At 40.9% G+C, this 72,089-nt stretch overlaps 1 protein-coding gene across 1 annotated transcript; it reads left to right on the top strand.

The window, feature by feature from the left end:
• The first annotated feature begins 37,903 nt into the window (after positions 1-37,903).
• Positions 37,904-38,836, top strand: LOC138903191 (uncharacterized). Its single transcript, XM_070191121.1, has one exon. It carries the CDS (start codon positions 37,904-37,906, stop codon positions 38,834-38,836), a length of 933 nt encoding a protein of 310 aa, XP_070047222.1.
• The last annotated feature ends 33,253 nt before the right edge of the window (positions 38,837-72,089 follow it).

The following is a 72,089-nucleotide window of genomic DNA, read 5'->3' as shown; positions in this document are numbered from 1 at the left end:
CGAACCTGAAAGAAGCATTCAGGGCGGTTCTCGATCCATAGCCCAAGACACCCAAAGCCCAGGAGAAATCGGGGCAAGCTTACGCATGATCTTTGAAATATTGCAAGCCCAACAAGTAGCGATAGCTCAGCTAAAGAGCCAAACTCGTGCACATAGCAGGCCGGTTTCCAATCCACTTCGAGAAATCACCCCCAGAACAGAGCCTGCATCTAACGAGCAGGAATCGGGGACTACTCCCGGAATTACTAAATTGCTCGAAGAACTCACAAAATGAGTCGAAGCAAACGACAAGAGGGTGGAAACATACAATGCCAGGGTCGACCAAATCCCAGGGGCTCCACCAATGATAAAAGGGCTTGATTCGAAAAAATTCATACAAAAGCCTTTTCCGTCGAGTGCGGCACCGAAGCCAATCCCCAAAAAATTCCGTATGCCCTAAATTCCCAAATATAACGGTACGACCGATCCTAACGAACATATCACCTCTTACACATGTGCCATATAAAGGCAACGATTTGGAAGACGATGAGATCGAATCCGTGCTGTTAAAAAGGTTCGGGGAGACCCTCTCAAAAGGATCTATGATTTGGTACCACAATTTACCACCGAATTCCATTGATTCTTTTGCCATGTTAGCAGATTCGTTCGTAAAAGCGCATGCTGGTACCATAAAGGTTGCAACGAGAAAATCAGACCTCTTCAAAGTAAAGCAAAGGCAGGGAGAAATGCTGAGGGAATTCGTATCCCGGTTTCAAATGGAACGCATGAAATTACCCCTGGTCACAGACGACTGGGCTGTACAAGCTTTCACCCAAGGGTTGAACGAGCTTAGGCTTTATTCATGCTCACATTATTTGCACTCAGTCATAGAAATTGTTGTACATGTTTACCTCAATCTCTATTATTTTGCTTATATGTTGTGATACTTGATGTGGGTTGTGTCCCCTTATTTGTGGTGCATTGTGAGGCTGGAGAGGTACATGACTGAGTGAGGCCGAGGGCCTGGTTGTGAAGTAAAATATCCCGAATGGTTAGCCAACGTAGTTGTAATCCCTAAAAAAAGGGACAAACTTAGAATGTACGTGGACTATAAGGATTTGAACAAAGCATGCCCCAAAGATTCTTTTCCGTTGCCCAACATCGATCGCATGATCGATGCCACGGCCGGCCACGAGATCCTCACTTTTCTCGATGCCTATTCCAGGTATAATCAAATACAGATGAACCCGGAGGACCAGGAAAAAATCTCATTTGTCACCAAATATGGAACGTATTGTTATAATGTTCGAAGAAAAAATAGGAAAATCAATGGAAGTTTATATTGATGACATGTTGGTCAAGTCCCTGCGCACAGAGGACCATTTAATTCATTTGCATAAAACGTTCGAGATTCTGAGGAAATACAAAATGAAGCTCAACCCCCAAAAATGTGCCTTCGGGGTCGGTTCGGGCAAGTTCCTCGGCTTCATGGTGTCACATCGGGGAATAGAGATTAACTCCGATAAAATCAAGGCCGTTGAAGATATCACCGTCGTAGACAGTGTGAAGGCCGTACAAAGACTAACGAGTCGGATCGCCGCCTTAAGCCGGTTCATCTAGAGATCGTCTGATCGAAGTCATAAATTCTTTTCTCTACTCAAAAAGAAGAACGATTTTTCTTGGACCCCGGAGTGCCAACAAGCATTAGAAGGACTAAAGCAATATCTATCAAGCGCACCACTGCTTCACACTCTAAAAATGGACAAGAAACTTTGTTTGTACTTGGCAGTATCGGAAGTCGCCGTAAGCGGTGTCCTAGTTCGAGAGGAGCAAGGTACACAATTCCCCATTTATTATACGAGTCGAACCTTAGGAGAGGCAGAAACTAGATATCCGCTCCTAGAAAGGTTGGCACTTGCACTGATAAGCGCCTCGAGGAAGTTAAGGCCATACTTCCAGTGTCATCCCATATGCGTATTGTCCACTTACCCGCTTCGTAATATGTTGCACAAACCCGAATTATCAGGCTGACTGGCCAAATGGGCCGTCGAACTCAGTGGGTACGATATCGAATATCAACCCCGCACGGCCATCAAGTCTCAAGTCTTAGCAGACTTCGTGGCCGATTTCACACCGGCCCTCGTACCCGAAATCGAAAAAGAACTGTTGAAATCAAGTACATCATCGGGGTATGGATCCTTTTTATGGACGGGGCTTCGAACGTAAAGGGGTCCGGGCTGGGCATATTTTTGAAACCACCCACGGGTGGCATTATTAGGCAATCTATTAAAACTATCAGATTGACTAACAACGAGGCCGAGTATGAAGCCATGATTGCAGGTCTCGAGCTAGCTAGAAATTTGGGAGCAGAAATCATTGAAGCCAACTGCGATTCCTTGCTGGTGGTGAGTCAAGTAAACAAAACTTTCGAAGTTCGAGAAGGTAGAATGCAGAGGTATTTAAATAAACTGCTTATCACTTTGCGCCATTTCAAACAATGGACTTTACGACATGTGCCACGGGAACAAAATAATGAGGCCGACGCACTGGGGAATTTGGGGTCGTCAATCGAGGTAGATGATACTGGCTCGGGGAATGTTGTTCAACTTTCAAAATCGGTAATCGAAGAAGGACACGCTGAAATAAATTCTACAAGCTTAACCTGGGATTGGAGAAACAAGTATATCGAATATTTGAAAAATGAAAAACTCCCATTGGACCCTAAAGATTCCAGAACCCTACGGACCAAAGCTGCTCGATTCACTCTGGCTTCAGACGGAACACTGTATCGAAGAACATTCGATGGACCGTTGGCGGTATGCTTGGGTCCGGGGGATGTCAATTACATCCTACGGGAAGTGCATGAGGGTACTTGCGGGAATCACTTTGGAGCCGACACATTAGTCCAAAAAATAATCAGAGCAGGGTATTATTGGATCGATATGGGCAAAGATACGAAGGAATTTGTTCGTAAATACGGTAAATGTCAAGGGTTCGCACCAATGATCCACCAGCCCGGAGAACAACTCCATTCGGTCATATCCCTTTGGCCTTTCATGAAATGGGGAATGGATATCGTCGACCCTCTGCCATCGACCCCAGGTAAAGCCAAATTCATTTTATTTATGACTGACTATTTTTCTAAATGGGTTGAAGCGCATGCGTTTGAGATAATAAGGGAGAAAGAAGTTATAGACTTTATTTGGGATCATATCATATGCCGGTTCGGGATTCCCAGCGAAATAGTATATGACAATGGAAAGCAATTCATTGGCGGCAAAGTAACAAGATTCCTCGAAATCCACAAGATAAGAAGGATACTGTCGACACCATACCACCCTAGTGGGAATGGGTAGGCCGAATCAACAAATAAAACTGGCATTCAAAACTTAAAGAAGAGGTTGAACGACGCTAAAGGGATATGGAGAGAAATCGTCCCCGAAGTCCTTTGGGCATATCGGACAACATCAAAATCCAGTACGGGGGCGACCCCGTTCTCCTTAGTATATGGATCCGAAGCATTGATACCAGTCGAGGTTGGTGAACCCAGTGCCAGATTTTGATTCTCAATGGAAGAATCAAATAACGAGGCTATGAACACAAGCCTCGAACTATCGGATGAAAGGCGAGAAGCTGCCCTCGTCCGAATGGCCGTCCAGACGCAGCGAATCGAACTATCTGAGGGGACTATCTGTATACGGTCGAAATAGATTTTAGCCTTAGCGTGTCTGGTACGGTTCGAAAGGTGGTATATCGAAGTAAGGTCCCGAAGGGAGCACGAACTAACCTAGAACCCGGGAAGGCCGGTCCGTATTGAGATCGGTATCATAATCAAACTCGAACAAGGATCGAACCATGACGCGGGTAGATCTATCGTGCTGATAATCCAAAAACCAACCTACATCGACCTGGAATCAATTCGAGGGCTCGAACCAAGATCACAAGTTCGAGCCGAAATCAAGCTCGAACCAAAATCGAGGATTCTAAGCAAGATCGATCTTGCAGACAAAAGCCGTTGTAATCCCACTAGAGGGAATCTTGGCAGAAATTATGGAAAAGCTGATTTATCATGGGTCTCCCACTGAATGTTTATTTTTATTATGCTTGGAGCCAAACTCCTTCACTATAAAAGGGCTTGGTTATCATTTCTGTAGAGGGCATCTTTTTCTGAGATTTATATTATAATGAAAGTATTATGTCCTCTACAAGAAAGAGTGGTTATTCCAGTTTCTTAGATTGATTCTATTTGTTAAATCCTAAGGTTCACTATTCTTGATTGCTTTGTCTAGATTACATTCTCCCTAGTCTATTCACATTTTATTTATCCTTGCATTTTGTATTAAGTTGCATCACATATCTTTAGAACTGCATATAAATTCAACTATATCCATTTTTCAGGTAAACATATATATTACTAGGACTATTCCATCAGTATTACTAGTAGTACTATTAAATATATATATATATATATATATATATATATATATATGCAAGTAATGCTCGCTATTTTTTTGTGTTGTTTATACTCGTTTTTCATCAGTTACATTATTCGTAATAAGGGAGCGCTGGTTGATTCCAAATTCGGCTATTCAAATATAGCAGTAAAATATATAAAAAATTATTTTTGCACAGGAAAAAGTAGCAGGTGGATAAAGCAGGCGCACAAGTAAATTGGTACACAGATAAAAATGGATATTTTGCCGAGAGTAACGATAAAAATATATATCTCACGTGGCCTCACACACCAACATATGTGCGCATTCGTAGGACGTAGCTATCACAAATAATTCAGACAGCTAGTCCCTCAACTAAGTTTATATAAGATCTTTAATCAAAATCAAAAAGTCAATATCGGCTCATACTTTGAAACCCGACAAAATTCACAAATTCCGAACACTCATTCAATTACGAATCCAACCATATCAAAATTATCTAATTCAGCACAAATGGCACCTCAATCCTCAAATTTCACTCTCCAATAACATATTCCAAAAATCCCTCTATTAAATCAAACTAGACATTATTGAATCGGATTGCTCACGATTCACAGATTTGATTGGTTAGACCATTACTGATCAAATCAGTCTAATATTATATTATCATGGGACCATAATTAAGAATTTTGATTAATGTAGCATATCAAGTGAAAAAGATCATTACCATAAGGACTTTATATGAAAAGGTCAAGTATTGACTAGAATACTAATTAAAGTACCTTAAATAACAAAACTAGCTAGCAACATCCACGTGATTGTGCATCAGCGCCAACTTTCAGTCTTTCCTATTGTTCATTAATTAATTAGATTTCAGCAAAATATTAAGCAGAGGAGAAAAGAAATAAGTAATTGTTATAAAATAAAAGCAACTTAGTAAAACATGAACAAGAAATATTATGAAATAAAAGTAATTTAGTAAAACATGAACAAGAAATGGAGATAGAGAGAAGGAAGAGATTTTCTTCTTCAATTGTGAGTATTTTCCTATCTATTACAAGGCCTTTATATAGGCATGAAAAGTGAAGAAAAATATGTCATTGAATATATCATTAAGCATAGAAACATGTCATTGAATATGTCATTAAGCATTTGAGAAGATCATGGAGGAAAAGTAGACATCCACCATAATTTGATTTTTCTTATAACACTCCCCCTTGGATGTCCATATATAATGTACCTCGTTAAAACCTTATTAGAAAAAAAAAATCCTAGTGAAGGAAAAAGAGTACACATATTTAGAAATACGCCTTTTGGTTGCCTCGTTAAAAACCTTGCAAGGAAAACCCAGTGGGACAAAACCTTGTAAGGAAAAAAGAGTACAACGCGTATTAACTCCCCCTGATGAGAGCATCAATTCACATCCTTGAGCCTTCGCATCCCAATCTTGTACACTAATTTCTTGAAGGTTGACGTCGGTAGAGATTTGGTGAACAAATCAGCCATATTATCACTTGAACGGATCTGTTGCACATTGATATCACCATTCTTTTGAAGATCATGTGTAAAAAATAACTTTGGTGAAATGTGCTTTGTCCTATCCCATTTTATGAATCTCCCTTCAGCTGGGATATATATGCTGCATTGTCTTCATACAAAATTGTGGGTGGTTTGTCACACTTCAAACCATATTTATTTCGAATAAGGTGTATTATAGACCTCAACCATACACATTCTCGACTTGCTTCATGAATAGCAATTATCTCATCATGATTAGATGAAGTAGTCACAATTGATTGCTTAGTCGATCTCCAAGATATGGCAGTGCCTCCATATGTAAACACATAGCCTGTTTGAGATCGAACCTTTTGTGGGTCATATAAATACCCAGTATCGGCATAACCAACAAGATCGGGACTACAATCATTTCCATAAAATAATCCCATACCGATAGTCCCTTTTAGATACCACAATATATGTTTGATTCCATTCCAATGTCTCCTTGTAGGAGCAGAGCTATATCTTGTTAAGATATTAACTGAAAAAGTTATGTCAGACCTTGTTATGTTAGAAAGATACATTAGTGCACCAATTGCACTAAGATATGGTACGTCGGGATTAAGAAGCTCTTCATTATTTTCATGAGGTCGGAATGGATGTGCTTTATCCATATAAAATCGCTTTAAAATCATTTTAGTGTATGTTGATTGATGGACAAAAATTCCATCTTTCATATACTCAATTTGTAGACCAAGACAAAATTTTTTCTTTCCAAGATTTCATTACAAATTCTTTCTTTAGATAGTCTACTACTTTAGGAAGCTCTACTACTTTAGGAAGCTCCCTAGGAGTTCCAATGATATTTAAATCATCAACATACACGGTGATTATAACAAATTTAAATCCAGATCTTTTTATAAAGACACAAGGACAAATTGAATCATTCTTGTACCCTTCTTTCAACAAGTACTCACTCAGGCGATTATACCACATGTGCCCTAATTGTTTTAATCCGTATAAGGATTTTTGAAGCTTTATTTAATAAATTACTTGGAAACCTTAATATGCTTCAGAACAATTTAAATCCTTCAATGATTTCCATTATACGCATATCACGTTTTTCTTGTATTGCCAGATTAAAACCTGAAATGACGACATCCACCACATGAGAACATGTCTCTATATAATCAATGTCAGAATATTTGCAAATCTTCTTGTGACACAAGTCGTCTTTATGTCTATCGACTTGACCTTCTTTTCTTTTTTTCGCACAAGAACACATTTATACCTCAACTGGCTTTATACTTTCAGATGTTGGGACTATCCGTCCAACTTCATATTTTTTTATGTGAAATTAATTTTCATTGCGTATTTTTCATTTGGCCAATTATTTATCTGTCCAAATTTCATGACAGATTTGAGCTCAAGATCCTCGTCAATATTAATAATATTGAGCGCTACATTATATTAACAATATCGTCGACGATCATTTTATATCGGTTCTACTATTATTCAATAAAGACATAATTTATTGAGATCTCTTTATCTTATTATTTTCAGGTACCTGAGCCTCTCCCATGAGGTCTTATGAAGTGTTATGTCGTGGTGCTCTTCTAGAGCACTTGCCTCCTTATTATGACCATTTTGAACATTTGCTCCTCTCCTTCTTCAAGGAGTTTTATCTTTGGAGCCGATTAGTCTATTATGCTTTATGCATGCCATGGACTCTATTTATTATGGACTTTATTTTATTTGGAGCATTAGCAGCTGAATATGACATTTAGCTTTGGGTCAGCAAATACGCCCGGCAATATTTTGCAAATGAATTATCACTTGACTTCAAGTTCACATTTTCTTGTACGAGGATCTCGATGTACTCATAATAATTCATTACATGCATTGCTTTTTCAGCTGCCCATTTTCTCCCCCTATTGTTGGGATCACCAACACATAACCCTAGCCTTATTTGGGGATCCATCTTTGTGCACTGTGGTGGAATAATTAAATCATATAGCACATTCATTTTTCTAGATGAAAATTATTTGGTTCCTGACCCTGAACCGATTGTGATAGGGAGAACTTATCATTACTTGGCTAGATGATTACAAGTGTTGTTGTATATTAAATAATACATCAAATACCAAATTTTATTTTGGTAATTTTGTTCTCATAACCAATGGTTTAGATATAATTGGAGGCATACAATTTCTACTAAACCAACTTGGATTTAAACCAGTATTATCAAGATAAATCATCATAATTTATATTCTGGAACTGTGCTCTAATAATTTGAGCAATCAATCTTGCAAAAGCCAAACTACAAGTTGATAATAAATGCACATGTGACCATAAAATAGATGCATCTATGAAAATCATATAATAGTAAACGGTCCACATGGAATGTGACTTGGCCCACATATTTATCACCTTTTATTCGTTCCAGAAATCAAGGGATTCAATCCCTAACCTTAACTGGTATATCATGAGAATAAGCAGCACAAGAGAATTCTTGAAGAATCTTATATTTCTTCAATATATGTCAATGTAATTCTCAATTAATTTTTTCGCATCATAATTGAACCGAGATGGTCAACCGGTCATGCCAACTAATATTTATTTTAGTAAACCTCTAGTTTACTTGTGGCTTGTGATTGCATCATCATGCTTATACTTGTGTAGTACAAATAAAAAAAAGTGAGGTAACCTTTCATATTTACCCGGAATGATTATAGTAATATAAAGATATTCAATCTTCTTTTCATTTATAGTCTCAATATGCCAACTTTGGCTAATATATTTGTAAATCAAAATATTTCTTTTGAGACTTACTACAATATTAATGTTATGAACAATTTTATTCATCCGGGTAGTAATAAATTAGTTCTTTCAGAGCTCTTAACTGTTTTTGTACTACAAGATCTTTTGTCACACCATCCATATAATGAATGTCTCCTTCACAAAGAGAATCATATCATAATAATTGTAATGTTCAAAATCATCACAAGCAAAATAATATTTTTGCTTTAATTTTTCTTTTAATAACTTTCATAAGGCATGACAAAATATATTTTGGTGTATCATATGCATGCGACCAATAATATATTTATGTTACTACACAATAATATTTATTATCTTTCTTTGTCTCAAACCTCCCTTAGAGATGAGTTGTAGTATTTATCCAACTATGCACAAGTACATTATTATGCATAATCTTTATCATATATATATTTTCACATTCACTTTCAGGAATGAGTATGCAATCTCAATGTTTATCACAAGTCACATTCTCTTCAAAGAATTTCTCCCTTTTTATAATTACCATAGTGATAACTATTATTATTTTGGCCTTTCGCACGCCCACATTCATTGGTCAACCACTTGTCTTTATTTAGACTTATCATGCACTGCTATCACATTCACTTCAAGAATGGAGCAAATCAAGTGGGACAAGCTTCATGCTTTTTCATGAAAATTACATTATTATTTTTTTAGTTATTATTATTATTATCAATATGGTGCATTAGGACTCAAACCCAATGCCTTAACCATATAAAGGCATGCTAGGCCATAATGCGTTAGAAATTGAATCCAACGTCTTTTCATCAACATAGTGCGTTGGGACATGAACCCATTGTCTTACCCTCAAACTTTGGCATAATGGGCCAAAATTCACTAGGACTCGCACTCGAGCCTTTAAAATATTATTACTTCATAATTATAAGCATAAGTAAATTTACTTTCAAGAAGATATATATAACTATTTCAATCTTGAAACAGTTCCTCTGCAACAAAAATGTTAGTTAGGATATATGCCATTTTGTTTTCAAATGATACAATCACTTTTACATTTTAATAAATTAATTAGGGAAAAGGTGCAGATAACCTATAACCACTTATATTTCAAAGACTATAAGAACTTCACCAAAAAAATCCAATACGGAGGAATGAGCCTTATGTTTCCAGCAAAAATATTTAAGGCTTAATGCATAACTGTGACTATTATAAATTATAACTATAATGAGTTTATATTGATTGTATATTCGAATGCCAAATTTGTAAGGTACTGTAAAATCGCCTACATATTTGATAATTTTGCTTTCAATGAAATACATCATGTGATGGTAAAAATATTATTACTAAATTACCTTAATAATTATCTATCATAGTATGTTAAAGATCAGAACATATATATATACGTTAGAATATTATCTTTGTCCTATAAGAGATGTAGCAAATAAAGACATACCTTTCCAGTTCTTTATTTTACTGGATACAATTGAAAAAAATATTTTTACTAAACACTGCACATAAAGTTAATGCAAAGATATAAAAATATGAATGGGTTTAGATGGATGTAAAACTTATCTTTGTATTATCATCCAAGACATTTTTCATTGTACTTGATCTCATTGCCTGCTTATAACTTACATAGTCTTGACATAGAAGATTATGAAATGAGCAATTCGTGCTGATAACGTGTTATAAAATAAAAGCAACTTAGTAAAACATGAACAAAACATGTTATTTAATAAAAGCAATTTAGTAAAACATGAACAAGAAATGGAGATAGAGAGAAGGAAGAGATTTTCTTCTTCAATTGTGTGTATTTTCCTATCTATTACAAGGCCTTTATATAGGCATCAAAAGTGAAGAAAAATATGTCATTGAATATGTCATTAAGCATAGAAATATATCATTGAATATGTCATTAAGCATTTGAGAAGATCATGGAGGAAGAGTAGACATCCACCATAATTTGATTTTTCTTATAACAATAACATTTTTTTTTTATAGAAGTGTAATCGAAGCATAAAATGATAAATGGCGCTTTCTTTTCTTCTTTTTCTTTCCAATTGGTTTCTATAGATGGTCCCATCAATTTCTTTGTCATAATTAGCATTCTAAATGCGCTAGAACCTTGTTTATGAATATTATATAGCTGACGGTGGCGTACCTTGAATTTTACACAACTAGTAAATAATGACAAGTGGTGTCCTTTTCTATACGTGTCCCCATATTTTTATTTTTTTACAAATATCTAGTGAATATTTGACCAAGCGATGTTTCGTAAAACCGTATGGTATAAGGTGCATAAGCCCCTGATAGTTCACCTTCTCAGCTTGTAGTCAAATTCTTTTTGTACACTGTTTACCCTCAAAATTGAATAATAATTAAATTTATTAGTGGTTTAAAGGATATGCGGATTAATTTGATACTAAACGATAAATTTGATAGCAATTGAAATACATAACGATAAATTAACTCCAAACCACACGAATTGGATAATTTCAGCCTAGGAAAGCTGGCCACCCTCGAGCTAAATGTACTTTGATCGACACCAAGACACCAAAGAATAAGAACTTAAAGAATAACAGTAATGTATTGCTTATGAGTGTATGTTACAATGTCCTTGATAAATTGCCAGACCCTTTTATATATTAGAGGGATCCTACCTTTTAAGGTATTATTCTATAAAAGGTAAAAAATTCTTGATTTGTTGATTGTCGGTCCCTATTTTGACATGTCTCGCGATTTCCGCCATGATACCCGGTTGGTTTCGGAAATTTCGGACCCCTGTCGGATAAGCTGGCAATGTTTTCTTTAGGACCGTTTGAGCCAAGACCGATTCAGGAGTTATGGCCTCGGTAGTCTCGAAGGCAACTCTTTGGACACCAGTGGCTATTTTGGAAAGGCTTGGGGCCGATTTATGGAACTTTACCGCCATATCTCGAGCCTGGCCTATCATGTCGGATGCCTAGGTAAACTACAAGCTCGATTTTATCCCTCTACAGATAGTCTCCTCATTTTTCGGAGAGTGGTTGACGAAAAACGATATGAGTTCCCGATTCTCGTTCCAATATACCGTGATATAAAACGACAAAATAGCTGAAACGTCCCATCGGTTAAGTCTTAATGGTATTAAATGTTTGTCAGTCGCTGGTCTGCCATTCCTAGATGTGAACTGTCGCTTGGAAAACTATAAATACCTCTTCTTTTGTTCATTCAAACTTTACATCCAAAACTCCTGCCCCCGTGTCTAAGAGATTTCAACATTTCCATGTTCTTTTATTCTGATTTTCTGAGATCTTTCATAAGAGTTCTTCATTCGCCAGTCATCCATTATTCCTCATTAAAACCTTATTTTCTTTATTTCTCTCCTATTTTTAAAGAAATGGCGAAGATTTCAAAATCCGTTCCCCAAAAAGAAAGTCTCTCTGCCTCGCGACCGACTTTTGAGAAAAATATTTCGTCTGCTGCGGTCGAGGAACCGACACCGGAACCTCCTCTAAAAATGTTCATCCCCAGGAGGTGCCCGACCAGTGCTGATTTCAATATCGAAAAGCCCTCCCCGGTACCGTGTCGATGTGAGTCGGTCTCGAGATATATCTGCTCGATCACCGAGGACGTCCTCTCCGAGGTAAAAAGGGACTGCAGCTGGGCCAACAAACATGTAATGGTCCCCAAGTCTGACGAAGTCATCACTACCCATGTGGATGGAATTTTAAGTGCTTACACTTATCTCTTCATACTGGGTACCTTAGACCCGGTCATTATTGACTTTTGTAAAAGGTACGAGGTGACCCTCAGTCGAATTTACCCTTCTTTTTAGAGGATCGTAATTCTTCTCCGTTTTTTCGTAAGCAAGATCGAAGGGTATCTTTTCACCATCGACCATCTCATGCGCTTATATAGTCCCCGACTTTATCGAGGGGGACTAATCAAGCTTACCCGTTAGGCCAATAAGGACCCATTCTCAAGCATCGACGAAGATCGGGATCAAGGCTGGGTAGGCTGATTCGTTCGAGTGAAGGCCTCATATTTGATCCCAGTCGAGCATATGCCATTCCTTGAAAAGTGGAACATGTCACGTAAGTACAATCTTGTTCTCAAGATTTTATTCATTGCTTTTCTTTTTTCTCTCTTCTCATTGGTGTTTTGTGGTGGTGCAGCTATTGCTCGGATGCTCGGATTTCAACACAAAGGCCCTATTCTTAGCATTCATGGCGCGAGATTTCGAAGGGCCGATGGGAGGCTCGTTCCTATGGTGAGTTTTTGCTTAAGGGGCATTTGATTTCCCTTTTGCGCTATTGAGTTCTTACTTGTTTTATGTTTTTTTGTAGGTTTATCAAAAGATGTCGCAAGGGGGCCTCCATCCGGTGATCACGATATCCCTATCGAGCCATCTGATCCGAGGCAAGATAAAGAGAAGAAAAGAAAAAGGGATCTGAGTTCTCTGAGCTCCGAGGAAAAGAAGCCAAGGAAAAGATTGGCGCGTAAACCCAAGGAAAGCACCAGTGTTCGAGCACTGTCTCCCGACTCACTCTATCGGTTGAGGGATGAGTCCGAGGGGGAAGGAGAAGCCTTCGATCTGGTGGCTAGCATGTCGCCGTAGCTCGAAGGGCAAGAGGCCTCCGAACCAGAGGGAGGCGAGGCCGATCTTCATCAAGTCGGGGAGGCCGAGGGGGAGGCAGGAACTGAAGTTTCCCGGGATATGGGCAAAACCCCGCAAGAAGCACTTGGCCCGATAGAGATCACCGAGTCACCCTCGTTTACAGAGTCTATGAAAAACAAGGCCCAAATAGTGAAAGGACATCCCATCGAGGGGGCTCATGGAGCAGACGACCTTTTTCGGGTTTTTTTTACGGCGTGGATTCAAGGGCCACGGATGATGTCACCATATTGGGTGACTTAGAGATACCGAGGAAAAGCCCACCCTTGGAAGCAAGCGGGTCTTCCTCGAGCCCAATATTGGTCAACAAATTCCCTACCCCAAGTGTGAATCCTGAACAAAAGCGCTCTATTGTTATTTCCCTTCCGGAGGATGCTCGAGTCCTTTCCACCCCCGTAGGGGTGGCCAATTATTTTCGGTGTCTGGTGACCGAGGATGATCAGGCCAAGATGAATGAGTTGGACACACCCTGCTTATTCAACAAAGCACAACTGACGCTGAACCGGGTAATTTCATACTTTCCTCAATGATTTTCAATTCGTACTTAAGTTATTGCATAGATTAACTTAACGTTTTTCTTTATGCTTTTAGGTCTCGGTGATTTACCACGAGACCTTTTCAAGGCACAGGGATGAGCTGAGATAGCTTGAAGCCAAAGTTCGAAGGCTCACTGAGAAGAGAGATGCATATAAACTTCTCAGCGAGCAGTTTGAGAGGGAGGTTAATAGTATCCGAGCTGAGTTGGAAGTCGCTCGGAAGGAACATGCTGACCTAACCGAGCAGGTAAAAGTTTTTGAGGTTAGTGACGATGAATTAGATTTGGTGACTGATGGTCGAAATCCGTAGGTCCAACAGAAGCTCGATCAAATTGATCAGCTCCGAGCTGAAATGGACGCAATAAAGGTCGAGACTGATAAATAGAGAGGTAGAATGGATCGTCTGGCCTCGGAAAAAGAGTCTACTCGGGCACAATTGGCTTCGATTGAGCTCCATCTTAGAGAGGCAAAGGAAAAGGCCGAGGTTCAGGCCAAAAAGGCTAAAGATCTCCGATCTCAGTTAGGTTTGGCCGTCTCGGATCATGAAAATTTGGCCAAGGATCTCGAAACGGCTAAGTCAGAGGCCAGTGGTCAAAGCCGATGCTGATGAGATGGTGGCCCAATATAAGGCCGATGCCGAGGTGGCCCAGGACCTCACAAAAAATATAGTTGAGGATATGAAGTGGTAATCCCGAAGGGAGGTACTCGAGGAAGTTCATGCTCGGAGTTTTGATTTATCAGCTGAGATTTAGAATGCCAAGGTGCTCGAAGCCGAGGCCAAAAAGCTGGCCTACCCCGAAGAGGAAGAATCTGAGGGCTCAAGTGGGTCCGAGGGTGGAGAAGACCCCTAAAATCCCGGTGACGAGGCGAGATCCAGCCAGGATGAGGTTGCTTAAGTGCCTATATTTGATTTTCTTTTTTCTTTTTTGTATTTTGTATTTTTTGTCAAGGCCGTTTGGCCTTTGAAAAGACTATACTCATAAATACAAATTTTCTATTTCTCTTCGATAATTCTTGAGTTTTTTCTTTGCATTACTTTTATGTTTTGCAAAGATTGAAATGCCTTAGCATTAAATAGTTAGGTCATGTTCGGGGTTTCGAACAGGCCTTGCCTTTGATTTTTCTTAAGACATTGCGGGAATTCGGCATGACCGGAAATGTTTTCCAAAGTACTTGTAATTCCTTAGATTATAATTTGCCGAAGGTACCTTTTGTTACGGGTTTCAGATGTCTCCGAGCCATTTTAATATAGTCATAGCCTTTTAGTTAGGGTGTTTCCAATGGGTTTGTCACCTCGAGTTATCCGGACTTGCCTTAGATAACAACCCCCGAATGGGGTTATCCGTATCTTTTTAGAGTTCGGGCAATGCCAAATAATTTTCGTGCCCTCGGGTTTTTATATCCTGGAATGGTTGTTGCCCTTTAATACGGGCAACGCCAAATAAGCTTTGTGCCCTCGGGCTTTTATATCCCGGAATGGCCGTAGCCTTTTAACTCGGGCAATGCCAAATAAGCTTCGTGCCTTCGGGCTTTTATATCACGGAATGGTCGTAGCCTTTTAATTCGGGCAACACCAAATAGGCTTTGTGCCCTCGGGCTTTTATATCCCGGAATGACTGTAGTCTTTTAATTTGGGCAACATAAAATAAGCTTTGTGCCCTCGGTCTTTTATATCCTAGAATGGACGTAGCCTTTTAATTCGGGAAACACCAAATAGGCTTTATGCCCTCGGGCTTTTATATTCAGGAATTGTCGTAGCCTTTTGCAGCAGTCCCCGAGTGATGTGATCGTTAGGCTTGATATCTTCGGGGAGCCAAATGAAATATCTTTGAAAGGACAGAAAATTTTATCCATAAGGCATAGACTTCCTTTCAATTTTGTGCGTAGTATATAAAGTTAAAATTGTATTTTGTGTCCGGGCTTGGTTGATCTATGTGGGCACGGTTCAATTGACCGTTTGGCCTTTACAGAGAATCTTATTGACCGAGCCTAGATTGTTTGAGCACAAGAATCAAAAATCATTTCCCCCGTATTATTGCCCCCAGTGTTCGGGGTTTGTCGTAGATAAACCTCAAATACTGTTGACTTTGATTCTAAGTTAGCACAATTTCATTGTTGCCTCGTTAAAAATCTTGCCGAAAAATTTATTTGGGACAAAATCGAATCAAGGGAAAAAGAGTGCAACGCGTGCTTTCAAGCTTAAAAAATTGTGTTAGGTACCTGCAAGTGTTAGTAAAAAATGTAGCTGAGTAAAAGAAGGTGATCGGGGTTGTACCTTAGCAATAATATCGCTTCAAGTGGGTTATGTTCCAGTTGTTCGGCAATTGTTCACCATTCATTGTTCCAAGTTTGTACGACCCTTTCCCGACGACCTCGATAATTTAATACGGACCCTCCCAGTTTGGTCCCAGTTTTCCTTCATTTGGATTTAGAGTGTTCGGCATGACCTTCCTTAATGCCAAATCCCTGATATTAAAGTGTCAAAGGTTGGCTCTTTGATTTAAATATCTTTCGATTCGTTGTTTCTGGGCTGCCATTCAGACGAGGGCGACATCACGCCTTTTATCTAGTAGTTCCAGGCTCGTGCTCAGGGTCTCGTTATTTTTTTCTTTGGCAGCGTATCAAAACTTGAGACTCGGTTCTCCGACTTCGACTGGTATCAGAGCTTTGGCGCCGTAAACCAGTGAGAACGAGGTGGTCCCGGTACTATATTTTGAAGTAGTACGATATGCCCATAAGACTTCGGGAAGGATCTCCTTCCATTTTCCTTTGGCGTCGATCAACCTCTTTTTGAGGTTTTGGATTATGGTTTTATTGGTAGATTCTGCTTGTCCGTTCCCACTAGGGTGGTAGGGAGTTGATAAGATCCTTTTGATCTTATGGTCTTTGAGAAACTTACTCACTTTGCTACCAATAAACTGTCTCCCATTGTCGCATATGATTTCGGCCGGTATTTCGAACCGACATATGATGTGGTCCCAGATAAAATCGATGACTTCCTTTTCTCTGACCTTCTCATATGCCTGTCCTTCCACCCATTTAGAAAAATAGTTAGTCATAAATAAAATAAATTGAGCCTTACCGGGTGCCCTTGGAAGGGGGCCAATGATATCCATCCCCCATTCCATGAACGACCACGATGATAAGACCGAATGTAGCAACTCCCCATCTTGATAAATCATCGGAGTATGCCTTTGACATTCACCAAATCTTCACACGAATTCCTTTGCATCCCTTTCCATGTCGATCCAGTAGTAGCCGACCCTGATTATTTTTCGGACCAGTGTTTCGGTACCTGAATGATTTCCGCAGGTGCCTTCGTGAATTTCCCTCAGAATATATTCGGTATCTCCCGGTCCCAAACATATTGCGACCCGGCCATCGAACGCTTTTTTGACAAAGGTTCCATCCTCGGACAAACTAAACCAGGCTGCACTCGTACGTAGGGCCCTCGATTCCTTTGGATTCGAGGGCAATTTTCCGATTATCAAGTATTCTATGTATTTGTTTCTCCAATCCCATGTTAGACTCATTGAGTTTATTTTGGCATGGTCCTCTTCGACTATCGATCTCATTAGTTGTACGACTGCCCCTGAATTGAGCTCTTTGTCTTCTACCGAGGATCCCAAATTAGTGAGGGCATCAGCATCGTTGTTTTGATCACGAGGCACATGTTGTAGAATCTATTCCTTGAACCGGTGTAATGTTACCTGTAATTTATCCAGGTATCTCTGCATTCGTTCTTCTCTTACCTCGAACGTCCCATTAACTTGGTTAACCACGAGGGAATCGCACTTAGCTTCGATCACCTCCACCCCAAGCTTTTGGCTAGTTCGAGACCTGCAATCATGGCCTCATATTTGGCCTCGTTGTTAGTCAATTTTATAATTCTAATAGATTGTCTAACTACATTGCCATTTGGTAGCTTTAACACGATACCAAGTTCGTACCCCTTCGCGTTCGAGGCGCCGTCTATAAAGAGGGCCCAAATTCCCGAAGAAGTCCTCGAGTTCAATAATAACTCCCTTTCGACTTCGGGTACCAGCGCCGGCGTAAACTCAGCCACAAAGTCTACCAGAATTTGAGATTTAATAGTGGTTCGGGGTCGATATTCAATATAATACGCGCTGACTCAATGGCCCAATTGGCTAATCGTCCCGTGAGGTCAAGTTTATGCATTATATTTCTCAATGGGTAAGTAGTCACAACACGTATGGGGTGACATTGGAAATACGGTTTCAACTTCCTAGAGGCGCTTAGCAAGGCAAGCGCCAATTTATCTAGGTGAGGGTTGCTATTCATCTATCTTTGGCGTGAGGAGCAGCGGCGGGCTCGTTAGATATTGCTTGAGCTTTTCCAAGGTCCGTTTGCACTCCGGAGTCCATGCGAAGTTACTCTATTTCTTCAATAATGAGAATAATTGGTGACTCTTATCGGAGGACCTCGATATGAATCGCCCCAGAGTGGCTATGCGTCCGGTTAGCCTTTGCACGGCCTTTACGTTATCCACGATCATGATATCTTCGATGGATTTGATCTTATCGGGGTTGATCTCGATTCCTCGATTGGATAACATGAATTCGAGGAATTTACCCGATCTAACTCCGAATACGCACTTTTTCGGGTTCAGCTTCATGTTGTATTTTTTCAATACGTTGAAGTTTTCATGCAAGTGTTTTAAATGGTCCTCTGCTCACAGGGACTTAACCAACATATCGTCAATGTAAACCTCCATTGATTTTCCTATTTGTTCCTCGAACATCTGATTTACTAGGCGTTGGTAAGTGACACCGACGTTTTGTAATCTGAATGGAATCACGTTGCAGCAGTATGTGCCATACTTAGTGATAAAGGAGGTTTTTTCCTGATCATCCGGGTTCATCTGTATTTGGTTGTACCCAGAGTAGGCATCGAGAAACTAAGGATCTCATGGCCGACCGTGGCATCGATCATGCGATCGATGTTGGGCAGAGGTTGGAGTCCTTAGGACACACTTTATTCAAATCCTTATAGTCTACACGCATTCTTAATTTATCCCCTTTTTTAGGAACTACCACTACGTTCGCTAACTAATTCGGATATTTAACCTCCCGGACGGACCCTATTTTAAGGAGTTTAGACACCTCGTCCTTGATGAAAGCATGTTTATCCTCGGACTGGGGCCTCCTCTTCTGCTTGACCGATGTGGGACCAAGCAAAACAATCTTTGTTAGTTATAAGAAATTGAATGAGTTTTTTCTTGAGCTCGGGGTTTAATCCTGTGCCCAAGTATACCTTTTGACCGGGTAGGTGTTCACTTAGTACGACCTGCTTCGGTTCCTTGACCGTTGATTTTATAGCGTCAAAATCGCTGGGGGCTATGAAATATCTGGGGACTCCGTAATCGTTGCCCTCGTCTACCCCTCGTTTCTTCGATTCTATCGAGGCTGGTATTAGTGATTGCTATTTGGCCCCATTTTTTGCCACAAGATTCAGAACCTTAGATATCGAGAGTGTGGATGCCGAGATCACCTAATCAACCGGGAACATCTCCCTAGCAGCATGTTGTTCCCTATAAACTATTTTGATTCCTTCGGGCATCGGGAATTTCAGCACCTGGTGTAATGTCGAGGGTATTGCTCTCATGTTGTGAATCCATGACCTTCCGAGCAAAGCATTGTATCTCATATCCCCTTCAATTACATAGAACTTGGCTTCCTGAATGGTTCCACTGGCGTTCATCGGTAATGTTATTTCCCATTTATTGATCTCACATGCCATATTGAACCCGTTTAGGACCCAGACTGCAGGTACGATATGATCTTGTAGGCTGAGTTGTTCCACGCCCCCCGATCTGATGATGTTGGCCGAGCTACCTAGATCAATCAACACATGTTTAACTCGATATTTATTTATAAGTACCGATATTACCAGTGCATCATTGTGGGGTTGTGCGATCCCCTCTGCGTCTTTGTCGTTGAATGACAAGGTTCCTTCCGGTAGGTAATCTCGAGTCCGTTTTCCCTCGTGATGGATAGTTTGGTGCGCTTCGGCATTGGTCCCTAGGGGATGTCGACCCCACCGATGATCATGTTTATAACGTGCTGAGGTTTCTTTGGTTCGGTTCGTTTATTTGAATCACTGTTCCTAAAATGGCTCTTAGCCTGATCACTGAGGAACTCTCGAAGATGTCCGTTGTTGAACAGCCAGGCTACCTTTTCCCTTAATTGTCAACAATCTTCTGTTCTGTGACCATGAGTGTCGTGATATTTGCACATTAGGTTAGGATCCCTTTAGGCTGGATCGGATTGCAAAGGTAGAGGCCATTTGGTATCTCTGATGTGTCCGATGGCGGACACGATGGCAGAGGCATTGATGCTGAAATTATACTCCGATAGCCTTGGTGCTTTTTTAGGCCCAACGGGCCTGTCGAAGTTGTTTTTGCTCATGAGTCCTCGGTTGCTCTGTCCTCGGTCATTTCTTCTTTCGTTCTCATAGGGTTTCGTCCGGACCCACTGCTTCTTTGGTCCCTATTGTACGGTTGATACCGATCTAGTTTGATCTTGGTTCGTGATCGGTGTCTCTCTTGACTCGGTCGATGATCCTGACGGGGTGTACGGATCCAGAAGGGGTCCCGAATTAGTCATCTTCGACCCTAATTTTCGATTGGTACCAATTATGGACATCGGTCCAATTGATTACTAGATATTCTACCAATTTTTGTTTCAACTGCTGTGAAGCCAGCGAGCTTCGAACGTTGAGCCCTTGGGTGAAAGCCTGAATGGCTCAATTGTCCGTGATCGGGGGCAAATCCATCTGTTCCATTTAGAACCGGGAAACAAATTCTTTGAGTATCTCGTTATCCCTTTGTTTTACTTTGAAAAGGTCCGACTTTCTGGTCTCGACCTTTATAGCCCTAGCGTACGCTTTTACAAAGGAATCTGCAAGTATAGCAAATGAGTCAATAGAATTAGGAGGCAGGTTGTGATACCATATCATAGCTCATTTCGATAGGGTTTCCCCGATTTTTTTCAACAGGATGGACTCGATCTCATCATCCTCTAAGTCGTTCCCTTTAATGGCACATGTATAGGAGGTCACATGCTCATTTGGGTCGGTCGTTCCATTGTACTTAGGAATCTCAGGCATGCAAAAATTCTTGGGGATCAGATTTGGAGCCGCGCTCAGGGGAAAAGGTTTCGGAATAAATTTCTTGGAATCCAGGCTCTTTAGTATTGAGGGTGCTCCCGGGATTTGGTCGACCTTGAAATTGTAGGTCTCCGACTTTTTATTGTTGGCTTCGATTTTTTTCCCCCTGATTCTATCTGTTTCGTTAGTTCTTCGAGTATTCTTATGATCTCGGGGTCAGATCCTGATTCTCTTTCGTTTGTCCTTTCCGTGATCGGCTAATTCTTGCGGACGACTTCCCTGGGGAGCTCAGGTTCTATTCTGCTCGGTGCTCGACCTTGGTTTTGCAATTGAGCTATCGCCGTCTGCTGGGACTGCAACATTTCAAAGATTATACGTAGGTTGATCCCATCATTTTAGCCGTCGTGTGTGTTCTGGGCGATCGAACGAACTTCCCTCCGCACGCTGTTTTCGGGTTCGGTAGGCTGATTTGAGTCCATAACCACATGCGACTAGGCGTCGATAAGAACTGCCATCGGGATTCTGCCGGGATCGACCGAGGGTATCTCATTGTCGAGTGTTGCATTGTTGTTCCTGCCATGGTGGCTGGATTCTGTATCCATGTTTAGAGGGATAGACTGTGGGTTTGACATTTTGATCTTGACCTGAAATCAGAAATATTTCAAAGAACAAGTGTAAAATGGGTGTGTTATGTTGATTTGTACCAAATTCCCGCTATTATCCTCAGTCCCACGGTGGGCGCCAAACTGTTTACCCTCAAAATCGGATAACAATTGAATTTGTTAGTGGTTTAAAGGATATGCGGGTTAATTTGATACTAAACGACAAATTTGATAGCAATTGAAATAAATAATGATAAATTAACTGTAAACCACACGAATTGGATAATTTCAGCCTAGGAAAGCTGGCCACCCTCGAACTGAACGTACTTTGATTGATACCAAGACACCAAAGAATAAGAACTTAAAGAATAACGGTAATATATTGCTTATGAGTGTATGTTACAATGTGTTTGATGAATTGTCAGACTCCCTTTTATATATTAGAGGGATCCCACCTTTTAAGGTATTATTCTATTATTCTATAAAAGGTAAAAAGTCCTTGATTTGCTGATTGTCGGTCCCTTTTTTGACATGTCCCGTGATTTTCGCCGTGATACCCGATTGATTCCGGAAATTTCGAACCCCTATCGGATAAGCTGGCAATGTTTTCTTTGGGACCGTTTGAGCTGAGACCAATTCAGGAGTTATGGTTTCGGTAGTATCGAAGGCAAGTCTTTTGGCACTAGTGGCTATTTTGGAAAGGCTTGGGGCCTATTTCTGAAACTTTACCGCCATATCTCATGGCCTATCATGTCAGACGCCCGGGTAAACTACGAGTTCGATTTTACCCGTACACATACCAAATATTTACGAAGAACTTCTTATATTCCAAATGTTTTCTAAATGTGTCTAACACCCAAACAAAGCGGGCGAATGCAAAAACATCTAAAATGCGAATCAAAGACTTCAAAGAAACCAAAAAGAAAAAAAAGGGGGGCAAAGTTTCTATTTTAGGACGCACTAACATCTAAGTCAACTAAGAATGGAAGTACCATGAAAATGAATAGAGAGACGAAGTCCTTAAATAAACTAGTCTAAAACGGAGTACTTAATTATGTGATTAGACAGCCTTGTTAATTTCACGTGCTTCATCGTCATTTTCACGTGAAGCACGCATGGTTGGTTGCCGAAATCATGGGGGACAAGGATAATTAAAACAATTAATGTTTGAAAGTTAATTGTTGTCAAACTTATTTTCTCTTTGTTTTAGTTCTACGAATATCTATTTGTAGGACGTCACTTTTTAATTTGCATCAGGATGGATGTTGATAGTAAAATAACATAATTAAAAGTGTATTCTTTAAAATTATATTTAAACTTTTTCGATGAAATAATTAAATATTTGAATATGGTATTATAGTAGATAAAGTTCTTGTTCAAATATTACCTCCACAAAAATAAAGAACATTCTTACGTTTTAGGTCCATATTAAAAAAACAGAATCAGAATCACAATTGAGGCAGTACATTAAATCATAATATAATAAGTAACTATAAATCATTATTTTAAAAGATATTTTAGGGGCAGGCCCTGAGCCGAGACGCACCAAAAATGCTCTAAGGCGATGTTGTGGGGCGAAAGTGTAACGATCCGCCCGGTTGTTTTGAGTATTTTATCCCATATTCCCTAATTTATGCTTCCTCTATGTTATATTATGGTTACGTGACTTGCCGGGTGTTTGGTTTTGGTTTCGGGTGAGTTTCGGAGTGAAATGGGACACATAATCCTAAGTTGGAAGTTTAAATCGTAGGAGTTTACCGTAGTTTGACTTGGGTGAAGATGTCACGACCCAATTTCACCTATAGGTCGTGATAACGCCCAACACTACAGCTAGGCAAACCAACAAATAAATTAAACCCATATTCAATTCTTTTAAAATTAACCTAGTAATTAAACTCTTCTTGCTAGCAGGAAATTAGTAAATTAAAACAACCAAGAAGCAAATTTAAATCCAAACATTTTACTAGTGTGTGTGCCAAGATCTGGTGTCACAAGTGTATGAGCATCTATTAGATTATACAAAACTCCAAATACTGTCTGGAATAAAATAGATAGAATGTAAATATAAGAAGGGACATTGGTAGCTGCAGAACGGCTCAGAAATACAGGTCACCACCATGCCTCTGGTTAACGTGAGTGTAAGACGATAGGGCCCCCCACTAGTACTTGCCTCAGGTCATGCACAAAAAGTGCAGCAAGTGTAGTATGAGTACGTAAACAACGTGTACCAAGTAACTATCAAGCCTAATCTCGAAGTGGTAGAGACGAGATGACCGACTTTGACACTCACTACGGGTCAATAATAATAATTAAAATAAAACTAGAATATCTAAATCAACATGATTCACAAAATATAACAATAATTTATTTAACTAGCAGAAATAATTAAATTCCTTCAATTGGCAACAATTCTCTCTCTCTCTCTCTCTCTCTCTCTCTCTCTCTCTCTCTCTCTCATATATATATATATATATATATATATATATATATATATATATATATATATATATATATATATATATTAAATTCCTTCAATTCCAATAAATTTTTAATTTATCAATTAATCTCATTTACAGGAATAACAATAATTCCTTAGATAGCAGGGATAATAATTCATTAAATTCCAAAGATTTTCAATTTATCAATTAGTTTCACAAGTTGCAATAAACTATCAAAAGATCGTGTAATTATTATTATTAAGCACGATTTCTGCCGAGGTCGTACGACCCGATCCAGAGTGTCATGTAAACTGTCAAGGGACATGCGACACGATCCATAGATGCATCTATCCTGCCGAGGCGTTCGGCCCGCTCCACAAGAAAGGAGGACATTTTCTTATGTACCTCCGGAAAGAGAGTATATTTATTAAGATCAATTCGAGAGGAATGAACAAATTTTTTTTAACAATTAATTAATTAAAACAGAAAATTTAAGCATATGAGATTTCCATCCTTTAATATTTTTATCCAACAATTTACAATATATATATATATATATATATATATATATATATATATATCAAATAATATTAATTAAACAAAGAATACAATTTACACAAGTACTTCATGCTTTGAGTCCTAAACTACCCGGACTGTAGCATTAATAGTAGCTACGCACGAACTCTCGTCACCTCGTGCGTACGTAGCCCCCACAATTAGCAACAATTATTACTTTAATTACATATGGGGCAATTTCCCCCTCACAAGATTAGACAAGAGACTTACCTCAATTTGCTTCAATTTAATCTACTAGAAGGCCTTTTCCACGATTATCCAACTCCGTCTCGCTCGAATCTAGCCAAAATAATTCAATACAATCACTAAAAATTATAGAAATAAATTCTATAAGAAAATACTCTATTTTTCAATAAAAGTTCGAAATTAATTTCAAAATCGTCTGTGGGGCACACGTCTCCGAATCCGGTGAAAGTTACGAAATATGAACGCCCACTCAACCACGAGTCTACCCATACCAAATTTACTAAATTACGATAACAATTCGGCCCTCAAATCTATCCAAGAAGGTTTTCAAACTTTTTCCAACTCAATTCACCAATTAAATGATAAAAACAGTGATGGATTCGGATAATTTAACCAATATTGAGTTAAGAGCACTTACCCCGTTGTTTTCTATGAAAATCTCCCAAAATATCATCCAATTATGAGCTCCAAATCGTTAAAAATGAAAAATGGGACGAAGTCATAATTTCAGAACTTAAACTCTATGCCCAGTGATTCCTTCTACACGATCGCGTATCACAAATTATACTACCCAGAAAATAAACCTACGCGATCACATAAAGTCCCACGCGATCGCGAAGCACTGATTCCGCAAACCTACACGACCGCGAACCTCTTCACGCGATCGCGAAGCATTAAGCGCGTGGCCCAGCTCCTCCCCAGTTTCCCCTACGCGGTCGCAAACAACAACACGCGATCACGATGCACAAACTGGCCTAACCTACGCGATCGCGGACGTGCCCACGCGATCGCATAGAACAAATTTCCAACTGCTCAAATTAAGCCTACGCGATCGCAACCCCATTCACGCGATCGCGTAGAACAAATCCACCTCTGCCCAAATTACTCTACGCTATCGCAGACCAACTTACGTGATCGCGTATAAGGAAATCAGAAGAAAAATTCCAGCAGCTATCAGCAGTTTTTCAAAGGCTAAAAGTGATCCGTTAGCCATCCGAAACTCACCCGAGCCCCTCGGGACCTCAACCATATATACCAACAACTCCCAAAACATCATACGAACTTAGTCGAACCTTCAGATCACACAAAACAACGCTAAAACTACGAATCATCCTCTAATTCAAGCTTAATGAAACTTAAGATTTCCAACTTCTACATTAGGTACCGAAACCTATCAAATCAAGTCCAATTGAACTCAAAATTTTCACACAAGTCATAAATGACATAACGAAGCTATGCAAATTTTTGGAACTGGATTTCGACCCCGATAACAAAAAGTCAACTCCCCGGTAAAACTTCCAAACTTAAATTTCTATTTTAGTCATTTCAAGCCTAATTTAACTACAGACTTCCAAATAAAATTCTGAACACACTCCTAAGTCCAAAATTACCATACAGAGCTGTTAGAATCGTCAAAATTCTATTCCGGGGTCATTTTCTCAAAATATTGACTGAAGTCAAACTTGGCCCCTTAAAGCCAACTTATGGAACCAAGTATTCCTATTTCAACCCAAACACTCTCAAATTCCGAACCAACCATCCCCGCCACTCATAAATCATTAAAAGCATATACGGAAAGTTTTATTTTAGGGAACGAGGTTCTAAAAATTAAAATGACTGGTTAGGTCATTACATTCTCCACCTCTTAAACAAACGTTCGTCCTTGAATGGGTATAGAATTGTACCTGGAGTGCTAAAGAAGTGTGGATATCTGCTCCACATGTTTTCCTCGGCCTCCCAAGTCGCTTCTTCGACTGGTTGTCCCCTCTACTGGACTTTCACTGTAGAAATATTCTTGGACCTCAACTGGCAAACCTGTTTATCAACAATGGCAACTGGTTCTTCTTCATAGCCCAAACTATTATCCAGTTGAACTGTGCTGAAGTCTAGCACATGTGATAGGTCGGTATGATACTTCCGGAGCATAGATACATAAAAAACCAGATGAACTCCCGATATACTGGGAGGCAATGCAAGCTCATAAGCAACCTCCCCAACTCGTCTCAATACCTCAAATGGGCCTATAAACCTTGGGCTCAACTTGCCCTTCTTCCCGAATCTCATGATTCCCTTCATCGGCGAAATCTTCAAGAGAACTTTTTCACCCATCATAAAGGATAAATGACGCGCTTTTTGTTCTGTGAAACTCTTCTGTCTGAACTGCGCTGTATGAAGTCACTCCTGAATCAACTTTACCTTTTCCAAGGCATCCTTCACCAAATTAGTACCATATAACTTGCCTCACCAGGCTGAAACCACCCAATGGGCGAACGACATCGCCGACCATATAAAGCCTCAAATGGAGCCATCTCGATACTGGATTGGTAACTGTTATTATAAGCAAACTCGACCAAAGGCAAGAAACGATCCCACTGACCTCCAAAGTCAATCACACATGCCCTAAGCATATCCTCCAAAATCTGAATTGTCTGCTCTAACTGCCCGTCGGTCTGCGAATGAAAGGCTGTGCTGACATCTACACGGGTCCCCAATTCACTCTGTACTGCTCTCCATAAATGTGAAGTAAATTGAGTGCCTCTATCTGATATGATAGAAATTGGAATACCATGAAACCGAACTATTTCCTAAATATATATCTGGGCCAACCTCTCATAAGTATACGTAGTCACAATAGGAATAAAGTGTGCCGACTTGGTCAACCTGTCGACAATGACCCAAACTGCATCAAACTTCTGCAAGGTCCGCGACAACCCAACTACAAAGTCCATAATGATGCGTTCCCATTTCCACTATGGTATAGTCATCTGCTGAAGTAGGCCGCCTTGCCTCTGGTGCTTATATTTAGCTTGCTGGCAATTTAGACACCTAGCTACATACTTAACTATGTCCTTTTTCATTTGTTGCCACCAATAATGCTACCTCAGGTCACGATACATCTTCGTAGCACCTGGATGAATAGAATACAGAGAATTGTGTTCTTCCTCTAGGATCTTCTTCCTCAGTCCATCCACAATAGGAACACATAGGCGATCCTGGAGTCGCAGAACACCATCCGCTCCAATAGTAACTTCCTTGGCACCACCCTATAGTACCGTTCCTTGAAGAACCATTAAGTGTGGATCATCATACTGGCGAGCCTTGATCTGCTCAAATAGTGAAGACTGAGCTACAACACATGCAAGAACTTGGTTGGGCTCTGAAATGTCCAACCTCACAAGTCGGTTAGCTAAGGATTGAATATCCAAATCTAATGGCCTCTCCTCTACTGAAATGAAAGCCAAACTACTCATACTCTCTGCCTTTCTACTCAAGGCATCTGCAACCACATTTGCTTTACCTGGATGATACAAGATAGTAATATCATAATTTTTCAGTAATTCCAGCCATCTGTGTTGACTCAAATTTAGGTCCCTCTGCTTGAACAAATGCTGCAAACTGCGATGATCAGTGTAAACTTTACAAGACACCCCATAAAGATAATGCCTCCAAATCTTTAGAGCGTGAACAATCGCAGCTAACTCCAAATCATGTAACAGATAATTCTTCTGGTAGGGCTTCAGCTGACGGGAAGAATATGCAATAACCCGTCATTCTTGTATCAATACACAACCCAAACCAACACGTGAAGCGTCACAATACACTGTATACATTCCCAAACCGGAAGGCAACACTAACAGCGGTGTTGTAGTCAATGCTGTCTTGAGCTTCTACAAGCTCATCTCACAGTCATCGGACCATCGGAACAGAACACCCTTCTGGGTTAACTTGGTCAAAGGTGCTGCAATAGATGAAAAACCTTCCACGAACCGATGATAATAACCTGCTAAACCTAAAAAACTCCTAATTTCAGTCGCCGAAGTGGGACGATGCCAATTTTGAACTGCCTCAATCTTTTTGGGATCAAACTTAATGCCCTCTCCCGATACAATATGCCCCAAACATGCTACAGACTCTAGCCAGAACTCACATTTGTAGAACTTAGCATATAACTTTTGTTCCTGCAACGTCTGAAGCACCACTCTCATATGCTGCTCGTGCTCCTCCTTACTGCGCGAGTAGATCAAGATGTCATCAATGAAGACAATGATAAACGAATCAATATATGGCATGAATACCCTATTCATCAAATCCATAAATGCTGCCGGGGCATTAGTTAAACCGAAGGACATCACTAGAAACTCATAATGACCATATCTAGTCCGAAAAGTAGTCTTCGGAACATCCGAATCCCGAATCTGCAACTGATGGTACCCCGACCTCAAATCGATCTTAGAGAAAACCCTAGCACACTGCAACTGGTCAAATAGATCAACAATACGCGACAAACGGGTACTTGTTCTTAATAGTGACTTTGTTCAATTAGCAATAATCAATACACATCCGCATTGTTCCATCATTCTTTATCACAAATAATACCTGTGCACCCCAAGGCGATACACTTGGTCTGACGAACCTTTTGGCTAGTAACTCCTCAAGTTGTTCTTTCAATTCTTTCGGAGCCATGCGATACGGTGGAATAGATATAGGCTGGGTATCTGGAGCCAAGTCAATACAGAAATCAATATAACGATCAGGTGGCATACCTGGAAGATCTGAAGGAAATACATCAGAGAACTCCCGAACTACAGGCACTGAATCAATAGCCGGAGTCTCTGCAGTAGTATCCCGAACATAGGCTAGATAAGCCAAACAACCCTTCTCAACCATGTGTTGAGCCTTTATAAAAGAAATAACTCGATTAAATGAACTAATAGACAGACCCTTCTACTCTAACTTAGGCAATACTGGAATAGCTAAGGTAACACTCGTGGCATGACAATCTAGAATAGCATGATATGGAGATAACTAGTCCATGCCCAGAATATTTTCAGAATCGGTCATCTCAAGCACTAGAAGAACTGCTCTAGTTTCATAACCACAGAATGTAATAATACAGGTTCGGTAGATCCAGTTCACAACAATAGAATCTCCCACATGAGTGGACACATAAACAGGAGTTCTCAAGGACTCACGAGAAACACCCAGGAATAGAACAAATAGAGATGACACATATGCATACGTAGATCCTGGATCAAATAATACTGAGGAATATTTTCCGCAAACAGAAATAATAACTGTAATCACGGCATCTGAGGCCTCTGCATCTGGTCTGGCCGGAAAAGTATAGAACCGAGCTTGAGCGCTAACTGACTGGCCTCCACCTGGCTGACCTCCACCTCTAGGATGACCCCTACCCTCCTGTCCTCCACCTCTTGGTGGTCGGACAACTGGTGGAGCAACTGGTCTGGTAATAATAGGCTGCTGACCCTGTTGCACTAGTTTACCCTAAAGCCTGGGGCAAAATCTCCGTATGTGGCTGGGGTCCCCGCACTAGTAACAAATCTTCGGTGCAATGGGCTGCTACCTAAAAGTCTGGCCCTGTGGAACTGAATACCCACTGGAAGGACCCTGAATAGCTGGTGAGCGATAAGAACTCTCTTGTATAGCACTGAGATAGGGTCACACTGGGGCACCTCGAGGAGGCGGTAGTGATGGATATGGGGGCCTGCTGGACTACCCTCTCACGAACTGACCCCTGCCCCCAAACCGAGCACCTCTAAACTCTCCAGAATATCTGAACCTCTTATCTCTCATAACCTGCTCTCGGCTCCGCTGATGTACACCCTCAATCCTGCGGGCTATGTCCACGACTAGCTCATAAGAAGTACCCATCTCAACCTCTCTAGCCATAGTGGCCTGAATGCCAGTATGTAAACCCACAACAAACCTTCGCACTCTCTCCGCCTCTGTAGGGAGTATCATAAGTGCATGGCGAGATAACTCAGAGAACCTCGCCTCATAATCGGTCACTGACATCTGACTCTGCTGGAGCTGCTCAAACTGAAACCGCAACTCTTCCTTCTGAGAGGGTAGAATATACTTGTCCAGAAAAATACGGGTGAACCTATCCCAAGTCATGGGAGGAGAATCTGCTGGTCTGCCAAGAACATAAGACTGCCACCATCTACGGGCTCTGCCCTCTAGCTGAAAAGTAGCAAAGTCTACCCTATGAGACTCCAATATTCTCGTGTTGTACAGTCTATCCTTGCACCGATCAATGAAATCATGGGGATCCTCATGTCTCTCACCCCCAAAGACAGGAGGATGTAGTCTAGTCCATCTGTCCAATAGTTTCTGCAGATCAGCGGCTGCAGCTGGCCTGGGCTTAGGTGTAGCTGATGCCACTGGCTGGGCTCCACCCTCAGGTAGTTCAACCCGGCTCTCATACCATGTTGTCACGACCCAATTTCACCTATAGGTCGTGATGGCGCCCAACACTATAGCTAGGCAAGCCAACAAATAAATTAAACCCATATTCAATTCTTTTAAAATTAACCGAGTAATTAAACTCTTCTTACTAGCAGGAAATTAGTAAATTAAAACAACCAAGAAGCAAATTTAAATCCAAACATTTTACTAGTGTGTGTGCGCCAAGACTTGGTGTCACAAGTGTATTAGCATCTATTAGATTATACAAAACTCCAAATATTGTCTGAAATAAAATAGACAGAATGTAAATATAAGAAGGGACACTTGTAGCTGCAGAACGGCTCAGAAAGGCAACTCACCACGATAGGTGGGTGTAAGACGATAGGTCCCCCTCTAGTACTTGCCTCAGGTCCCGCACAAAAAGTGCAGCAAGTGTAGTATGAGTACGTAAACAATGTGTACTCACTAAGTATCAAGCCTAATCTCGAAGTAGTAGACATGAGATGACCGACTTTGACACTCACTATAGGTCAATAATATTAATTGAAATAAAAATAGAATATCTATATCATCATGATTCACAGAATATAACAATAATTTATTGAACCAACAGAAATAATTAAATTCCTTCAATTTGCAACAGTTCTCAATATATATTAAATTCCTTCAATTGTAATAAATTTCCAATTTATCAATTAATCTCATTTACATGAATAACAATAATTCCTTAGCAAGCAAGGAAAATAATTCATTGAATTCCAAGGATTTCTAATTTATCAATTAGCTTCACAAGCTTCAATAAACTATCAAAGTATCGTGTAATTATTATTATTAAGCACCATTTCTGTCGAGGTCGTACGACCTGATCCAGAGTGTCGTGTACACTACTGAGGGACGTGCGGCACAATCCATAGATGCATCTATCCTGCCGAGGCGTTTGGTCCGCTCCACAAGAAAGGAACACATTTTCTTATGTACCTCCGGAAAGAGAGTATATTTATTAAGATCAATTCGAGAGGAATGACCAAATTTCTTTTAACAATTAATTAATTAAAACAGAAAATTTAAGCACATGAGATTTCCATCCTTTAATATTTTTATCTAACAATTCACAATATATATTTTATATATATATATATAGCATTAATAGTAGCTACGCACGGACTCTTGTCACCTTGTGCGTACGTAGCCACCAAAATTAGCAACAATTATTACTTTAATTACCCATGGGGTAATTTCCCCCTCACAAGATTAGACAAGAGACTTACCTAAATTTGCTCTAATTTAATCCACTAGAAGGCCTTTTCCACGATTATCCAACTCTGTCTGGCTCTAATCTAGCCAAAATAATTTGATACAATCACTAAAAATTATAGAAATAAATTCTATAAGAAAATATTATATTTTTCAATGAAAGTCCGAAATTAATTTAAAAATCTTCCGTGGGGCCCATGTCTCAAAATCTGGCAAAAGTTACGAAATATGAACGTTCACTCAACCACGAGTCTACCCATACCAAAATTATTAAATTACGATAACAATTCGGCCCTCAAATCCTAAAATATATCCAAGAGGGTTTTCAAACTTTTTCCAACTCAATTCACCAATTAAATGATTAAAACAGTGATGGATTCGGGTAATTTAACCAATATTGAGTTAAGAACACTTACCCCGTTGTTTTCTCTGAAAATCTCCCAAAATTCGTCCAAATTTGAGCTCCAAATCGTTAAAAATGGTCCCATTTTCAGAACATAAACTCTCTGCCCAGTGATTCCTTCTACGCGATCGCGAACTTTCTCATGTGATCGCGTAGCACAAATTTTACTGCCCAGAAAATAACCCTACGCGATCGCACAAAGTCCCACGCGATCGCGAAGCACTAATTCCGCAAACCTACGCGATCACGAACCTCCTCACGTGATCACGAAGCATTAAGCACATGGCCCAGCTCCTCCCCAGTTTCCCCTACGCGATCGTAAACAATGACACTCAATCGCGATGCACAAGTTGGCCTAACCTACGCGATCGCGGACATGCCCACGCGATCGCATAGAATAAATTTCCAACTTCTCAAATTAAGCTGACGCGATCGCAACCCTATTCACGTGATCACGTAGAACAAATCCACCTCTGCCCAAATTACTCTACGCGATCGCAGACCAACTTACGCGATCGCGTATAAGGAAATCAGAAGAAAAATTCCAGCAGCTATCACCAGTCTTCCAAACGCCAAAAGTGATCCGTTAATCGTCCGAAACTCACCCGAGCCCCTTGGGATCTCAACCATATATGCAAAAAACTCCCAATTTATCATACGAACTTAGTCGAACCTTCAAATCACACAAAACAACGCTAAAACTATGAATCATCCTCCAATTCAAGCTTAATAAAACTTAAGATTTCCAACTTCTACATTAGGTACCGAAACCTATCAAATCAAATCCGATTGACCTCAAATTTTGCACACAAGTCATAAATGAAATAACAGAGCTATGAAAATTTTCGGAACTGGATTCCGACCTCGATATCAAAAAGTCAACTCTCAGGTCAAACTTCCGAACTTAAATTCCTATTTTAGCCATTTCAAGCCTAATTTAACTACAAGCTTCCAAATAAAATTCCGAACACGCTCCTAAGTCCAAAATTACCATACGGAGCTGTTGGAATCGTCAAAATTCTATTCCGGGATCATTTTCACAAAATGTTGACCTAAGTCAAACTTGGCCTTTTAAAACCAACTTAAGGAACGAAGTGTTCCGATTTCAACCCAAATACTCCCAAATCCCGAACCAACCATCTCCGTAAGTCATAAATCATTCAAAGCACATACGAAAAGTTTTATTGTAGGGAACATGGTTCTAAAAGTTAAAATGACCCATTGGGTCATTATAGAAGATGACTCCAGAATGGAGTTTTGACGATTTCAATAGCTCTGTGTGGTGATTTTGGTCTTAGGAGTGCGTCCAGATATTCATTTGGAGGTCCATAGGTTATTTCGGCGTGATTTGGCGGAAGTTGGAAATTGGAGAAATTTGAGAAGTTTGACCGGGAGTGGACTTTATTGATATCGGGGTCGGATCCCGATTCCAGAAGTTAGAATAAGTTCGTAATGTCATTTATGACTTATGTGAAAAATTTGGTGTCAATCAGAGTTGTTTTGATATGAATCAGCGTCGGTTTCAGAATTTGGAAGTTCATAATTCATAGGCTTGAAATTGGGTTGCAATTCGTTGAATTCTTGTTGTTTGATGTGGTTTTTGGCCTCGAGTAGGTCCGTTAGGTGTTTTGGAACTGGTTGGTATATTTAGACGGGGTCCCAGGGGCCCCGAGGGTGAATAAGATGGAAATCGGATTATTTTTGGACTTAATGAATTGCTGGAGTGCTGCCGTTCTGGTGTCTTCGCACCTGCGGAGGGTCTGGCCACAAGTGTTGTCTCACAGGTGCTCCTCGGTCATCGTAGAAGCGGAGGAACCATCCCAGGCCTGGGTTCGCAGGTGCGGACTTCTGATCGCAGGTACAACCATTTTCTCTGCAGAAGCGGAATTTGAGGAGGGGGCCTGGGACAGGACCGCAGGTGCGGTCTCCTCCTCCATAGAAGCGGGCTCGCAGGTGCGAGCCGTGGTCCGCAGAAGCGGAATTTTGAGACTCAAGTGTTTTCCGCACCTGCGTTGATTTCATAATTCATTTTGGGACTTTGAGAGCTCGGTTTGAGGCAAAATTTCGAGAGATTTTTATAGAGGACTTTGGGGTAAGAAATTCTAACTCGTTTTTGATTAATTTCCCCAAATCTATTGATAATTTCATCATTTAATTGGTGTTTTGGAGTTGGGGTAAGAAATTTTCATAGAGGACTTGGATAATTTTTGTATGGTTGGACTCGATATCGAATGGGTGTTCGAATTTTATAATTTTGGTCGGGTTTTGAGATGCGGACCCGGGTCGACCTTTTGGGACGATTTTTCAATTCTTTGCTAAGATCATAATTTCACAATTTAAATTAGTTTCCTATAGTTATATTTATAGTATGCAATATGTTTGGCTAGATTTGAGTCGTTCAGAGTTGGAAAATCGAGGGAAAGGCCTTCTGGTTGATTGAATTAGCACGGTTTGAGGTAAGGGACTTGTCTAACCTTGTGTGGGAGAAAGTTTTCTTATGATTTGGTTCTATGGTGATAATTTATGATATGTGAAAGCCGTGTACGCGAGGTGATGAGTGCGTACACGAGCTAAGTGTTGAGATTCTGGTTTTAGCTATGTAGTTTCTTTTTCATGCCTTAATTGAGCTATTTTAGCATATTTTAGTTACCATATTTAGCCTAATTTCACGTGTCTACTTGTCTTGTCTCTTATTTGCAACTTATACTACATGTTTAATAGAATTGCTTGCTTTCTTAATTTCGTGTTCATTATTTAAATGTGGAAATTCTCTACTTGAAATTTGCTATCCTTGAAATATCTTGTTGTTGGGTTTGGTGATGAGTTGTAAGGGTCGTGGTTTCTATTGAGGCAAGGTGCAAGTTGTGAAGTGTCATTTTATTTAGTTGTTATGTTTGGGCATCCGTGTTATTATTGAGGTGGTTGTTGTTATTGCTTGCACGAGGTTTCTGTCGTGCTCTTGTTACTATTTGCACGAGGTTTCTCCTGTGCCGTTGTGACTATTGATACGCATGTGGTGGTATAATGTCTGGGTATTGAAATGCATGCGGTGAGATAAGGTGGGCTTGATACGCGTGGCTAGTAGGTAAAACTACGAGAAGCCATGTGGTGAGATAAGGTGGGCTAAAACGCGGGGTGCTATTTCGGAAAAAATGATTTTTGAAAACTAAATGTAAAGGCTCCTGCGGTTATATAAGGAAATATTGTGATTTATTTTTATGATTTGAGACTACGAGGCGGTAACTCGGGAGTGCCCTTGTTGATCTTTCTCTATTTGTTGTATTTTTGTTTGGCCGTTGTTTTCCTTAACATGTAAATCCTTGTTTTCCTTTGGTATTGTATTAGTTTACTTGATTCCGTTTTGTTATCTTTCCGCAAATTCCATATTATTTCATTCCCTTGTAATTATCATTATATCTTTTGTCTTGTTTTCTTATTATCTCCAATAGGGCCTTGACCTGACCTCGTCGCTACTCTACCGAGGTTAGGCTTAGCTCTTACTGGGTACCGTTTTGGTGTACTCATACAATGCTTCTATATATGTTTTGTTCAGATCTAGGTACATCCTATCAGCCTCGGTATTAGCGCGTGAGTGGCTAGCTTTGGAGACTTCAAGAAACACCTGCCCTCGTCTGTATGCCTCAGAGTCCCCTTCTACCCTGTTCTTTCTTGTTTCTTTACATTTTTATAGACAGTGATGTATAGGATTATTCGGTACTGTATCTAGATCTTGTGACTTATAAATCACCAGGTTTTGGGAATTGTACGTATTAGGTTATAGATTTATTTACGGGTTTGTTGGAGTTTTGAAATATTAAGCTTTTATTTACTGTTTTTCGCATGTTTTTTAGGATTACCTAGTCTTAGAGACTAGGTGCCGTTACGACATCCTACCGAGGGAAATTGGGGTCGTGATAAGTTGGTATAAGAGCACTTGGTTCATAATTATTATGAGTCACGAGCAGGTTTAGTAGAGTCCCGCGGATCAGTACAAAGACGTCTGTACTGATCGTCGGGAGGCTTTGGAACTGTTAGGAAAAGATTCACTTTTGTATTCCTTATCGTGCGAAATTCTTGATTTCAGATTCTAAATTTCTATCTTTCTATTCTCTCACAGATGGTGAGGACACATTGCTCCTGCCACATATCAGGCCGAGGGAGGAGCATAGACTCCTACAGTCCGTACCCTAGAGAAGCGGGTCCAGGTTGACCAGGTCCTAGAGGTCATACCAGCATAGCCGGTCGCCCCAATTCAGCCTGAGGTTAGGGCAGCAGTTTCTGAGGGGGAGCAGCTCAGGCTCGAGAGGTACAAGAAGTACCACCCTCCTACTTTCAGTGGCTTGGCATCACATGATGCTCAGGGTTTTCTTGAGGAGTGCCACTGTATCCTCCCTACTATTGGTATTGCGGAGTCTAGTGGGGTTGCTTTCACTACGTTTCAGCTTAAGGGGGCGGCCTATTTGTGGTGGCGAGCATATGAGTTGGGTAGTCCGGCCAAGACAACTTTACTCACTTGGACTCAATTCTTATTTATGTTCTTGAGTGAGTATGTTCCCCAGAGTCGTAGAGATGCGCTACGCGCAGAGTTTGAGCAGTTGCACCAGAGTTATATAATCGTGTCGAAGTATGCGGTCCTGTTCAGTTAGTTGGCTAGGCATGCACCAGCCTTGGTTGCTAATTTTAGAGAGCGAGTCCATCGATTTATCGAGGGCTCAACCCCAGTATCAGATTTAGCATGGCCCAAGAGTTGGAGATTGACGTCCCATAAAAGCAGGTAGTAGGGATCGCTAGGAGATTGGAGGGTATGTTGACTCAAGAGAGAGAGGAGAGGGTGGCCAATAGGTCTCGATATTCTGGCACATATAGTGGTACCCATGCCCCACTTATAGCTCGTCATGGTAGGGGCTATGTGAGTCGCCATGTTCATTCGACAATTTTAGCTTCCAGCGGCATTCGGGCCACTCCTAGCCTCAGGCTCCCTATTACGCACCGCCATTGTCTAGTGCACCTCCTGTACGGGGTGCTTTCAGCGGTCAGTCCAGCCGATCAGGCCCGAGCCAACCACAGAAGCCACATCCTCTGAGAGCTTGCTTTGAGTGTGGTGGCACTCGTCATATGGTGAGGGATTGCCCCAGACTCGGGAGGGGTGCACCTCCACCGACTTCTCAGGCTCTGCGTATTCCACCGGGTCCTCAAGATTCTTAGTCCATGGTGGCTTCACTAGTTGCCACTCCACCTGCACAGCCAGCTAGAGGTGAAGGTCGAGCAGGTAGAGGTAGCCCTAGAGGGGGAGGCCAGGTCAGATATTATGCTCTTCTTGCTAAGACGAAGGCAGTTTCATCTGACTCAACCATCACAGGTATTGTTCCAGTGTATCATAGAGATGCATCAATCATATTTGATCTAGGCTCCACTTATTCCTATGTGTCATCTTATTTTGCTCCATTTTTGGGTGTATCCTGTGATTCTTTGAGTTCTCCTATTTATGTGTCTACACACGTGGGAGATTCGATTATTGTTGACCGTGTGTATCAGTCCTGTTCAGTTGTTCTGGGTGGTTTTGAGACCAGAGCCGATCTATTGTTGCTCAGTATGGTAGATTTTGATATTATTTTGTGCATGGACTGGTTGTCGCCCTATCATGCTATTCTTGATTGTCACACCAAGACGATGACGTTGGTTATGCTAGGTCTGCCACTGTTAGAATGGAGAGGTACTTTAGATTATGTTCCTAGCATGGTTATCTCATTTCTAAAGGCTCAACGTATGGTTGAGAAGGGGTGTAATGCTTATCTAGCCTTCCTGAGTGATGTCAGTGTTGACACATCTACCGTGGAGACAGTTCCGGTAGTGAGGGATTATCCAGATGTATTTCCAGCGGATCTTCCAAGCATGTCGCCCGACAGGGATATCAATTTTGGCATTGATTTGTTACCAGGCACTCAGCCCATTTCTATTCCACCCTATTGTATGGCCCCAACAGAGTTAAAAGGGTTAAAAGAGCAGTTGCAAGAGTTGCTTTATAAGGGCTTCATTCGGCCCAATATGTTTCCTTGGGGTGCTCCAGTTTTATTTGTAAAGAAGAAGGATGGGTTAGGTGGATCGAGGAGTATGAGAAGAGATTTCAAAAGCTCAAGATAGCTTTGACTACAACCCTAGTATTGGTGTTGCCTTCGGGTTCGGGGTCTTATACTATGTACTGTGATTCATCACGTATTGGTCTTGGCGCGGTGTTGATTCAGGATGGTAGGGTGATTGCCTATGCGTCTAGATAGATGAAGGTGCAAGAGAAGAACTATTATGTCCACGACCTTGAGTTAGTAGCTATTGTTCATGCCTTGAAGATCTAGCAGCACTATTTGTACAGTGTCCCTTGTGAGGTCTACACCGACCACCAGAGTCTTCAGCATCTGTTCAAACAGAAGGGTCTTAACTTGTGGTAGCGGAGGTGGTTAGAGTTGCTTAAGGACTATGATATCACCATTCTATATCATCCCGAGAAGGCCAATGTTATGGCCGATGCCTTGAGTCGCAAGGCGGAGCGTTTGGGCAGCTTAGCATATCTACCGGTAGTAGAAAGGCCATTAGCCTTGGATGTTCAAGCCTTGGCCAACCAATTAGTTAGATTTAATGTTCCTGAGTTGAGCCGAGTTTTGGCTTGTGTGGTTTCTCGATTTTCGCTTTATGATCGTATCAGAGAGCGTCAGTATGACGAATCCTATCTACTTGTCCTCAAGGAAACAGTACAGCATAGCGATGCCATGTAGCTCACTATTGGGGATGACGGTGTATTACGGATGCAGGGCAGACTATGTGTTCCTAATGTAGATGGCTTGCATGAGTTGATTCTCCAGGAGGCTCACAGTTCGTGGTACTCCATTCATCCAAGTGCTGCGAAGATGTATCAGGACTTGAGGAAACATTATTGGTGGAGGATAATGAAGAAGGACATAGTGGAGTATGTAGCTCGGTGCCAAAATTGCCAACAAATGAAGTATGAGCATCAGCGGCCCGGTGGATTGCTTTAGAGGTTAAATATCCCAGAGTGAAAATGGGAGCGGATTACTATGAATTTTGTTGTTGGGCTCCCACGGACTCAGAGGAAGCTCGATTCGGTTTGGGTGATTGTGGATAGGTAGACTAAGTCAACTCATTTAATTCCAGTGGTGACTACTTATTCTTCGGACCAGCTAGCTTAGGTTTATATTCGCGAGATTATCAGGCTTCATAGCATGCCGGTAACTATCATCTCTAACTGGGTTACGTAGTTTACATTGCGGTTTTGGAGGGCTGTACAACATGAGTTGGGCACGCGGGTGGTGTTGAGTATAACATTTCACCCTCAGACGGACGGACAGTCCGAGCACATTATTCAAATATTGGAGGATATGCTTCGTGCGTGTGTGATGGAGTTTGGGGGTACTTGGTATTAGTTCTTGCCGCTTGCAGAGTTTTCCCTCAACAACAGTTATCAGTCGAGTATTCAGATAGCCCCATATGAGGCTTTGTATGATAGGCGGTGCCGGTCTCCAGTGGGTTGGTTCGAGTGGGATGAAGCTAGGCTATTGGGTATAGACTTGGTTTAGAATGCTTTGGAAAAGGTTAAATTGATTCATAATGGACTTCGTACAACCCAATCCAGATAGAAGAGTTATGCGGATCAGAAGGTTCGCGATGTTGTATTCATGGCTGGAGAGCGAGTCTTGCTCCGGGTTTCGCCTATGAAGGGTGTTATGAGGTTCGGGAAGAACGGCAAGCTGAGCCCTAGGTATATCATACCTTTTGAGATACTCGAGAGAGTTGGAGGGGTGGCTTACAAACTTGCACTACGACCTAGTCTAACTGTGGTTCATCTAGTATTTCATGTATCTATGCTTCAGAAGTATCTCGACGATCCGTCTCATGTGTTAGACTTCAGCTCAACCCAATTGGACAAGGATTTGTCTTATGTTGAGGAGCCGGTGGCCATTTTGGATAGGCAGGATAAAGTTAAGGTCAAAGAACATTGCTTCAGTGAAGGTTCAGTGAAGGGGTCAGCTAGCCGAGGAGGCGACTTGGGAGACCGAGCATGATATGTGTAGCCGCTATCCTCATCTCTTCACCACTTCAGGTATGTCTATATACTTGTTTGAGGACGAACGTTTATTTTAAGAGGGGGGAGAATGTAATGACCCGGCCAGTCGCTTTGAGTATTTTAGCCTCGATCCCCTAATTTATGCTTTCATTATGTTATATTGTGGTTACGTGGCTCGCCGGGGTGTTTGGTTTTGGTTTCGGGTGGGTTTCAGAGTGAAATGGGACACATGGTCCTAAGTTGGAAGTTTATGTCGTAGGAGTTGACTGTAGTTTGACTTGGAGGAAGATAACTTCGGAATGGAGTTTTGACGATTCCAATAGCTTTGTATGGTAATTTTGGTCTAAGGAGCACATCCAAATATTAATTTGGAGGTTCGTAGGTCGTTTCGGCATGATTTGGCGAAAGTTGGAAATTGGAGGAATTTGGAAAGTTTGACCAGAAGTGGACTTTATTGATATGGCGGTCGGATACCGATTTTGGAAGTTGGAATAGGTTTGTAATGTCGGAGTTGATTTGATATGAATCAACGTCGGTTTCGGAATTTAGAAGTTCATAGTTCATAGGCTTGAAATTGGGTTGCAATTCGTTTAATTCTTGTTGTTTGATGTTGTTTTTGGCCTCGAGTAGGTCTGTTAGGTGTTTTGAAACTGGTCAGTATATTCGGACGGGTCCCGAGGGCCTAGGGAGTGAATTGAATGGAAATCAGATCATTTTTGGACTTAGGAAATTGTTGGAGTGCTGATATTCCGGTGTCTTCGCACTTGCGGGGGTTGGGGGTGGGGCGGGGGTGAGGGTCCGGTCAGTCTTGGGTTTGTAGGTGCGGACTTCTAAGCGCAGGCGCGCTTCCCCAGGCATGACCCTTTTCTCCGCAAAAGCGGAATTTGAGGAGGGGGCCGGGGACAGGACCACATGTGCAGACTCCTTCTCTGCAGAAGCGGGCTCGCAGGTGCGAGCTGTGGTCCACAGAAGCGGAATTTTGAGACTTAAGTGTTTTCCGCACCTGCGATGGTTTTTCCGCTGGTGCGGCATCGCAAAAGCGACCCAAGGTCCACAGATGCGAGGAACGCTGGGCAGAAAAGGGGAATTCGAGGGTTTGGTTTCATAATTCATTTTGGGACTTTGAGAAATAGTTTGACGCGAAATTTAAAAGGGATTTTCAGAGAGGACTTTGGGGTAAGAAATTCTAACTCATTTTTGATTAATTCCCATAAATCTATTGATAATTTCATCATTTAATTGGTGTTTTGGAGTTTGAAATTGTGGAAAACGTGTAGAAGTTCTTAGACTAAGTTTTTGGATTTTGAAAGGCAAAATGATGTCGGATTTGGATAATTCTTGTATGGTTGGACTCGATATTGAATGCGTATTCGGATTTTATAATTTTAGTTGGGTTCCGAGATGCAGACCCGGGTCGACTATTCGGGACGATTTTTCAATTCTTTGTTAAGATCATAATTTCATAATTTAATTTAGTTTTCTATAGTTATATTTATAGTATGAAATTAATTTGTCTAGATTCGAGCCATTCGGAGATGGAAAATTGAGGGAACGACCTTCTAGTTGATTGATTTACCGTGGTTTGAGGTAAGTGACTTGTCTAACCTTGTGTGGGAAAAATTTTCCTTAGGATTTGGTATTATGGTGATAATTTGTGATATGTGAAGGCAATGTGCGCAAGGTGACGAGTGCGTAGACGGGATAAATGTTGAGATTCCAATTTTAGGTACGTAGTTTCTTTTTCATGCCTTAATTGAGCTACTTTAGCATGTTATAATCACCATGTTTAGCCTAATTTCACATATCTGCTTGTCTTATCTCTTATTTGAAACTTGTACTACATGTTTAGTTGAATTACTTGCTCTCTTAATTCGTTGTTCATTATTTAACTGTGGAAATTCTCTACTTGAAATTTTCTATCCTTGAAATATCTTGCTGTTGGGTTTGGTGTTGAGTTGCAAGGGTCGTGGTTTCTATTAAGGCAAACTTCAAGTTGTGAAGTGTCATTTTATTTACTTGTTATGTTTGGGATTCCATGTTATTGTTGAGATGGATGTTATTATTGTTTGCACGAGGTTTTTGCCGTGCTGTTGTTACTATTTGCACGAGGTTTTGGCTAGATTCGCTGGCATGTTTGGGACATGTAGATTCGCTGGCATGTTTGGGACATGTTTGGGACAGTGTTGAGTTGGCCTAGACCATCCTCAGCTACGGAGATCCGGAGTTTTCTTGGTTTGGCGGAGTATTACCGTTGATTGGTAGAGGGTTTCTCGTCTATTGCAGCACATATGACCAGACTCACCCATAAGGGTGCTCCGTTCATGTTGACCGAGAAGTGTGAGGAGTGCTTTCAAAATCTCAAGACAACTTTGACTACAACCCCAGTGTTGGTATTGCCTTCGGGAGGCTATGGAACTGTTAGGAAAAGCTTCACTTCTGGATTCCTTATCGTGCAAAATTCTTGACTTCGGATTCTAAATATTTTTCTTTCTATTCTCTCATAGATGGTGAGGACATGTACAACTGGATCAGATGACCAGAAATTTGCGCCCCCTACTAGAGCCATGAGAGGCCGAGGCCGGGGTAGAATCCAAAGACGTTTACGGGGTGTAGCCAGAGCACCCGCATGGGCTGCTACATAGGAGTGACCAGTAGCTCCAGTTGGAGAGTAAACACCTGAGACGCTTGTTACTACACTTGCACTCCAGGAGACTCTCGCCAAGTTTCTAAGCATATTCGGCACTTTAGCTCAGGCAGGGTTGAACCCACTTGCTCCTACCATATCTCAGGCCGGGGAGGAGCACAAACTCCTGTCACCCGTACCCCAGAGCAGCGGGTCTAGGTTGACCAGGTCCCAGAGGTCATACCAGCACAGCCGGTCACCCAAGTTCAGCCCGGGGTTAGGGCAACAGTTTCTTAGGGTGAGCAGCTCAGGCTCGAGAGGAACTAAGAGTGCCACCACATCCTCCGTACTATGGGTATTGCAGAGTCTAGTGAGGTTGTTTTCACTATGTTCCAGCTTAAGGGAGTAGCCTATCAGTGGTGGCGAGCATATAAGTTAGGTAGTCCGGTCGAGGAAACTTCACTCACTTGGACTTAGTTCTCAGATATGTTCTTGAGGGAGTATGTTCCCTAGAGACTTAGAGATGTGTGGCGGGCAGAGTTTGAGCAGTTGTGCCAAGGTTCTATGACCATGTTGGAGTATGAGGTCCAGTTCAGTGATTTGGCTAGGCATGCACCAGCCTTGGTTTCTACTTTTAGAGAGAGAGTCCGTCGATTTATCGAGGGGCTCAACCACAGTATTATATTTAGCATGGCCCGAGAGTTGTAAATGGACATTATATACCAACAGGTAGTAGGTATCACTAGGAGATCGGAAGGTATGTTGACTTGGGAGAGAGAGGAGAGGGAGTCCAAGAGGTATCGAGATTCTAGCACATATAGTGGTACCCGTGCCCCACTTGTAGCTCGTCATGGTAGGGGCTATGTGAGTCACCCTGTTCATTCGGCACTTCCAACTTTTAGCGGCATTCCGGCCACTCCTAGGCCTCAGGCTACCTATTATGCACCGCCATTGTATAGTGTACCTCTTGCACGGGGTGCTTTCAGCAGTCAGTCCAACCGATCAGGACCGAACCAGCCATAGCAGCCACGTGTGGTAACACTCATCATATGATGAAGGATTGCCCTAGACTCAAGAGGGGTGCACCTCCACCGACTACTCAGGCTCCGCGTATTCCATCGTGTCCTCAGGTTTCTCAGTCCATGGTCGTCGCACCAGTTTCCACTCCACCTACTCAGCCAGCTAGAGGTGGAGGTCGAGTAGGTAGAGGTAGCCCTAGTGGGGGAGGCCATGCCAAATATTATGCTCTTCCTATTAGGATGGGAGGCAGTTGCGTCTGACTCAGTCATCACAGGTATTGTTCTAGTCTGTCATAGAGATGCATCAGTCTTATATGATCCAGGCTCCACTTATTCCTATGTGTCTTCTTATTTTGCTCTATATTTGGGTGTATCCCATGATTCTTTGAGTTCTCCTGTTTATGTGTCTACACCTGTGGAAGATTCTATTATTGTTGACCGTGTGTATCGGTCGGGTTCAGTTGTTCTTGGTGGTTTTGAGACCATAGCCGATCTATTGTTGCTCAATATGGTAGAATTTGATATTATTTTGGGCATGGATTGGTTGTCGCCCTATCATGCTATTCTTGATTGTCACACCAAGACGTGGATGTTGGATTTACTAGGTCTGTCACGGTTATAGTGGAGAGGTACTTTAGATTATGTTCCTAGCAGGGTTATCTAATTTCTAATGGCTCAGCGTATGGTTGAGAAGGGGTGTAATCCTTATCTAGCTTTCGTGAGGGGTGTCAGGGTGGATACTCCTACCGTGGAGTTAGTTCCGGTAGTAAGGGATTATCCAGATGTATTTCTGACGGATCTTCTGGGTATGCCGCCCGATAGGGATGTCGATTTTGGCATTGATTTGTTACCGGGTACTCAGGCCATTTCTATTCCACCCTATCGTATGGCCCCCACAGAGTTGCAAGAGTGAAAGGAGTAGTTGCAAGAGTTTCTTGATAAGGGCTTCATTCGGCCCAGTATGTTGCCTTGGGGTGCTTCGGTCTTATTTGTAAAGAAGAAGGATGGTTCTATGCGTATGTGTATTAATTATCGCGAGTTGAACAAGGTTATAGTGAAGAGCAGGTATCCATTGCCATGTATTGTTGAACTTTTTGATTAGCTATAGGGTGCCAGAGTGTTCTCCCAGATTGACTTGCGTTCAGGATATCATCAGTTGAAGCTTCGGGATCCAGATATAACGAAGACTACCTTTAGGACTTGGTATGGTCATTACGAGTTCCTTATTATGTCATTTGGGCTGACCAACGCCCCAACAATATTCATACACTTGATGAACAATGTATTTCAGCCCTATCTTGACTCATTCGTCATTGTGTTTATTGACGACATTCTGGTGTACTCCCGGAGCTGGGAGAATTATGAACAGCACTTGAGGATAGTGCTCCAGACCTTGAGAGAAAAGAAGTTGTATGCCAAATTTTCAAAGTGTGAATTCTAGCTAGATTCGCTGGCATGTTTGGGTCATGTAGTACCGAGTGAGGCGATCAAGGTGGATCTGAAGAAGATTGAAGCAGTGTTGAGTTGGCCCAGACCATCCTCATCTACGGAGATCCAGAGTTTTCTTGGTTTGGCGAGGTATTACCGTCTATTGGTAGAGGGTTTCTCATCTATTGCAGCACCTATGACCAGACTGACCCATAAGGGTGCTCCATTCATGTGGACCGAGGAGTGTGATGAGTGCTTTCAAAAGCTCAAGACAACTTTGACTACAACCCTAGTGTGGTATTGCCTTCGGGTTTGGGGTCTTATATTGTGTACTGTGATGCGCCGCGTATTGGTCTCGGCAAGATGTTGATGCAGGATGGTAGGGTGATTGCCTATGCATCTATACAGCTGAAAGTAAATGAGAAGAACTATCATGTCTATGACCTTTAGTTAGCAGCTATTATTCATGCCTTGAAGTTCTGGCAGCACTATTTTTTTTAGTGTCCCTTATGAGGTCTACACCGACCACCGGAGTATTCAGCATCTAATCAAATAGAAAGATCTTAACTTCCGGCAACAGATAAGGTTAGAGTTGTTGAAGGACTATGATATCACCATTCTATATCATCCCGGGAAGGCCAATGTGGTGACCGATGCTTTGAGCAGCTTAGCATATCTACCGGTAGCAGAGATTCCGTTAGCTTTGGATGTTTAGGCCTTGGCCAACCAGATTGTTAGATTGGATGTTTCTGAGCCTAGTAGAGTTTTGGCCTGTGTGGTTTCTTGGTCTTCTCTTTATGATAGTCAGTATGACGACTCCCATCCTCTTGTCCTCAAGGACACAGTCCAGCAGGGCGATACCAAGGAGGTCATTATTAGGGATGACGGTGTATTACAGATGCGATGTAGGGTATGTGTGCCCAATATAGATGGCTTGCGTGATTGATTCTCCAGGAGGCTCACAGTTAGCGACACTCCATTCATCCAGGTGTCGCGAAGATGTATTAGGACTTGAGGCAACATTATTGGTAGAGGAGAATGAAGAAGGACGTAGTGGAGTATGTAGCTCGGTGCCTAAATTTTCAGCAGATTAAGTATGAGCATCAGCGGCCTGGTGGATTGCTTCAGAGGTTAGATATCCCAGAGTGGAAATGGGAGCAGATTACTATGGATTTTGTTGTTGGGCTCCCACAGACTCAAAGGAAGTTTGATGCGGTTTGTGGATAGGTTGATTAAGTTATCTCATTTCATTCTAGTGGTGATTACTTATTTTTCCGAGCAGCTAGCTAAGGTTTATATTCGCGATATTGTCAGGCTTTATGGCGTGCCGGTATCTATCATATTTGACCAGGGTACACAGTTTACATCATATTTCTGTAGGGCCGTACAACCTGAGTTGGGCACGTAGGTTGCATAGAGTACAACATTTCACCCTCAGATGGACGGACAGTCCGAGCGCACTATTCATATATTTGAGGATATGTTTCGTGCGTGTGTGATAGAGTTTGGGGGTTCTTGGGATCAGTCTTGCCACTTGTGGAGTTTTCCTACAACAATAGTTATCAGTCAAGCATTCAGATGACCCCGTATGAGGCTTTGTATGGTAGGCGGTGCCGGTCTCCGGTGGGTTGGTTCGAGCCGGGTGAGTCTAGGCTATTGAGTACAAACTTGGTTCAGGATGCATTGGAAAAGGTTAAATTGATTCAGGATCAAATTTGTATAGCCCAATCCAGACATAAGAGTTATGCGGATCGGAAGGTTCACGACGTTACATTCATGGTTGGGGAGCGGGTCTTGCTTTGGGTTTCACCCATGAAGGGTGTTATGAGGTTCGGGAAAAAGGGCAAGCTGAGCCCTAGGTATATCGAACCTTTTGAGAAACTTGAGAGGGTTGGAGAGGTGGCTTACAGACATGCACTACCACCCAGTCTAGATGCAGTTCATCCAGTATTCCATGTTACTATGCTTTGGAAGTATCACGGTGATCCGTCTCATGTGTTTAGATTTCATTTCAGTCCAGTTGGACAAGGATTTGTCTTATGTTCAGGAGCCGATGCCCATTTTGGACAGGCAGGTTTGAAAGTTGAGGTCAAAAAACATTGCTTCAGTGAAGGTTCAGTGGAGGGGTCAGCCTGACGAGGAGGCAACTTGGGAGTCATTATCCTCATCTCTTCACCACTTCAGGTATGTCTCTATACTCATTTGAGGACAAACGTTTGTTTTAAGAGAGGGAGGATGTAACAACTCGACCGATCATTTTAAGTATTTTAGCCTTGATCCCCTAATTTATGCTTTCTCTATATTATATTATGGTTACGTGACTCACCGGGGTATTTGGTTTTGATTTCGGGTGAGTATCGGAGTGAAATGGGACACATAGTCCCTAAGTTGGAAGTTTAAGTCATAGGAGTTGATTGTAGTTTGACTTGGGTAAAGATGACTCCAGAATGGAGTTTTGACAGTTCCAATAGCTCTGTATGGTGATTTTGGTCTTAGGAGCGCATCCAGATATTGATTTAGAGGTTCGTAGGTCGTTTCGGCGTGATTTGGCGGAAGTTGGAAATTCGAGGAAATTGGGAAGTTTGTTCGGGAGTTCACTTTATTGATATCAGGGTCGGATTCCAATTCTGAAATTTGGAATAGGTCCGTAATGTCATTTATGACTTGTGTGCAAAATTTGGTATCAATCGGAGTTGTTTTGATATGAATCGACGTCGGTTTTAGAATTTGGAAGGTCATAGTTCATAGGCTTTAAATTGGGTTGCGATTCATTGAATTCTTGTTGTTTGATGTGGTTTATGGCCTCGAGTAGGTCTGTTAGGTGTTTTTGAACTGGTTGGTATATTCTCCCGGGGGCTCGGGTGTGAATCGGATGGAAATCAGATCATTTTTAGACATAGGGAATTGCTGGAGTGCTACTATTCTGGTGTCTTCGCACCTGCGGAGGGTCTGGCTGCAGGTGCGCCTTGGTCATCGCAGAAGCGTAGGACCATCCTAGGCCTGGGTTCGCAGGTGCGGACCTCTGAACTCAGGTGCGGCTCTTTTCTCCACAGAAGCGAAAATTGAGGAGGGGGCCTGGGACAGGATCGCAAGTGCGTTCTCCTCCTCCTCCTCAGAAGCGGGTTCTACACAAGCATAATTTTGAGACTTAAGTATTTTTCGCACTTTCGATGATTTTTCCGCAGGTGCGGCATCGCAGAAGCGACCGAAGGGCCGAATATGCGAGGATCGCTGGGCAGAGAATTCGAGAATTTGATTTCATAATTCATTTTGGGACTTTGAGAGCTCGGTTTGAGGCGACATTTCGAGGGATTTTCATAGAGGACTTTGGGGCAAGAAATTCTAACTCAATTTTTATTAATTCTCACGAATATATTGATAATTTCATCATTTAATTTGTGTTTTGGATTTTGAAATTGGGGAAAACGTGTAGGAGTTCTTAGACTAAGTTTTTGGGTTTTGAAAGGCAAAATGATGTCGAATTTGGATAATTCTTGTATGGTTGGACTCGATATCGAATGGGTGTTCGGATTTTATAATTTTGGTCGGGTTCCGAGACGCGGGTCCGGGTTAACTTTTTGGGGTGATTTTTCAATTCTTTGTTAAGATAATTTTATAATTTATATTAGTTTCCTATAGTTATATTTATAGTATGAAATTGTTTTGTCTAGATTCGAGTTGTTCGGAGTTGGAAAATCGAGAGAAAGGCCTTCTAGTTAATTGATTTAGCACGTTTTGAGGTAAGTGACTTGTCTAACCTTGTGTGGGGGAAATTCCCCTTAGGATTTGGTATTGTGGTGATAATATGTGATATGTGAAGGCTGTGTAAACAAGGTGACAAGTGCGTACACGGTTTAAATATTGAGATTCCGGTTTTAGCTACGTAGTTTCTTTTTAATGCGTAAATTGAGCTACTTTAGCATGTTATAGTCACCATGTTTAGCCTAATTTCATATGTCTACTTGTCTTATCTCTTATTTGCAACTTGTACTACATATTTAGTTGAATTACTTGCTTTCTTAATTCCATGTTCATTATTTAACTGTGAAAATTCTTTACTTGAAATTTGCTATCCTTGAAATATCTTGTTGTTGGGTTTGGTGTTGAGTTGCAAGGGCCGTGGTTTCTATTAAGGCAAGGTGCAAGTTGTGAAGTGTCATTTTATTTAGTTGTTATGTTTGGGCTTCCGTGTTATTGTTGAGGTGGCTGTTGTAATTGTTTGCACGAAATTTCTCCTGTGTCGTTGTGACTATTGATACACGTGCGGTGATATAAGGTGTGGGTGTCGAAACGCATGCGGTGAGATAAGGTGGGCTTGATACACGTGGCTAGTAGGGGAACTACGAGAAGCCATGCAGTGTGATAAAGTGGGCTAAAATACGGGATGCTATTTCGGTTAAAAAAAATTTTAAAACTAAATGTAAAGGCTCTCGTGGTGATATAAGGAAAGACTGTGATTTATTTTTATGACTTGGGACTACGAGGCAATACCTCGGGAGTGACCCTGTTGATCTTCCTCTATTTGGTGTATTTTTATTTGGCTGTTGTTTTCCTTAACATGTAAATCCTTGTTTCCCTTTCGTGTTGTATTAGCTACCTTGTTTCCGTGTTGTTATCTTTCCTTAAATTCCTTATTGTTTCATTCCCTTGTAATTATCATTATATATTCTGTCTTGTTTTCTTATTATCTCCAGTAGGGCTTTGACCTTAACTCGTCACTACTCTATCGAGGTTAGGCTTGACACTTATTGGGTACCGTTGTGGTGTATTCACACTATGTTTCTGTACATATTTTGTGCAGATCTAGGTACGTCCTATCAGCCTCGGTATTAGCGCGTGAGTGACTTGCTTTGGAGACTTCAAGGTACACCTACCCCGTCTGTAGGCCTCAGAGTCTCCTTCTACCTTGTTCTTCCTTGTTTCTTTATATGTTTATAGACAGTGATGTATAGGATTATTGGGTATTGTATTTAGATCTTGTAACTTATATCTCACCAGGTTTTAAGAATTGTAAGTATTGGGTTACAATTTTATTTACGGTATTGTTAGAGTCTTGAAATTTTAAGCTTTTATTTACTATTTTTTGTATGTTGTTTAGGCTTACCTAGTCTTAGAGACTAGGTGCCCTCACGACATCCTACGAAGGGAAATTGTGGTCATGACAAAAAGTCTCAAGAGACGTACGCCCAGTAATTCGGGGCGTACGCTCGAGCGTTCGGGGTGTACGCCCAGGCATTTGAGGCACGTTTTTGTAGTGAGGCGTAACCTCTGAGACTTTTTCAAATTAAAATAAAATTTGTTGAATAAGTCCTTCATATAATACCCAAATTCTCAAAAGTCAGCTTGTAATTACTAAAATATTTTTAAAAAGGAACTGAAATGTATTAAATTTAAAAGTCACGACCTTTTTTATTGATTGAAACCCTAATTAATGGTCTTTGCCAATTCTTTATCTTGTCCGCTAGTCTGTTAATATCTCCCAAAAGTAACGAATATTGAATGTCTTTTTTACAAATACAAAGAGAACTCCATTCTCTTTCGTAGTAGCAAGTTCAAATTGCAGGTTAGTCATCTTTTTTGTTCCTCAATGTAGAAAACTTTTTTTTTTTCGACTCAAGTTACTTGTTCTTCTAAGTAGCGTATAATAGATTGTTTTGACTAGTTTTTTTCTCGGAATGAAGCGTGTCTATATATATTTTTTTTTTATATTTATAGTTTTCTTTAATTTTTATGCAATTTTACCTATTTATAAATATTTACTATAACTAAATTATTTTATAAAATATTAAAAATTAAATAACCATGTGGCTTACGCCCCGTACTTCGAAACTTACGCCTCGCTGAGGCACATGTAAAATATATCGCCTTACGCTTATGCCTTTTAAAACACTGCAGTAAATATACTTTCGATAGTAAGTTAAGTTTTTAGTTGAGTTGATCACACTCTCTTTGAATTTTAATTTCTCGTGAAGCAGTAGTTGTCGAAATAGCAATCCTTGGTTGTTTAAACCTCTGTTTTAAAAGGCGTTTCTGGGGCGAGGCGTACAAAAACTCCTCTGGGCGATGGTGTGGGGCGAAAGTCTCAAGAGGAGTACGCCCCGCAATTCGGGGCGTACGCTCGGGCGATCAAGGCGCGCTTTTAGTAAGGAGTAAGCCCTAGAGACTTTTTCAAATTAAAACAAAATTTGTTGAATTAGTCTTTCATATAGTACCCAAATTCTCAAAAGTGAGTTTGGTAATTACTCAAAAGGTTTAAAAAGAAACTCAAAAATATTAAATTTAAAAGTAAAGACCTTTTTTATTGATTTAAGCCCTAATTCATGGTTTTTTCAAAATTTTATCTTGTCCGCTAGTCTGCTAATATCTCCCAAAAGCAACGAATATTTAATTTTTTTTACAAATACAAAAAGAATTACATTTTTCTTCATAGCAGCAAATTCAAAGTTAAAATTGCAGGTTAATCATCCTTTTTGTTCCTCCATATAGAAAACTTTATTCTTTTAGACTCAAATTACTTGTGCTTATAAGTAACGTATAATAGATTGTTTTGATTAGTTTTTTTTGTGGGGATGGAGCACACGTATATATAGTTTTCTTCAATTTTTATGCAATTTTACTTGTTTATAAATATTAATTATCATTATATTATTTTATAAAATATTAAAAATTAAATATCTATGGGGCTTACGCCCGCTGAGATATATTTAAAATGCTCCGCCTTACGCTCACGCCTTTTAAAACACTGGTTTAAACAGATGAAAGATTATGAATAAGTCAAGCGAGTCTTTCTGGTCACATTAAGTATCCCTATCCATATATTAATGCGCAGGGACATCCACATGAAAAATGCATACATATTCCTTTATGGTAGTCTATTGAAGTGACTACGAGAATTATTCGAGGGATAAGGGAAATTCGAGAATTTCTCTATTCCAATTTTGGTATTCATATTCAGAGCTTTCAATTCATGGTTGGAATATTTTTACAGTGGCCTCCAGCTTGCTGTAGTAACTCATTGTGCCAAAATAAACGTGCAAGCTAATTAAGGTCAATTTCTATAGCTGTTGTAGAATCTTACTTTTAATTGTCTGGAATAGTGATATACTACTCCATTAATCATACATCGTTTCTATGTGTCTAAATTTAAATTTAATTTGGTAAATATGCCTTCCAGCTGGTATATACTAGAGAATTGCTATGTATTTCGAGTTTCATAACACGAAATAACTTAGACCTAATTATCGTAATAGCCCATATTTTGATTCCTAAAAGATGGGATAGTAAATATAGCAAATGCAATTTTAGACAGTAATATACAATTAAAAACGTCAAACTCAAACACAATCTTTCATGCCAACATTTATTACTAACTAAACTCTAACTTTATGTACTTGGTAGTTGGTACAATGAATCTTTCCTTTTCGATTAATGTGGAGCTCTTTTGTCGTTTGGAAGGTGATGCGGCAAAACACACACGTAAGTATACGCGGTACTCAAATAATAAATAGATTAAAAGTCAGATGTCACGAGGATTTGTTATCAACTTTTAATTAAATTAGACTATCTTAATTATCTAGACAAGGATTAAACCAAGAAGTATTTGACTCTAAGCTAAATTAAGAGAAAAAGAAAACAAATATTGAACTCTGAACAAAGGAAGAGTAGATTTTTATGTTATCAATACGATGAAAACGATCTAGGATTATGGGTTATCTAACAATCCTATAGTATTCTTCAACTGAATTAACTAATTAATTTATCTGGTTTATTGGTTGACAAGGTTAATATTACTCATAAGAATCTATCAAGTTCTTACTCACATATTCAAGCTAACCTAACGCCTATATATCTACAGAGATAGAATCAACAAGAATGCATCCGTAATTCCCGTATAATAACCAAGCAAGGCAAATAGCATATGTGTATCCTAACCGCGAATCTTTTCTCCAATACCCAGGTTCAAGAACTTGCTCTATCCAATCCTATGTGCAATCTAGAATTTCCACTTTCGAGTTCAACTCTAGATTCGTAGATAGTATTTAATTGGTGATCAAGCAATTAAATAATTAAATGCAAGATGGAATAAATAAACCAGTACGATAAATTAAGAAATCAAAATCAATATTCGAATAATAATAGTCATGAAAGAACCACAACCCTAGAACGTGAAGTTTAGCTCCACATAAATATGGTAGCCAAACAACAAATCATACAAAGTTTGGTGAAAAAAAAGATAAAACCTGACCTCCACGGCGACTCTGTGCTCTCTCTTTGTCAAACGTTCCTCTCAAAAAAGTCCTCCCCAAAGTCCTCTCTTTCAAAAAAATGGCTAGCTATCATATTTATATCGTTTAGGGTTCAGTTGGGGCGGATTTGGCTTCTCCTAATTCGGATTGGAGAAGTTGATTTTTTTCTGCTCCGGTCCTAGTCTGGTGAAGAGAACCTCGCTTCACTGTTCCAGATTTCTGTCTTCAACTTTTCTTTCGCCAATTTTGCTCCTATTTGATCCTTTTTCGCGCAAGTTCGTTCCTACACATAAAAAATACGTAATGAGCATACTTTTACTTCAAAAGTAGTGTGAATTCCCGCAACTCACACAAGAATTAATACACACACTCAAATTATGTACTTTTCACCCTTTATCAGTAGGTGAATTGCAGCTGGATGGGCCGAGATAGAGTGAACTTTTTACTTAAAAAAACTCTACAAAATTTGCTTGTAACAATCTTTCGAGAGGCACAAATTGAGGACAAAATTACTCGCAGTTAATGTTTGTCCAAACTAATAAAAGGATAATATATGTGTTTTAAATAAAAATCTATGGTCTAACTATAGTTAGTTAATCAATATGCATTTCCACTTAAACTTACGAGCTGCAAATAAATTAATGTAATTATGAAGCGTAAGGAAGAAATATAAATTCATCCTACTTTGTATACTACAACAAACACAATGTAAGATTATAAAGTTGGGATGGAGAGGGTAGAGTATACGCTGACCTTATACCTACCTTGTGAAGATAGAGAGGCGGTTTTCAATAGATCCACGGTTCAAAAAAAAAATAAAAAATAAGCAGACACAACAAGTAGTAACAAGTGCAATATATGGTGACATGGTGACACGGTGATATAATAATCGAAGTGAATGAACTGACATATAGAAAAACGAATTTGCAGATAAGAAGGTGCAAAAATATGAGACTAATACTAATGATGTAGGCATGCAAATGAGACATTCCCGCCTATCTACTAACCTTCTATCCTAATTTCTAATCTCCACCCATTTCTATATATCAAGGTTCATGTCCTCAATAAGCTGAAAGCTGTACAAAGTCATGCCTGATCACCTCTCCCCCAATACTTCTGTTTACCCTCAAAAATGGATATAAGTAGACTAACTTGATACAAAATGATAAATTAGATCGCTATTGAAATAAATAATGACAAAGTAAATACAAACCAAACGAATTAAATAGTATCAGCCTTGGAAGGTTAGCCACCCTCGAGCCAGGTACGCTTCGATCGGTGTCAGGATACAGAAGAACAAGAGCTTAAAGAGAAATAATAATAATGTATTGCTTTGGGATGCATATTACAATGTGTTAAATGAATTATCAGACTCATCCCCCTTTATAGTAGAGGAGTCCTACTTTAGATATAATTCTATAAAAGGTAAAAAATCCCTTGATTAGCTGATTGCCGATTCCTTATTGATACGTGCCGAAATTCCCGCCATAATACCCGACTGGTCATGGATATTTCGGTCTTCTGTTGATTATACTAACAATATTTCTTCGAGCTCGATCGGGGCTAAGGTCTATGCCGGGATTACAGACTCAATATTCTCGAAGACAGGCATTCTGACCTCGGGTTCTAGCTCGGTGGGACTCAGGGTCGATCTTTAGTCTTTGGTTGTCATGTCCCGAGCCTAACTTGTCATGTTGTAGGTGAGCTCGATTCCGACCGTATACATATAGTCCCCTCATTTTTTGGAGAGTAGACGATGAAAAATGACATGAACTTTTGATTCTTTCTTCGACACTACACGATAGAAACGACAAAACAGTCGAAATGCCTCATCAGTCAAATCTTAATGGCATTAAATATTTGTCAGTTGCTGGTCGCCCACTCTTGGATGCCAACCATCATTGAAAAACTATAAATACCCCCTCATTTGCTTATTTAAACTTTACATTCAAAGCTTCTGCCCTCGTACCTTAGCAATCTCAATATTTTCAGGCACTCATATTTGAGGTCTTTTTATAAGAACTTATGTTCCATCTTCATCCCAAGCCATTAAGTGTACTCTTTTAACTTTCTCTTTTTCTTATTTCCTCTCCATAAAGAAATGGCGAAAACTTTCGATATTGTTCCCCAAAAAGAAACTCCTTCTACCTCGCGGCCGGCTACTGAAGAGACCGCTTTATGTACTGCTGTCGTAGAACCAGCACCGGAACCTCCTCTAAAAATGTTCATCTCATGGAGGTGTTCGGTCAATGCTTATTTTAAAGTCGAGAAGCCCTCCTCCGTACCAGGTCGGTGTGAGGAGGTCTCGAGGTATATCTGCTCGATCACCGAAGATATTCTCTCCGAAGTCAAAAAGGATTGTAACCGGTTGACAAATATGTGGTGGTTCCCGAACCTGATGAAGCCATCACCACCCACGTCGAGGGATTCTTAAGTGTTTATACTTATCCCTTCATGTTGGGCCCCTTGGACCCGGTTATCGTCGATTTTTACAAAAGATACGATGTAACCCTCAGTCAAATTTACCCTTCTTTCTGGATCGTAATCCTCCTCTGTTGCTTTGTAAGCAAGATCGGAGGGTGACCTTTCACTTTCGACCACCTCATGCATCTATACAGTCCCCAACTCTACCGGGGGGATTGATCAAACTCGCCCGTCGGGCCAGTAAAGCCCTGTACTCGATTATCGATGAAGATAGGGATCGAGGTTAGCAAGGCCATTTCGTTCGAGTGAGGACCTCGGACTTGTCCCGACCGAGAACATGCCATTCCCTAAGAAGTGGAACATGTCACGTAAGTATATAATTTTGCTTCTAAGAATTTATTTATCGCCTTTTCCCTTCCTTCTTATCGGTGTTCTGTGATGGTGAAGCTGTTTCTCGGATCCCAAACACAGTTCCTCTACTCAAGGAGTAGGTCGAGGGCATCATATCACAAATGCCTTATTCCGAGTGCTCATGGCACGAACTTTCAAAGGGCCGAAGGGAGGCCCATTTGCACGGTGAGATCTCTTTCATGAGTAATCTTTGGTTTCCTTTTTGCATGATTAAGTCCTTACTTGTTTTATTTCTTTTTTGCAGGTTTACCCAAGGATGTCCAAGTGAGGTCCCTATCTGGTAGTGACGATTTCCACACCAAACCCGCTGCTCCGAAACAGGGTGAAGAGAATAAGAGAAAAAGGGCTCTGAGTTTTACAAGCTCGGAGAAAAAGAAACCAATGAAGTGGCTGATTCGCAAGCCAAAAGAAACAAACTCCCGAATACTTGATTCGGACTCTCTCTACCGGCTCAGGGATGAGTCTGAAGAGGATGCAATTTTAGTGGCCCGGGAACCATCGATCCCTGAAGAACGGGCATCAACCAAAGAGGGGATGATAGAGGCCAATCCCTCCTAAACTCAAGAGGTCAATGCATCAGCGAGGGTCGAGAACCCTCAAGATGTCGGTTCTGATCCACCTGGTGTCATCTATATAATGGGATCGCCTTTGTTCATGCACTCAATGTTTGGTGAAGCTCAAGCGGCGAAGGAGCGTTCAAATGAGCGGGTCCAAGGAGTGAACAATCCCTTCCAAAGCTTTTTTGATGGCATGGATTCTATAGCCACGGAGGATGTCACCGGATTGGGTGATTTAGAAGTACCAAGAAGAAGTCCGCCCTCGGAGACAGGTGGGTCTAGCTCGAGCCCGAGATTGGTCAACCGATTCCCTACCCCGAATGCTGATCCCGGTTGGAAGCGGTCGATCATTTTCTCTATTTCGGAGGACGCCCGGGTACTTTTTGCGCCTTTTGGGGTAGCTACTTACCTCCGGTGCCTGGTGACTGAAGAAGACCAGTCAAAGATGAACGAGGTGGAATCTCCATGCTTGTTCAATAAAGTACATCAGACATTAAATCGGGTAAGGTATTTCCAAACCTTTTCATTTTCCAGCTTTGGTTACTTAATGATCTTAATATTTTTCCTTGTATTCGCAGGCCTCGGTGCTTTACTACGAAATCTTCCTCAGATATCGATAAGAGTTGAGTCTCCTCGATGCCGAAGCCAAAGAGCTTATTGAAAAGAGAGAGATATACAAACTTCTAGTGAGCAACGCGAGGGGGAGGTTAAGAGCCTCCGAGCTGAGCTGGAGGTATCTCTAAAGGAGCATGCCGACTTGGTCGAGGAGGTAAAAATATTTGAGGTTAGTGACAAAGAGCAAGGCTCGGTGACTAACGGTCGGAATCTGCAGGTCCAACAAAAAATTGATCAGATCGGTCAACTGCGAGCTGCGATGGATGTTGTCAAGGCCGAGACCGAGAAATTGAGGGGCAGGATGGATCGTCTTGCCTCGGAAAAAGAGGCTACTCGGGTGCAACTGACTTTGGCTGAGGTCCATCTTCGAGCAGCAAAGGAAAAGGCTGAGGTGCAGGCTAAAAAGATTGAAGAGCTTCAGTCTCGGCTAAGTTCGGCTGCCTCTGATAGAAAGATTATGGCGAAGGAACTTGAAACGGCCAAGTCAGCGGCCGCGATGGTTAAAGCCGATGCCGACGAGATGGTGGCCCAATATAAGGTCGATGCCGAGGCGGCCCAGGACCGCTTGAAATACATTGTTGAATACGAGAAGAGGTAGTCACGAAGAGAGGCCCTCGATGAGGTTCATGATCGGGGTTTTGATCTATCGGCCGATTCCAAATTGTTAAGGGGCTCGAGGCCGAGTCCGAGGCTAAGAAATTGGCTTACCCCGAGGAAGAAGAAGAAGACTCTAAGGGTTCCGATGGAACCGGGGGAGAAGAAGACCAGGCTATTAAGACGCCTTTGTAGATGTTTTTGCTTTTTTCGTACTTGTGCACTTTTGTACTTTTTAAGGCCATTTGGCCTTTGTAAAGATTGTATATAATATACAAGGCTTGTTTTTCCCTTCGACAGTTTAAGAATTTTGTTTTCTTTTGATTTATTCTTTATGTCTGCAAAGATCAAAATGTCTTAGCATAAAATAGTTTAGGTCATGTTCGAAGTTTGAACAGACCTTGCCTTCGATATTATTTTGTTTAGGTCCCCAAAGTACTTATGATTTTTTAGATTATAGTTTGCCTAAGGTAGCCTTTAGAACCGGTTATAAAATTTTGAAGGCCTTGTTTTTTTGTTACGGATCTCGAACGTCTCCAAGCCATTTTAATATGGTTGTAGCCTTTCGTTCGGGTGTTGCCCAGTGGTCTCGTTACCCCGAGTTATTCGGGCGTGCCTAAGATAATAGTTCTCCAATGGGGATGGTCGTAACCTTTAAGGTGCGGGCGCTGCCTAATAGGTCTCGTGCCCCCGAGCTATGATAGCCCGAGCCGTCCGAGTTTGTTTCTGATGGCATCCTCCAATTGGGAGTGATCGTTTGAACCTAGATAAAGTCCGCCCTTGGGCTTGATACCTTTAGGTGATCGAATGTAAAAAATTCCTTAAGAGGAAAAGAAAAAAGAGAAATTATTAAGGGACAAGATATTTATCTGCAAGGTAGAAACTTATTTTTATTCTTGTGTGTAATAGTCACACATGTGTACAAATTTTGTGCTAGGGCTCGAGTAGTCTATACGGGCACAATTCATTTGACCGTTTGGCCCTTACAGTAAATCCTATCGATCGAGCCGAGACCATTCAATCATAAAGTTTCCTTCCATGCTAAAGTCATTATCCGAGGGTGATGCCCCCAGTGTTCGAGGCCGAGCATAGAGAGGCCTCGAATACTGTTATCGTGATCTTCGATACCAGTTCGTAATCAACCTTCAATTCTATATTAGCACGATTTACTGTTTCCTCATTAAAAACCTTGATGGAAATCCCATTTGGAACAAAACCAGTTCAAGGGAAAAAGAGTTCCACACGTACTTTCAGGCCTAAAGATTGTATCGTTCTTTGATGATTGCCTGCAATTGTTAGTTCGTAATGTAAATAAATCAAAGGAAATGAATGGGGTCATATCTTAACAGTAGTGTCGCTTCAAGTGAGTTATGTTCTAGTTGTTCACTAGTTGCTCACCGTTCATTGTTCCGAGCTTGTATGATACTTTACCGGTGATCTCGATAATTTTATAAGTTCATTCCCAGCTCAGTACCAACTTTCCTTTATTTGGGTTCCCCGACATTGAATTATCGAAGGTTGACCCTTTGATTGTAATATCTCTCGATCCGCTATTTTTGGCCGGCCAACCGGACAAGGGCTACTTCGCGCCTTTCATCTAATAGATCTAGGCTTGTGTTCAAAGCCTCGTCGTTTGATTCCTTAATTACATAGTGCAACCTGTGGCTTGGTTCTCCGACTTTGACTGGTATTAGAGCTTAGGCACCATAAACCAGTGAGAACAGGGTGGCACCGGTACTGGACTTCGAGGTCGTACGGTATGCCCATAAGATTTCGAGCAGGATTTCCTTCCATTTTCCTTTGGTGTCGATCAACCTCTTCTTGAGGTTTTATAGTATGGTTTTGTTGGTCGATTCTGCTTGTCCGTACCCACTAGGGTGGTAAGGTGTTGATAGGATCCTTTTGATCTTATGATCTTCAGGAAACTTGCTAACTTTGCTGCTGATGAATTGTTTCCTGTTGTCGCACACGATCTCGACTGGCATTCTGAAATGGCATATGACATGGTCCCAAATGAAATTGATGACTTCCTTCTCCCTGACCTTTTCGTATGCCTGGGCTTCCACCTACAAAGAAAAATAGTCAGTTATAAACAATATAAATTGAGCCTTACCAGGTGCCCACAGAAGGGGGCCAACGATATCCATTCTCGACTTCATGAACGGCCATGGTGGCAAAACTGAATGCAGCAGCTCCCCGTGCTGATGAATCATCGGAGCATGTCTTTGACATTCATCACATTTTCGAACGAACTCCTTCGCGTCCTTTTCTATTTCGATCAAGTAGTAGCCGGCTCTGATCACTTTCTGAACCAATGATTCGGTGCCTGAATGATTTCCATAGGTACCTTCGTGGATTTCCCTCAAAACATACTCGGTATCCCCTAGTCCTAGACATATCGTGAGTGGGCCATCGAATATTCTTCTGAACAGGGTTCCGTCTCCGGACAGGCTAAACCGAGCTACCTTTGTACGCAGGGCCCTTGATTCTTTTGTATCTGAGGGAAATTTTTCGGTCTTCAGATATTCTATATATTTCTCCAGTCCCAAGTTAGGCTCGTTGAGTTAATCTCGGCATGGCCTTATTCCATTACCAATCTCATAAATTGTACGACTGCCCCCGAGTTGAACTCGTCGTCCTCGATCGATGACCCTAAATTAGCGAGGGCATTGGCCTCACTGTTTTGATCCCGAGGTACGTGTTGAAAAGTCCATTCTTTGAACCGATGTAGTGTTACCTGCAACTTATCCAGGTACCTTTGCATTCGTTCTTCTCTGACTTCGAACGTCCCATTAACTTGGTTTACCATAAGGAGGGAGTCGTACTTGGCTTCGATCACCTCTGCCCCCCAAGATTTTGGCTAGTTCGAGACCTACAATCATGGCCTCATATTCGGCCTCGTTGTTAGTCAATTTCATAGTCCTAATAGATTGTCCGACTACATTGCATGTTGGTGGCTTCAATATGATGCCAAGTCTGGAACCTTTTGCGTTCGAAGCATCGTCCGTAAAGAGGGTCCAGATCCCCGAGGAGGTTCCTGAGTTGATTAATAACTCTCTTTCGACCTCGGGTATTAGGGCCGGTGTAAAGTCGGCCACAAAGTCTGCCAAAATTTGAGATTTAATGGCGGTACGAAGTCGATATTCAATATCATACCCATTGATTTTCACGGCCCATTTGGCCAACCGACCCCATAGCGCGGGCTTATGCATAACATTCCTCAACAGGTAAGTAGTCATGACATATATTGGGTGACACTGGAAGTATGGTTTTAGCTTTCTAGAGGCGCTTAGCAAAGCGAGCGCCAGCTTTTCTAGGTGAGGGTACCTAGTTACGGCCTCACATAGGGTCCTGCTAACATAGTAAATTGGAAATTGCGTACCTTGATTTTCCCGGACTAGGACTCCACTTATCGCTATCTCCGATACTGCCTAGTACAAGAATAGTTATTCGACTGTCTTCGGCGTGTGAAGCAGCGGCAGGCTTGATAGATACCGCTTGAGTTCCTCCAGGGCCCATTGGCACTGCGGGGTCCATGAGAAGTTATTCTCCTTCTTCAATAGTGTGAAGAACCGGTGGCTCTTTTCGGATGACCTCAAGATAAATCGCCCCAGGGCGGCAATGCGCCCGGTTAATCTTCGCACGGCCTTTACGTTGTCTACAACCATGATATCTTCGATGGCTTTGATCTTGTCGGGGTTGATGTTAATTCCCCGGTTGGATAACATGAATCTGAGGAATTTGCCTGATCCAACTCCAAACGCACATTTCTCTGGGTTCAGCTTCATATTGTATTTCTTCAATATACAGAAGGTTTCCTGCAAATGCTTTAAATGGTCCTCTTCTCACAGGGACTTAACCAACATATCGTCAATGTAAACCTCCATTGATTTTCCTATTTGTTCCTCGAACATCCAGTTTACTAGGCGTTAGTAAGTGGCACCGGCATTTTTTAATCTGAACGGCATCATGTTATAGCAGTATGTGCCGTATTTAGTGATGAAAGAGGTTTTTTCCTGATCACCCGGGTCCATCCGAATTTGGTTGTACCCAGAGTAGGCATCGAGAAAACTGAGGATCTTGTGGCTGGTCGTGGCATCGATCATACGATCGATGTTGGGTAAAGGGAAAGAGTACTTGGGACATGCCTTATTCACATCCTTATAGTCTACATACATTCTTAATTTATTCCCTTTTTTAGGGACTACTACTACGTTTGCTAACCAATTTGGGTATTTAACCTCCCGAATGAAACCTATTTTAAGGAGTTAAGATACCTCATCCTTGATGAAAGCATGTTTGACCTCGGACTGGGGTCTCCTCTTCTGCTTCATCGGATGGGACTTCGGGTCCAAGCTAAGCTTATGAGTGGTTATTTCCGGCGGGATCCCTGCCATGTCAAGGTGGGACCAAGCGAAACAATCTTTATTAGCTATAAGAAATTGAATGAGTTTTTTCCTAAGCTTGGAGCTTAACCCCGTGCCTAGGTATACCTTTCGATCTGGCAAGTATTCACTCAATACGACTTGTTCTAGTTCTTTGACCATTGATTTTGTAGTGTCGGAATCATCGGGGGCTATCGTTCCTCTGATTATGTCGAGGCTGGTATAAGTGATTGCTATTTGGCCCCGTCTTTGACCATCTGGTTCGGATCCTCCGCTGTTGAGATTATGGATGCTGGGATCACTTCATCGATCGCGAACATTTCCTTGGCGGTCGGTTGTTCCCCATGAACTGTTTTGACTCCGTTGGGTATTGGGAATTTCAGCACCTGGTGCAGCGTCGAGGGTACTGCTCTCATGTTGTGGATCCATGGTCTCCCGAACAAAGTGTTATACCTCATGTCTCCTTCGATCACATAAAACTTAGCTTCCTGGATAGTCCCGGCGGTGTTCACCGGTAAGGTTGTCTCACCCTTAGTGGTCTCACATGCCATGTTGAATCCGTTTAGAACTCGGACTTCAGGCACAATTTGATCTTGTAGGCCGAGCTGCTCTACGACCCTTGATCGGATGATGTTGGCCCAGCTACCTGGATCAATTAACGCACGCTTAACTCGAATTTTATTTACGAGTACAGATATTACCAGTGCATCATTGTGGGGTTGCATGATCCCTTCCGCGTCCTCATCGTTGAAAGACAAGGTTCCTTCTAGTATGTAATCTCGAGTCCATTTTTCTCTCGTGATGGATACTTTGGTGCGTTTCAACATCGGCCCCTGAGGTACATCGACCCCACCAATGATCATGTTGATGACATGCTGAGGTTCTTCTAGTTTGGTCTGTTTTGATATAATCCATATTCCTGAAATGATTCATGGCTCGGTCGCTCAGGAATTCTCGAAGATGCCCATTGTTAAATAGTCGGGCTACTTCCTCTCTCAACTGTCGGCAATCCTCCGTTCTATAGTCGTGGGTGCTGTGATATTTACACATCTGGTTAGGTTCCCTTTGGGTTGGATCAGATTGTAGAGGTCGAGGCCATTTGGTATCTTTAATGCGTCCGATAGCTGATACAATGGCGGCGACATCAACGTTAAAGTTGTATTCCGATAACCTCGGTGCTTCTTTAGGCCCAATAGTCCTGTCGAAGCTGTTTTTGCTCATGATCCCCCGATTGTTTTGACCTCGATCACTTCTCCCTTCATTTCTCATAGAGTTCCGCCCGGAACCATTGTTTCTTCGGTCTCTCTTCACTCTGTCGATGGTTATGACAGGATATACGGACCCGGAAGGAGCCCCAAGCTGATCATCTTCGATCCTGATTTTTGATTGATATCGGTTATGCACATCAACCCAAATAACGGCTGGATATTCTATCAGGTTTTGTTTCAACTGTTGTGAGGCCAATGAGCTTTGAATATTGAGTCCTTGGGTGAAAACTTGAATATTCCAATTATCAGCGACCAGTGGAAGGTCCATTCGTTCCATTTGAAATCGGAACACAAATTCTCTAAGCATCTCGTTATCCTTTTGTTTGACTTTAAAAAGGTCCGATTTCCTGGTCTCGACCTTGATGGCCCCGGTGTGTATTTTCACGAAAGAATCCGCAAGCATAGCAAATGAGTCAATAAAATTAGGAGGTAAGTTGTGATACCATATAATAGCCCCTTTTGACAGGGTCTCTCTAAACTTCTTCAACAGGACAGACTCGATCTCATCATCCTCCAAGTCGTTCCCTTTGATGGCACTTGTGTAAGAGGTTACATGCTCATTTGGGTTAGTCGTTCCATTATACTTAGCAATCTCGGGCATGCGGAATTTCTTAGGGATTGGTTTTGGAGCCGCGCTCGGAGGAAAACATTTTTGTACGAACTTCTTGGAATCCAGGCCTTTCAATATTGGCGGTGCTTATGGGATTTGGTCTACCGTGGAATTGTAGGTTTTCACCTTTTTTTCATTAGCTTCGATTTTTGTCTCCCCTGATTCTATCCGTTTTGTCAGCTCTTCGAGCATCTTTATGATCTCGGGGGATAGCCCCCGATTCATTTTCATTTGACCTTTATGCGACCGGTGCATCCATGCGGGTGATTTCTCGGGGTGGATCAAGTTAAACTCTGCTCGGTGCACGGCTTTGGTTCTGTAACTGAGCTATCACCTCCTGTTGAGCCTGCAGCATTTCGAAGATCAGCCATAAACTGATCCCGTCTCCTCCAATATTTTGTGTATTTTGAGTTGCCGATCGGGCTCCACCTCGGACGCTATTCTCGGGGTCGGTAGGCATGTTTGCATCGATAGCCACATGTGAATTAGCGTCAATCGGGCCCGCGGCCAGAATTTCAATGGGATCAACGGGTGGTACCTCGTCACCGGACGCAATGTTGTTATTTGCACCGTGATGACCAGACTCATTGTCAATTTGTAGGGGTGCTGATTGAGAATTCAACATTTTGAGTTTTAACCTGCAATTAGATACACTTCAAAGAACAAATATAAAGTAGTGTGTGTTATGGAGATATGTATCAAATAACCATTATTATCCTTAGCTCCACCGTAGGCGCCAAACTGTTTACCCTCAAAATCTGATAACAATTGAATTTGTAAATGGTTTTAAGCATACGTGGACTAACTTGATACAAAATGATAAATTAGATTGCAATTGGAATAAATAATGACAAAGTAAATACAAACCACACGAATTGAATAGTATCAGCCTTGGAAGGTTAGCCACCCTTGAGCCAGGTACACTTCGAACGGTGTCAGGATACAGAAGAACAAGAGCTTAAAGAGAAATAATAATAATAATGTATTGCTTTGGGATGCATGTTACAATGTGTTAAATAAATTATTAGACCCCATTTACATAGTAGAGGAGTCCTACATTAGGTATAATTCTATAAAAGATAAAAAATCCCTTGATTAGCTGATTGTCGGTTCCTTACTGCTACGCGCCGAGATTTTCGCCGTAATACCCGATCGGTTACGGGTATTTCGGTCTTTTGTTGGTTATGCTAATAATATTTTTTCGAGCTCGTTCGAGGCTAATGTCGACACTGGATTACGGACTCAATGTTCTTGAAGAATGGCGTTCTGACCCCGGGTTCTAGCTCGGCGGGACTCGGGGTCGATCTTTAGTCTTTGGTTGTCATGTTTCAAGCATAACTTGCCATGTCATAGGCGAGCTCGATTCCGACCATATACAACTTCTTTGGCCTACATCTACCTATCCTCAACCCCACCATAACCAACCTCTCACATCGCCTTGGGGCATCTATGCACCTCCTCTACACATGCCCCTACCAACTCAGTCTACCTTTCTGTTTGTTCTCCCCATGGGCACTACTAAAAATTTGGCCAAAATCGACTGCGGTCAACCGATTGACTTTAGTCGGTAATAAAAACTGGCCGAAAAACCGACCAAAGTCGGTCAGTTTATAAAAATATTTTATTTTTCAATTTTTTTACCAAACCGACTAACGTCGGTCGATTCGTTTTTGGCGCAAAAATGCAAAAAATTATTTTTACGTCCCACAAAATATATTTTTTAAGAAACCGACCAACTTTGGTTGGTTTTTTATTTAAAATAAATTAAAATTAATATTCAAAAAAACGACCGAAATAGGTCGATTATTTCATCGGTCATTTTGAAAAACCAACCGATTTCGGTTAGTAATTTTATATTTTTTAATAGAATTGACCGAAATCGGTCGATTATTTTCGCGCGAAAATACAACTAAAGAGTATAAATAAAATAAAAGAAAGTCTTAAACTAAAATAAACCAATGGTCTAGTGGTAGAATAGTATCCTTCCATAATACAGACCCCGGTTAGATTCCCAGATGGTGCAGTTTCAGTTACATAATTAAAAATACCGATCGACTTCAGTTGAAAAATACCGAGCTACTTCGGTTGGTTTTTCGGCAGATTTTTTCTTTTTTGGTCGTTTGTGCAATTTAATTGACCGGTCGGTTGCAACCAATCAAAGTCGGTCGGTTGGCTGTACTGACTATATGATTACCGACCGCCACCAATCGATCGATTTTTGGTCGACTTTTGCCAATTACCGATCAACATCGGTCGGTTTTAGAAGTCGATTTTCCTCCTTTTTAAGTAGTGGGGGGCCACTCTCACATTATCCCAAAAATCTTCATTCCTAATCTTATCTCTCCTGGTGTGTCCACACATTCATTTCAGCGTTCTCATTTCTGCTACTTTCATCTTTTGGACATGGGTGTTCTTGAGAGGCCAACAGTACTCCGCCCCATACAACATAATTGGTCTAATCACCACTCCATAAAACTTGCCTTTAAGTCTTGGTGGCACATTCTTATCACATAAAATCCTAGAAGCCAGCCTTCATTTCATTCACCTCGCTCCAATCCAATGTGTGACATCCTTGTCAATCTCTCCATTACCTTCGATTATAGATCTAAGGTACTTGAAGCTCCCTTTTTTGGGGATGACTTGTAAATTCAGCCTCACTTTCACGTCCGCTTTATGAGTCTTGTCACTGAATTTACATTTCAAGTGCTCTATTTTATTTCTGCTCAACTTGAAACCTTTTGACTCCAGAGTCCGTATCTAAATCTTCAGCCTGGCGTTAGCACTGCTCGATGTCTTATCACTTAGTACTATGTCATCCGCGAATAACATGCACCATAGTAACTCCTATGAATGTGTAGCGTCAAAATCTCCATAGCCAAAGGCACATGGAGTAGTGTGCGTTGGAACTTCAAATCAAATTAAACAAAACATTGACCAATTTTCGAATGCCGATATCCCACAAGCACTACACGGCCCATCTAAATCCTTATTTTTCACGCCGTAACGCCAATCCATCGTCCATGGAACAACCGAACAACTAACACTTTCAACTTCACAAATCAAATACCTCAAACAAATATATTCATTTTGAAGAAAAGTCCAAATGTACTCATCTACTACACCAAATATAAAGTCGTCCTGTTGTGGATACGGAACATGAAGTATTTGTTGTTAATCAGCGCTATAAAACCGCAGGAGTAACTCATATATAGCGTACAGTAGAATTAAGGGTGGCAAGTGGGCCGGTCCCGGATCTAAACTGGCTAAGTGGTCCGGTCCAAAAGGTTTCGGTCCCGGTCCCGGGCCGGTCCCAAATTAAACGGGCTAAATGGTCCCGGACTAAACGGTCTTTTTACAGGGACCGGGACCGTTTGGTCCCGGGCTAAACGGTCCCGGCCCGCGGGCTAAATGGGCTAAGTGGGCCCAACAAATTTTTTTAAAAAAAATAAATAGAAATTAGAGACAAAAGGATGTTAAAAATAATATCTAAGGCAATGACTTGTAAAATTTATTATAGAATTGTGACCTAAATTTTTAAATATTTTTTAATTCAACTTTAAAGTCTAAAGGCAAAAATATTGTAAAGAGATATTCAAAGCAATGCCTTGTAATTTTATTATAGCATTAAAAAATATGGCAAAATATAAGTTACATAATACATACTAATTTTTGTTCATACATATCACGACCCAAAATCCCACCATAGGCGTCTTGATGGCACCTAGTCTCTAAGACTAGGTAAGCCGATTTCTTTTACATTTTGAAGCCTTTTTTTTTTAATTAAAATCTAACAGCGAAAATCATTACAATACACAACCTCCCAAGACTGGTAGTACTGAGTCACGAACTCTAACTGAATACATGGAATGATCACGAGGACCGAACATACAATACTGTTTGATTACAAATTAACAGTACAATGAAATGAAAAGACTCCAAGGGACTGTGACGGCCAAGCAGCTCTACCTTGAATCCTTATGATCGCGCTTTAACTCTGCTCAAGTCTGATATCTTCAATACCTGGCTCTGCACAAAAATGTACAGAAGTGTAGTATGAGTACGCCACGGTCGGTACCCAGTAAGTATCAAGACTAACCTCAATAGGGTAGAGACGAGGTACAGTCAAGACACTTACTAGTCTAATAACCTGTGCAATATAATATACAAAATAATAGGAAACAAATAACAATAGGACAACATGGAACAACCAGTGATATGCACAGCAGACAACAAGAATACCATTAATATCACTCAATAATTAATAAACACAAGTACACCCAATTAAATCAAGTCCTTCAAATAAATATCTTTCACGTATAATTTTTCTAGATAACTCTCTTTCAAATATAATTTTCTCAAATAATTATTTTTCAAATATAATTCTTTCAATAAATCTTTTCAAATATAATTTCCTCAAATAAATATCTTTCAAATAAAATTCTTTCATATAATACTTTCTAAGTAAAAATCCTTCCAAATAAATATTTTGAATATAATTCTTTCAATTAAAAAGTCACCATGTGACACCTCATTTCATAATCATAAAAATACGGGTCTCAACCCATTTTCATATTTTTCGTAAATACTGGTCTCAACCCATTTTCATATTTTTACGGCACCTCGTGCACATAATTAAATCATCATATTTTCCCGGCACCTTGTGCCCTCATTTCATATCACAACTGCACGGACAATTCACGTGTCAATTATCATTATCATTTCATCATAGCACCTCGTGCCAACATTTCATATCACAACTGCACGGACAATTCACGTGCCAAATATTCTCATTATTTACTCACGGCACCTCGTGCCCACATTTTATTTTTTTATAATTCGCCTGGCAATAGCCACAGGCTTTCAATTTCAACATAAATCAGATTGTTATCAATTTACCAACAACAAGATAAGTTGCACAAGGTATAGAAATAAACACAAGAAAATCACAACATCACATGAAAATTATCAATACCACAACCCCACATCATCACATATCATCCCTGACAATAGTCACCCTTATCGCTCCTATTGCCACCCTTATCACTCCTATAGCCACCCTTATCGCTCCGCCCAGAAAAATTTTAATAGCCACCCTTATCGCTCCTATTGCCACCCGTATCGCTCCTATAGCCACCCTTATCGCTCTGCCCAGACAATATTCCAACAAACACAACAACAGTGAAATGCCACCCTTATCTCCCCAAAATAGTAACTCACACAACACAACAATTTACACAGAAAATTAACACGACAATATAATAAAATCAATTCATATCACAATTTTTTCAATGGCCACAACTAAATTTCAAAGATATAACAAAATCAATTAATTTCACAACAAATAGCCCAAGGCTCCACACAATGTATATAACACCCAAAAATAATCAATTGAGATAGAAATTACTCACCATAAAGCAAAATCTTCATTAATGCAAATTTAGATAATTATATTAATACTTATTCTTAAGCTCGCTTAAATTAATTATTTACATAAGAAGATTCATATTGGAATTAATTTTCAAGAAATATTAAACCAACAATACTCACGAAATTTTATAAATATTTCAAGTAACAATCACATCAAATTATCATATAAAAACAAATTCAACAATAAGGATTTAGGCATGGCAAACAGATGATTTAATAATTTTTTATAATTTTTTAATTTACTATGCAATAATGCCTAAGACTGTATTTCAATGAATTTTGCACGTATAAGCCCGAGTACGTACTCGTCACCTCGCGTACACGGCTTTTCACATTTCACAAATGGCACATAAGACTCAATGCCTAAGGGGTAATTCCCCCACTCGAGGTTAAGCAAGACACTTACCTTTTTGAAGTTAGGCCGATATTCCAAAATAGCCTTCTTACTTGAATTGACCTCCGGACAGCTCAAATCTATCCAAATTAATTGTATAACTTCATTAAAATTCATCGGAAACAATTTCGGATAACAATACGTCGACTTAAAATTTTATTCCAAAAAGTCAACAAAAGTCAACACGGGGCTCGCTCCTTGGAACCCGATATAATTTTCATGAAATCCGAACACCCATTCCGATACGAGTTCAACTATACCAATTTTATCGAATTCCAATAACAACTCGACCTCCAAATCTTAAATTTTCGTTTTTGGAAGATTTTGTAAAAATCTTGATTTCTTCCATTTAAATCTGAATTAAACGATGAATATAACCATAGATTCATAAAATATAATCACTTTAGGATATAGAACACTTACCCTAGTCGAAGTCGTGAAGAAATTCTCAAAATCGCCCAAAAATCGAGCTCCAAAAATCCCAATCTAAAATGAAGAAATGATAGATTTTCAATCCTTAAGTTTCTCCCAGGTTCGCATTTGCGGACAAAAACTTCGCATTTGCGAATGAACAGTACCTCACATGAATAGTGCTTTCGCAATTGCGAATGAGCAATATTTTCGCAATTGCGAATGAGCAGTGTTTTCGCAATTGCAAATGAACAGTGTTTTCGCAATTGCGAATGAACAATGATTCACCAGAAACCAGCAAACTCAAACTTCTCCGAAATGATCCGAAACCACCCTGAAACTCATCCGGAACCTCTCGGACATAAACCATATATAAATTTCAATCATAAAACATGCTACGGACATGCTAGCGCACTCAAAATACTGAAAGGATATCGTCTTGACCCGATATTGATCATCGTCAAACTCTCAAATTTTTTAACTTTACTAGTTTTTCAACCAATGATCCAAAAATACACCTAAGCCCCTCGGGACCCGTCAAATCATACCAACTAAAACATCATATGAACTTAGTCGAAACTTCAAATTATATCGAACAATGCTAGAACTACGAATCATACCCCAATTCAAGCTTAATGAAACTAAGAAACTTTAACTTCTACATTTAATGCCAAAACCTATCAAATCACGTCCGATTGACCTCAAATTATTTACACAAGTCATAAATGACATAACGGACCTATACAAATTTTCAGAACTGGATTCCGACCCCGATATCAAAAAGTCAACCCCCCGGTCAAGCTTCCCAAAAATTTTATTTTCGCCATTTCAAGCCAAATTCCACTACGGACTTCCAAATAATTTTTCATACAGAACTATTGGAACCATGAGAATTTGAATCCGAGATC

Source organism: Nicotiana tomentosiformis, chromosome 12, assembly GCF_000390325.3.
Source record: "Nicotiana tomentosiformis chromosome 12, ASM39032v3, whole genome shotgun sequence".
In the NCBI taxonomy this organism is placed as follows: domain Eukaryota; kingdom Viridiplantae; phylum Streptophyta; class Magnoliopsida; order Solanales; family Solanaceae; genus Nicotiana; species Nicotiana tomentosiformis.
This window is presented reverse-complemented; position numbering and strand designations above follow the sequence as displayed.

Excerpts from the sequence above, each read along its gene's own strand:
- LOC138903191 (XM_070191121.1), top strand. The coding sequence starts at position 37,904 with ATGGTGGCTTCACTAGTTGCCACTCCACCTGCACAGCCAGCTAGAGGT.